At 42.6% G+C, this 69,249-nt stretch overlaps 9 protein-coding genes across 9 annotated transcripts in view; 5 read left to right on the top strand and 4 right to left on the bottom strand.

Moving 5' to 3' along the window:
• LOC109485812 (cytochrome P450 3A8-like) overlaps window positions 1-8,706 on the bottom strand; it is a 10,158-nt gene extending 1,452 nt beyond the window's left edge. Inside the window, exons 1-13 of the mRNA XM_019789493.1 lie at window positions 8,511-8,706; window positions 6,002-6,095; window positions 5,573-5,625; window positions 4,995-5,091; window positions 4,563-4,679; window positions 3,695-3,783; window positions 3,198-3,346; window positions 2,641-2,768; window positions 2,116-2,209; window positions 1,577-1,737; window positions 1,081-1,169; window positions 479-616; window positions 1-37 (exon numbers count right to left, since the gene is read on the bottom strand). The exon at window positions 1-37 is cut by the window's left edge and continues 126 nt beyond it. Coding sequence (XP_019645052.1) covers window positions 1-37; window positions 479-616; window positions 1,081-1,169; window positions 1,577-1,737; window positions 2,116-2,209; window positions 2,641-2,768; window positions 3,198-3,346; window positions 3,695-3,783; window positions 4,563-4,679; window positions 4,995-5,091; window positions 5,573-5,625; window positions 6,002-6,095; window positions 8,511-8,587 — 1,323 coding nt within the window. The 5' untranslated portion in view covers window positions 8,588-8,706. The remainder of the gene's footprint in view (window positions 38-478; window positions 617-1,080; window positions 1,170-1,576; window positions 1,738-2,115; window positions 2,210-2,640; window positions 2,769-3,197; window positions 3,347-3,694; window positions 3,784-4,562; window positions 4,680-4,994; window positions 5,092-5,572; window positions 5,626-6,001; window positions 6,096-8,510) is intronic.
• A 3,477-nt stretch (window positions 8,707-12,183) lies between these two features.
• LOC109485682 (calmodulin-beta-like) lies at window positions 12,184-16,830 on the top strand. The gene is made up of 5 exons (XM_019789349.1): window positions 12,184-12,292; window positions 13,909-14,078; window positions 15,402-15,539; window positions 16,208-16,303; window positions 16,696-16,830. The coding sequence occupies exons 2-5, from the start codon at window positions 13,920-13,922 to the stop codon at window positions 16,828-16,830; spliced, it is 528 nt and encodes a 175-aa protein (XP_019644908.1). The 5' UTR covers window positions 12,184-12,292; window positions 13,909-13,919.
• A 4,098-nt stretch (window positions 16,831-20,928) lies between these two features.
• On the top strand, window positions 20,929-23,633 carry LOC109485726 (tumor necrosis factor ligand superfamily member 10-like). The gene is made up of 4 exons (XM_019789392.1): window positions 20,929-21,252; window positions 21,991-22,033; window positions 22,666-22,776; window positions 23,197-23,633. Exons 1-4 carry the CDS (start codon window positions 20,968-20,970, stop codon window positions 23,610-23,612), a joined length of 855 nt encoding a protein of 284 aa, XP_019644951.1. The 5' UTR covers window positions 20,929-20,967; the 3' UTR covers window positions 23,613-23,633.
• Window positions 23,634-24,895: 1,262 nt separating this feature from the next.
• On the bottom strand, window positions 24,896-27,981 carry LOC109485681 (neutral cholesterol ester hydrolase 1-like). Its single transcript, XM_019789348.1, has 5 exons — window positions 27,847-27,981; window positions 27,201-27,444; window positions 26,766-26,829; window positions 25,899-26,285; window positions 24,896-25,260 (listed from the first exon to the last, which is right to left on the bottom strand). Exons 1-5 carry the CDS (start codon window positions 27,979-27,981, stop codon window positions 24,900-24,902), a joined length of 1,191 nt encoding a protein of 396 aa, XP_019644907.1. The 3' UTR covers window positions 24,896-24,899.
• Window positions 27,982-31,321: 3,340 nt separating this feature from the next.
• On the top strand, window positions 31,322-31,725 carry LOC109485806 (tumor necrosis factor ligand superfamily member 10-like). The gene has a single exon (XM_019789485.1). It carries the CDS (start codon window positions 31,375-31,377, stop codon window positions 31,723-31,725), a length of 351 nt encoding a protein of 116 aa, XP_019645044.1. The 5' UTR covers window positions 31,322-31,374.
• Window positions 31,726-32,576: 851 nt separating this feature from the next.
• Window positions 32,577-36,189, top strand: LOC109485820 (galactose-3-O-sulfotransferase 2-like). The gene is made up of 4 exons (XM_019789505.1): window positions 32,577-33,053; window positions 33,658-33,909; window positions 34,527-34,601; window positions 35,102-36,189. Exons 1-4 carry the CDS (start codon window positions 32,749-32,751, stop codon window positions 35,868-35,870), a joined length of 1,401 nt encoding a protein of 466 aa, XP_019645064.1. The 5' UTR covers window positions 32,577-32,748; the 3' UTR covers window positions 35,871-36,189.
• A 1,588-nt stretch (window positions 36,190-37,777) lies between these two features.
• On the top strand, window positions 37,778-39,866 carry LOC109485680 (galactose-3-O-sulfotransferase 4-like). Its single transcript, XM_019789347.1, has 2 exons — window positions 37,778-38,177; window positions 38,783-39,866. Exons 1-2 carry the CDS (start codon window positions 37,957-37,959, stop codon window positions 39,864-39,866), a joined length of 1,305 nt encoding a protein of 434 aa, XP_019644906.1. The 5' UTR covers window positions 37,778-37,956.
• Window positions 39,867-41,726: 1,860 nt separating this feature from the next.
• Window positions 41,727-53,633, bottom strand: LOC109485727 (serine/arginine repetitive matrix protein 2-like). Its single transcript, XM_019789393.1, has 3 exons — window positions 52,918-53,633; window positions 42,660-42,709; window positions 41,727-42,240 (listed from the first exon to the last, which is right to left on the bottom strand). Exons 1-3 carry the CDS (start codon window positions 53,204-53,206, stop codon window positions 41,893-41,895), a joined length of 687 nt encoding a protein of 228 aa, XP_019644952.1. The 5' UTR covers window positions 53,207-53,633; the 3' UTR covers window positions 41,727-41,892.
• Window positions 53,634-63,006: 9,373 nt separating this feature from the next.
• Window positions 63,007-69,249, bottom strand: part of LOC109485679 (bone morphogenetic protein 1-like) — a 19,676-nt gene continuing 13,433 nt past the window's right edge. Inside the window, exons 6-15 of the mRNA XM_019789345.1 lie at window positions 69,096-69,245; window positions 68,432-68,632; window positions 67,931-68,053; window positions 67,331-67,459; window positions 66,669-66,759; window positions 66,462-66,601; window positions 65,847-65,982; window positions 65,134-65,375; window positions 63,644-63,845; window positions 63,007-63,155 (exon numbers count right to left, since the gene is read on the bottom strand). Of these exons, the coding sequence (XP_019644904.1) occupies window positions 63,032-63,155; window positions 63,644-63,845; window positions 65,134-65,375; window positions 65,847-65,982; window positions 66,462-66,601; window positions 66,669-66,759; window positions 67,331-67,459; window positions 67,931-68,053; window positions 68,432-68,632; window positions 69,096-69,245 (1,538 nt within the window). The 3' untranslated portion in view covers window positions 63,007-63,031. The remainder of the gene's footprint in view (window positions 63,156-63,643; window positions 63,846-65,133; window positions 65,376-65,846; window positions 65,983-66,461; window positions 66,602-66,668; window positions 66,760-67,330; window positions 67,460-67,930; window positions 68,054-68,431; window positions 68,633-69,095; window positions 69,246-69,249) is intronic.

Below are 69,249 nucleotides of genomic sequence, written 5' to 3'. Positions count from 1 at the left end.
GTACGGGTCACGTGACTCCTGCGCCTCCTTAGAGAATCTGGGTTGAGAAAAAAACGACACGTAACAAGGAGTGTTTTGATTCATGTACGAAAGAGACCAAGGTTGGGGCACTCAGATGCACAACCGCAATGGTGAAAGTGTGGCAAGGATGCGGTCCCAGACGTAACCGGGTTCTGCTGGTCCTTGTCGCTTTTTGACGTACACGGAGTAGCACGGAGCAGTAGAATTCGGTCACGTTTGGGACCGCATCCTTGACAGTGGCAAGGTGTGCAAGAGTTCACTAAACACTGAGCTGAATAAAGGAGCCAAGGGTTGGCCTTGACTTCATTGCAATTGCCACAGGACAATAAGGGTTATCAAAAAGCCAGTAGCTAAAGCGCCCGGTTATTATATCCAGTGTATACTTCTTTCATCTGTGATTAAAAAACATACTGATGGGATGAAAGCAGACTTTAATCTAGCAAAATGTATCGGGTACCTCTCGGGTTTGAACTTCTCCGGTTCCGGCCAGAGCTCCGGGTCGTGGTGGATGGCGTAGGCGGGGATGTTCACGATGGTTCCCGCCGGGATGTGCAGACCCTTCACATCCGTGTCCGCCTTACAGAAACGATCAAACCTAAAGGCGAACACAGAACAGTTCAATGAATATTGAATTCAATCAACCACAAGCATCAGGGCAGATGCATAGCGGCTGTAGACATGTCCCTCCAGGATGTTCTGTTTTCTGCCAGCGCTCTCCAGTCAGTTCTGCTGACCCCTAAACTGGCCAGCACGTTGAAAACTTGAATTAAATTGAATTTATCACTGGTTATCCAGTGACTACAGAGAAGGCATAAGGCTGCTATGCCATCAATTCATTTGCCCAGGCTCATCGAGCCACTAATACACCTGTCAATGAGTGACATGTTCTACCTATATACACTGGCCAAAATTTAAAGACTCAATATTCTATTACATGTATGATCTGATACAACAGTCATGAGTGAATCGTGGATGGAAATCAGATTAACACAAAAAGCAAGGATGCAAACTCTCTGTCTACGTAATACGATACACAGCCTTCAGAAATAAAGGACTGACCGTTTTGCACCAGGATAGATCCTGAGGGTCTCGTTCACGCACATGTCCAAGTACCGCATCTCGTTCACTGCCTCGTAATCCAGCTTTCCCTGTGTGAACGATGAGGACAATGTTGTATTCTGATGTAACGTTACTTTATGCGATGTTCCACCAATATGTAGGTATGTACTGGTAAACATTATGGGAATTCCTTAAGACGACAAGCTTGCAAGAGGTATGTAATCTGCTGGCCTGCATATTGGTTCCTTGTCCCTATCTGTAACATATAGCATCTTGCATTTTACCCCTGCACTTACTATTAAATCTTTACGCAGACCCCTAATCAGGTTATATATTGAAGGTTGAGCCGTGGCTTTTTCAACAAAAACCAACGAGATCCTAGGTCTCTTTCATCATCCCATTAGCTGATGAAAGATGGCGGATGCCAGCTGAAAGTTTCTCATAGCTTGAACATTCGCCGTGCGTACTACATTTAATAGATCCAAGAGAAGCTCACCCGATTCTGCACGACTGTGTCGACCTCCTCCATGACCCTGTCCTGAGCCTCCTGGTTGAAGGCGAGGTTGTAGGCCGTGAGAGCGATGGTGTTAGCTGTGGTGTCGTATCCGGCAAGCCAGAAGAGCATGGAGTTCCCAATCACCTCAGTCATGGACAGACCTGGATATGTGTAGATCCTTTAATCTCGAAGCAGATCTTTTGGGTTGGTGACAAGACAGTATCCATTTGCCAGACGGTAGGTGCTGGATACTCTCAAGCAAATGGATCCTGCCTGGCCAATTTGTTATTGTCTTTTCACCCACCAAAAATATATGCTTGGATATTATAGATTCCTAGCGTTTAGTTAGTTTGTTCTGCCACAAAGCAGAAGGCATACCAGTGCATTTAAGAGACACGCAGGTTTGGGGGACATTGGATGGAGCAAGGCAGTGCTAGTGCACGATGTTCCCAACTTCCTAAAAAAACTTTTTAGGATAAAGATATGTTGATCGTTTGGAACTGATCAAACATACTTGTTTGTTTTGTCGTTAAAAAAACTATACTTGCCTTCCTTAGCAATTCCTTCGCCCGTCTTCTCGTCCAGAGACTTATTGTGAGCGTTGAGAAGTAGCTGGAGGAAGTCCACGCGTTTCTTGAAAGAAGAAACATAAATTCTCATGTTCAGTCGTATTTAAATAGCAAGTCGACATTGAATACTCAATTTTACATTCATCTTCATAGGGTCTTAAATTCAGTTTGTTAGGACCTTTGTTTATTCATAAGAAGTTCAAATCAGCCTGCAGTCAGCTTTTCAGTGAGGTCAAAGGTACAGTTTACATTATTGAAAGTCTTAATAAATCTATACACATATTTTATATATACATGGTGCAAACTACGTAGGGTTTACGATTGAGAGCTGGTATGTGGTTGTAAGTGTAGTTACAATGAAGTTCCTTCTGTGCTTAAGATGTCACAAGGGAATATCGAGTTCACAAGGTACTACTAGTATAATATTATTTGTGTGGATTGACGTTGGTTGGTTATTCGCTGAGATCCTTTTTTTTTCTAGAAGTGGAAACTTACAGCTTCGTCAGGGTTGCTCTGCCTCATCTCGATGACCTTCCGGACAGTGCGCTGGAAAAACTCCGTGGCAAACTTTGGGAAGAGGGAAAATCCACCCTTCTTGAATACGTAGTTGAATGGAGGCGGCACTGCAGTAGAAAATACAAAGTAGTATATGAGTTAGACCACTTACAACATGATGAAGACCTTTGAAGTGGATTTGTATGCCTTCAAATTGAAATATGACCCACGGTGTGAGAGTATGATTTGGAATGAAACAGAGTATAAAACAATGTAGAAATGAGTCACAATCAAGCCCACATGTACACATGAATGTTACATGGTATCAGAATCTTGCGCACGAAGTTCATGAATGAGTTTCTATCTGTTGTATCGTGGCGTCCTATAAACTGAGACAGAATTCAGGAGTACAGTGGATAGACCGATTGTATTGTAAATTTTATCATTGGTGAATTAAAGTACGTATATAACAACAGCAGTAACATATGAGGATCTTCAAAGATCGTAACAGATACAAATACATGGATGGAAGGATACAGGGTAAGTGTGACACTCACGGATGACATAGAAAAGTCCCTTGAGTATGTTGATGTTGAAGATTGCCTTGGCGTGGACGGCAAAAGGATGGTCGGGGTTATGGAGAGAGTCGGCCTCCACACCAAAGGCCGTGCTGGAAATCACGTCCAGAGCATATGCGGAGGTAACCCTACATGCAGATAAAGGTTAATCGGATTTAAGTTCAAATTTCAGGTTCAAATTTAAGTTCTAATAATTCCGGTATGACTGTTGGTCTAACCATGGAGGTTTAAAACCTGCTTGGTCCAACATATAGATGGAAGCTTATTCTTACGTTATGTGCAGTTGCCAGATGTTTAGATCAACAATCTAGGTGTTATTACTGTTTGTGTGTGTGTGTCCGTGTGTCAATATTTATGTGGATCGTCTTGATAGATGGTAGGTAGGTAGGTCTTGCTGAGACCTGGAAATGATTAGATTTCGGACCCCCGGATATAGTTTAGTTTCTTTAGAAACTGGCTGCTCTCCAGATACTCACTCTTTCAGGTCGAACATGATGCCCTTTTCCTGCTTCTCCATGAGGATAGAGACTAGACCATCTGCACAACTCTCCACAAGCATGGTCATCTGTATGAACACGAGACAAGTTATGCTTCGGTCCCAATTGAAAAAATGGGCCCTGCCGGGTAGTCCCCGGGCTGTTTTTTTTGCACTTTCGGGCGTGACCCGTACGTGGCCCCACTAGACACCCTGCGGCTACCGGGCTATTTTGGGGCCCGGCGGGGACCCGAGAAGAATTTAATTCTACCCGGGTCCCGCTGACATAAAGACGCCGTGACCTCACCGTGAGAACACCGAGAGGTACCCCTCCGGTTGCCGGCAGTCCACCGGGACACATTTCTTACGTCACAGACCAGATAAACAGAGTAAAGGTGTGTACTTCGTAAAATCGGGAAAAAATGTGACGTCACAGATCAAATGATCACAACAAAAGCGTGAATTCTGTATTACGTATAGGTCAGTACAAGACACATTGTCAGAGAATCTGCCGGGTACCTGCCGGGTGCCTGCCGGAGACCGGCCAAAGAGGGTGACAAAATTTTAACTAAATGCTACTGAAGGAAACTTTTAATTGTGACCACTACAGCCGACGCCCGCCAGACTCCCGGGGCCGGCTGGGGCTACATCCCCGACGGGCACCGGCGCATTTGGGACCGAAGCTTTACTAGTAGTCTGTCATCTTCAGCTTCATTTTCTATTCTAAATCTTAAGCTTCATCGGGGCAATAGTGGCTGATTCACTGTGTCCTGTGTAGATATTACTGCTAATAATGCTGTTCCAAAGACCTTTGCTATTCATTAATTCAGCAACCCGATTAGATTGTTCACTAACAAAGTTTAACGTACCTGTTTGAGTTTGCTTGAGCTGAAGGTGGGAGAGATGGTGCCCCGAACCCGCTTCCAGTCCGTGTCCTCGAGAACGAAGAGGCCGCCTGCAAACGCTTCCAAGAGGGATCCTAGATCCTGTAAAAGAAAAAAGTCAACATCAGCATTTAAGTTATGATTTTGGTAGCTGCCATGTGAAAAAGCTGATAGGATATAACACAGCAAAATATAATTCCTTCTTTCTTGTTTGCTTAGTAACACTGTAACTGCAGTCGAAGAGTAGGTACATTGGCCACGAACCTTCTCTTTCCCGGATCTGCTTTCGAGATTAGATAAGATGCCCCCCCCCCTCTCCACTGGACCAAAATGGACCTCTAAAGCTAAACATACACAATTTTCACAGTGGAAGACCAAGAGTAAAATGCTGAAAGACATTTTCCGCATATTGCTCACCCTCCGGTTGCTGAAGTTGTTAAACTGCTTGACTGTGATCTCTTTGATGAGCTCCAGGTCACCCACCATCAGCATAGGTTCGCGGCCTTCAAAAAACCTGCAAGATAAAGGATTGAGCAAAGAATTGTACAGATTAATATTTCAGACCTACGTTAAGTACTTAGTACTTAGGGGCTGTTGTAAAAGTCTTGCTTTATTCTTTATTGTGAATTTCTCTTTGATTCTGTGCATATTTCACTGCCACTTGCTCCAACCTATGGAAAGACTAATTCGACCATCCCTGACAGTCTGTGGTTACACCATTCCCCATCACTTCTCTACTGTTTTTTTTTTTTCAAATCATAACGGGCACACAAACGAACACACCGAAAGGTACCAACTGCATGATAACATGAGGACTAGAGGGTTGAAGTCATCTTTGCTTAGAAAAACTCAATAAAGAGTTCTTCAACTAATGCTGACATATTATCCATTCATCACATTGCATTCCTTATTTAGATTTCCCTGATAATCTCTATACGTTCTAAGTTGCCCCATTAGTTTTGTGATAACTCCATCTGTATTTGCATACCACTTACCCATACACTTTGCCGTACTTCTTGTAGCATTTGCAGTCGAAGATGTGAGATCCCTGGAATGGAAATAGTTTAAGGATAAAGATCATTGATTCTGAACAAACTAAACACCGGGCTATAGACTTACTAAACCATCTTTACCTCTACCTCGAAGAAGGATAGACATCCAGGTAGGCAAAATTCAAAGAAAATTCAAACTCTAGTACTGGATAAACCACGGAGATTACGTCCAGATGTTTCAAGTGACATCCAGCACTCTTCTTCAGCGACAATAAAATGAGCTCACTGAATTAGTCAACGATAGAACTGCAAAACTAGTTGAGCATGAAAAAGACCCCCAAGAGTCACGGCTATGTGTACTGATGTTATCAATGTTTGTTACGCCGTAGAACGATTGTACCAGTCGACCAATTCAAATACGACGTTACCGACCTCTCTGTAGCTGAGGATGTTCCCAAAAAACAGCACAGGTGAGGGGCCAGGGATGCCGAGTCTCTTGAACGTGTAGAAAGGCCATGTTACATATCTACGAGGGAATAATATGCAGGTAAGAATCTTACGTACAGGATATTCCTATAAGATCTAATAATATTGAACAAGTGGTCGCCATGTTTTCTAAGCACAGCGATATGAACATTCTAGAAACCAAACATCCATAATGATTGTACAGTTCTACCAGTACAGTCACTTGTTCCAGGCACGCAAAATCATAAGGAGTGTTAAATGTGCAAGTTGGTCATGAAGAGGAAGAAACTTGAAATAACCTAGAAAATCCACCTGTAGCACAGTGTGACGTTAGCTGGCAAACAGGCTATGTCCTTGGTCCCATTTACGGAAAACCTCAAGAACACGTCCTTCACATTTCTTACAAAAAAAAACGAATTAAGGTGTTACGTGCGTCGCTATATTTGTTTAAAGTCACCTTCCAATCAAACAATCGCTAAGAAATAACTCACACAGCTACCCCCTTTCCTCCAGTAAATATTTACCAGAAGCTGATGCCATCGCGCGCTCGCTCACGCCATCTTTATGCGTTCTTACGTGCACTGAACAAGCGGACATCCAGTGTCTGATAAGAGGCAGGCATCAAGGCCATTTTTGCGTTTAAAGAAAAGAACAAATACTGATAAAAGCCCCAGGGATAATTATTATACTGTGCAAACTGCACTATTTCCATATTGTGCACTTGATGGCACGTGTACGTGGCAACGCTAACTGTTGTAAGCGAATAATGATGCCAGAAAAATAGTAACTAAGCATGTTTAAAGCTCTACAATCATTTAAGGTGTTTAGTTCATTGACGAACAGCTAATCTCTCATTGGTGGTGGTAGAGAAAACGGACGAAATGTACGGGTGCATTCATTGCAAGGAGGTTAAATTTTAACCTCCTTGTTCATTGTAATTCGTTCGCGAAAACAAGTTAAGAACTGTGCCCGGGGAAAGTCCTTTAATAGCACTTTTGATGAGTTCAACGAACGGCTGCGACCCTAAGCCTTTTCTGCAGCGTACAAGTCGAGTATTAAAGACTTGAATATCCTCCTACTTCTGCACCCGTCTTATGATACTAGTAATATTCAGTGAATTAGTAGTGTGAGAATCCTAACTTTGGTGGTGATTTTTCTTACATTTCTTTTCATAGGGCGAACGGAGTATTTCCTATCATGCGCCAGGTGGTCCGGGACTCCATTCTATTTGTCTTTACCGATTCGTGCACCGAATTCGAAGGTCCGTGTCCCTTAAACTGGGACGTTAAGCGGACATCCCGTGTTGACAAGAGATACGAACCCAGGCCATTAAAGCAAACAACAAAACAATACTGATAAGAGCGCCAGGCCAGGGATACTCTCCAAGCAGATCTTTTGGTGGCTGCGAGACAGTATCACATATAGGCAGGCAGTGCCCATTTGTCACCTGAAGAGCTAGCGCGAAAAAATACCAGTACGAAAAAGAAAGCCCGATAAAACACCCCTAAACACGTCAAAAACAAACCAAGGCCTAACCCTCTGCTTGGCAAGTACGCCACGGGTATTGCTTCGACGTGCGACGGTCTAAAACTAATCTCTTCAAAGTGCAGAGATTGTACACGTAAAGACAACAAGCAGCGAGTTGTACGCTTCGAACAAAAAAACAACAACATCACTGTATCTATAGGAGCATCGCTCGTAAGCATATGGGTGGCCAAAGTTCTGTAAGTCGACACAGTTTTTGTCGAGGTGAACAAATATTTACCGACATCAGTTAGGTGTTGATATCTACCTAGTACACGTGTACGTGGGACAATTCAGCTGTGTCAGAAAATCGGAATACATGTTCTACTGTTATTATCTTCACATTGTCTTGTTCTTCAGTGAGTAGCTATATAGCAGGGTACATAGTCAATGCTAATTTAAAAAGGGCAAGAAAATTGAACCTTTGCGTCCAAATTGTACCAGAATTATTTCATGCCCAACTGAATAATCTACTAGAAAGAAACCAAAGTCCGAAAAACTTTCATTCGTCGCCCATATTTAACAGTTACACCCTTACAAATTAGAAGAAAGCGACTCCATTTAGAACTTGCAGAGGTCGGCACACATCTCAGGGACACAGAATTTCAAACCGTGAGCTGTACAAAAACATACCGCCGATTGCTGAAACAATACGACAAAGGAAACTACGTTTTGTAGGCCACTGTTGGAGGAACAAGAATGAGATAGCACACAAACTCTTACTGTGGAATCCGAGTCATTGATAAGAGAAGTCGTGGAAGACCACATTTGTTACATAAAGCAACTAGAGGCTGACAGTGGAATGACTCTAAGTCAACTGTCTGCTGCGATGGAAGATAGAGAGAAATGGAAACAGACAGTAATGGGGAGACTTCGAGCGAGCTCGACGCAGACAGTGAGTAAGTGTGCAGAGATACTTCAAGTAGCTGTTAAGTTACTACAGCGTACTCACAGATAGTACAGCAGTAGACACAGTCCTAGAAGCACCCAGGTTGGCGACAACGGCAGAAGATCCAACATAGCAGACATGATGTTCGATCAACGGTGATTCTTGTCAATGGTTTTCAGTGCAGAAACTTTTAAAAATCTTTTCGTACACTCTCTCCGCTTCGCACACCTCCTAGTCCAGAACTTCCTACGCGTGTCCCGGAAAGTCGACCCAGTTTGTATTTAAACAGTTTGGTGATTACGCAACTGAGTTAGTCACAGACCAAACAATCGGCTTCCGCAAGGCATGCTAGAAAATCTTATCAAATTCTTAAAGTTTAAAATTTTCACCAGACGTGCAGCAAACGTTCAAAGATGCTGGTCCAGAGTCTTTAGTTATTAAAAGTGATCTCGAACCATTTTAGTTCATTGACGAAGAGCTAATCTCTTACTGGTCGTGGTAGAGACAACTGACGAAATATACGGGTTCGTTCGTTCGAACTGTGCCCGAGGAAAGTCCTTTAGCAGATGTGACCCTTTCATGCAGCCTAACGTCGGGTGTTAAAGACTTGAACATCCTCCTACGCAAGTAGTATGTGATGACTCGGTCACATGCATGTCTGTTGTACGAGGTTTGTCACACGAAGATGGTATGGCAGCAGAATCCATTCTCCCAAGGCAGAGGTTCTTCTTCGGCGTAAATTTAAACAGCCTTCGTATTTGGCGCGGGATAGCTCTGCCGTGGGAGCATGGTAGCCTCTACCAGGCACCGCGGATCGCTGGTAGAATATCAGAAATTGGCCGAAACAAAAGGGATTGTGTACCAGAGAAGATCTGGCCAGAGTGAAGTTCCTACGGTCGCAAATTGGACCTTCTATGACCCGGGATCTTTTCTGGTATACCATCCCTTTATTTCGGCCAATTTCTAATATTTTTCCAGCGATCCGCGGTGCCTGGTAGAGGCTAGGAACATGGGCAGAGTCACGAAACGTGCTTTGAGTCACGTAGGGAACGTGAATGACGCTTGACTTTGACACAGCTCACTGAAAGGGCCTTGTCGATGACCGCGACACAGCTGGTGGTTCACACTGTCTAGGCAGGAAAAATTAGGCCACACCGTCTTAATTTTATGGATGACATCCTCTGAAAACCGGAAAACTAGTGCGCGCGGGCGAATAAAAAAAAATCCGGCCAAAAATAAAAATACTACTAAACCACAGGAATACAAAGCTGGTATTGTGAATTTGCGTCAGTATATAGCGACGTATACGACAAGCGGGCACATGCTGGCTTTTTGCGGAGTTTATGAATCGGCACTGTACGTATGTGCTGAGTTCTTGAGTCGTGGAGCTTCGGTAGCCTGGGTGCCATCCTCCAGAGTTACCGCCGCCATTAAATCTAAAGCTTTCTGCCGGGTGTCACCTTCACATCTATCCCAAGGACGTTCACAATCTTTTTTAAAAATCTTTATTCAACCTTGAATAAACGTTTAAAGTACACTCTTTGGTACCTTTGGCCGATTTTCAACAATCGTGTTTACTATATGAACCTACATGTATACATAGTATTTGTCACAAGTCTGAAGAGGTGTAGTAAGATAGTTTTCTGTTATGTTACTTCTGCTTTACACACGTGCACGACCTACTTAGCTCGTAAGAGCAAACACTTAGCATTAAGATCTTTCATCCAAACACTCATTCATTTAGTCATCCATCATTGTTATAGCTTCAACAATAGCTCATGAGTATACATGCAAATTCAAAGTTCACATAGATCAAATGCCTATCACCTATAATAGGACATGACATACTTACATGGCCTTGTCAACACCCGGTCGGAAAGACTAAGGCCACACCATCTTAATTTTATGGATGACATCCACGCGCGCATTGATTTTTACCTGATCTAAAAAAAAAAGACCACGTCTTCCGAGGCTCTGGCCTGGTTTTAGGCCCGGGTAGTCCATGGTGGTAAGCGACAACGAAGCCGGTGGTAACTCTGGAGGACGGCACCCATGCAGGCTACCGAAGCTCCACGACTCAAGACCTCAGTACATACGTACAGTGCTGATTCATAAATTCCGCAAAAAAACAGCATGTACCGGCTTGTCGTATACTTCGCTATGTAATGCGCCAAATTCACAATACCGGCTTTGTATTACTGTGGTTTAGTAGCATTTTTATTTTGGGCCGGATTTTTCTTTTTTTTTCGTCCGCGCGCACTAGTTTGGGGGTCTTCAGAGGATGTCATACATAAAATTAAGTCGGTGTGGCCTAAGGCGACAAAAAAATCGTTCGACGACTGGCGACGAATGAGACCTCGCCGGGAGGAAAAACATTGCTACAAAGTCCACCAGCTTTCATCCGGCCACATATGCCAAATACTCTGAAGAAATCAACATGAGTGTCCTCCACGATAGCTGCTGTGAGAACTTAGCTATTTCCTGCAGATTATTTCATTTACTGAGCATATTTAAACTATTAAAATGTTGGTAACCACTAAGGGACCTATTCTTGATTGCTATGACGAATAAAAGTAGCTATAGACTCTAACCAAGCTTTGGCAATCGGCTGGAAATTGGTCAGATAGTCAGATCACATACCAGGGGAGTTGGTCCGCTAAAGAGTACAGTTTACCGCTCCAGAAACCTGGTAAAAGCTAGTACAAAGGGTTATATGCAATCATACTGGGCCATTTATTAGGAATTCATCGTGATTGTTATACCATGATGCTAAACCTGAGAATTGTGAGTTTAGGTAACATGCGTGTGTAACAGCACGTGGACATTCCGAGAGTCGGGGCAGCTAATCAAACGGCAAACATTGAAATAACAACAGAAACCAGGTAAAAGGCAAACAATGTGATAAGCTACTGGTAGCAAAATAAACAGTGGGCAAAGGGCAAAACAGAAAACATATATGTTAGAAGGCCTAGTCAGAATGATGCATGGATAACATTCGCCAAAAAACAGTTACTGATTTTGGAAACGGTCAGACGTTTCAGGTAGCATCAACTACCTTTCCTCAATGACTGAGAGACCAGAGGAGAAATGCAGGTTTATAAACTTTTCTCCTCTGGTCTCTCAGTCACTGACGAAAGTAGTGGATGCTACCTGAAACGTCTGACCGTTTCCAAAATCATATCATATAATGTTTTTTGGCGTATCTTCTAACCTTCACCGACGTATTTTCATGTAGCCATATAAAACTGCAGTCAAGGCCAAAGCCAAGGTAAATCCAAGGCCAACGAACAAATATAAGGTCTTAAGTGCGCTAACCGGAAACACAGCTACGTCACTTCCGGACTTCAAACGGATCTCAACTCCAAGCCTCCCTCCGTCCCAGCAGCCCTCAGGGGAAAATTATTCGACCTTGAACAGACAGAATGTCAACATGAACAAAAGAATAACGTTCTTTTCCTACAGGCAATGCATACCCAGGTAAACACTATGTGACCTTGCCATTCTTCGCATCAAAGCACATATTTCAAGTTACCGCATTTTACTTAGTACTTTAAATAGGATAAAAACAATATAATTCACATGTTTTGCTTGATGCCCTACCGATTACGAACTAGATAACATCAACGAACGTCAGACTGAAACAGAACAAAGAACAGCAGGGGAAATTTGACAGGCGTTGCCGGCCACATTAGTTACGGTTCACGAGACATGATATTAACTCCGTCACGTATTTTAGGTGGGTCTTCACTCACGTACACGTCTGTACTTGGGTAACACGCACACAGACAACATAGTCGCCTCTTATTTCCGAAAATTGGACAGCTTACCTTTGATTTTTGACGCAGGTAAGCTATATCTTAGTGTGATACAATGTCTGTTTGGATGGGGACTTATGCTTGACGACTAGATGTGATCTTTATCTGTTTGAAAGACCGACCGTGTATTGGCATTCTCTTTAAGATAAGAATAATCATAGGGCAATAGCGTGGAAACATACTATGTAGTTTTTCATAACTCAGTGTCGTTATTCGTCAGTCCCTAGAAACTGTACAAATGAACACCGATTTTGCCGAGTGGGACCTTCCAGCGATTATGATTCATAAATCTGTTTTTTCCCCCATATCTGCTTCTAAAAAAGGGAGCCAAGCCCAAATTGTCTACGATATAGCTATAGCCAGCACCGGTACTTGAATTAGTCTATTAGAATCACCAAGTTTTGGATTAAACCTTTCCTTTTGTTACAGCACATTCTTGCTGTAACACGTACGTTCCCACGTACTTAAATACACGCCTTTTCCAGAACTTGCAAATACACGAAGTACAATAGCGTTACCGTGTGGTTGTACTTCTCCGGTTATAGCCTATAAGCCCTGGGCCAGCCGCATTTTGCTAGGGCTGTATGTGGCTACCAATTTAGTCCTGTGTCGTAGCGGCAGAGTGCTCGACTCGGAACCAAGAGGTCCCGGGTTCGAGTCCTGACATACCCCCGATCTTGTGTCCTTGGGAAAGGCACTTTCCTCACTTGGCTCAGGTGGAAATTGGTATAATTGTATTGTCCTCTGCGTTGGTGGAGGTATTAATATACTTAAGTTGAACAAAAACTTGAGTGTGCCCTCACCACGTCTTGTGATTACATGTTGGAATAAAAAAGAAATAAGTCTATTATAAACTCGTATCCCAAAACCTGTTGAATCCATAGCTTCAAACGCGAGTATTGGTGTTGAATAATTGATGAGTATACCGGTATATCACACTTCACTTCATCCTTAGAATTCATTCTGTACGCCTGTTGCATAAGGTAATGTACTAATGGGTGTTCAGTTTTCATGCTAAGGCCACAGCAAGTAAATTTTATGGATGGCATCATTTTGTCTCCTCTACTGATAGTTATCTGCCATCCACCTTCTGGCATGGCAACAGATATCATTGCCCATTTTCGGCATGGTGACCACTTTCAGAAGGCAACAAAATTTCTTCTTTTTTTCCAAAATCAGGAAAAAATTGATGCGCGCGCTGATGTCATCCATAAAAATTACTTGCTGTGGCCTAATGATTGTACGTTATTTTAAGTTTTCACGTCAATGTAATATGAGCAATATATTACTCTGGTGTCGGTAAAACTATATAAGTTTACTTAACAGCCAGTTCCTCGAGTAGTTATCAAGTCCTAATTTTTGTCACCGTTACTTATTATTGTTAAAGAAAATACAAAGCTACTTTTGGGAAGACCCATGTCATTTCCGGACACACCAAGTTGTCTACTATGCTATGTACTATCTTTAAAGATAAAGAAACAAGATCTAAAGTTCAAACATAACAGTTACTATAATCTTACTTCTACTTTATCCCAATGACCTGTACTATTAAACCTTATAAGAGTATATTAACGTACAAATATAGTTCATTAATTAATTAATTAATTCATTCATTCATTCATCAATAAACATGTCTTTCTTTCCAGCTCGAGGGAAGATGGCATCAGCGTTGGCCCCACCCGACGATAAACAGTTGAGTCTGTACAGGAAGTGTTTCGACATGCTGGACAAGAACAACGACGAGTTCATCTCACCAACCGAACTGGGCCCCGCACTGGCAGCTCTCAGTATCGACCCCAGTCCGTCTCTCATCAAGGTGTGCAGATGTTATGACTTAAAAAAGTATATGTTCTTCATTCTATTCTTTTCTTTTCTATTCGAACCATTCTATTCTCGTCTGTTCCATTCGACGCTGTTCTGTTCTATTGTGTCCTGTTCCAGTCTAAATTGTGTTCGAATCGTTTGTTCTGTTCTATTCTAATCTATTCTGTTCTGTTCTGCTCTATATTGTGTTTGAATCTTTTGTTCTAATCTAATCTAATCTATTCTATTCTGTTCTGTTCTATTATGTTCTAAATTGTGTTCGATTCTATCAGGTGCAGTTTATTCTGTTCCATTCTATCCTTATTATTTTACTCTATTCTGGACTGTTCTGTGCCTAATCCGAGTTGTCTATTGAATGTTCGAACTATATATAAGAGCTCTATTGATAGAAAATTCAAACTCTACTACTGGATAAATTTCGGAGAATAAAAATTCCGGACGTTTCGAGTGACATCCACCACTCTACTTCAGCGTGACTAATGAACTCACAGAACTCGTTGACAATAGCCAGAGCCATACAGTGATCGATAAACTGCTAGGTTTCTGCATTCAAACGTTTACCTGCTCTCGTTCTGGCACTCCGCCAGCATGGGTGCAGCGTTCCCGAGGATCTGTAGTTGTAGCGTAGAACTACAGTATGCTCTGGCAGTACAGTAGTACGGCGCAAGGGGGAGCTCATGATACGTGAGATTGTTCTGCAGTAACTGCTTTCGATCTGGCTCTCCGCCAACATAGGCTTTGATAACGTTCTCCGATATTTGTGTATATCCGGTATACATGCTCTGTGCTCTGGCAGTACACTAATGCTCCACAAGGGGGCGTTTATAGGTAGTCACCTTTGTTTCTTTTGGTCACTGAGGAGGACTACGTTTTAAGATGTATAAAGGAGGCCATATATATCAGGGCACTCCAGCCATCACTTAATAGAGACGGTGGACAGTATAAACTCCCTGGTACGTCCGATCAACCGCTGATGTCACATACTGGGGTTCTTTTTGGTTTTCTTTTTAATGCCTACGATCATGATAATGACCATTATGGCATACTCATTTTCACCTGAGTGAAGTGAGGAAAGCCGTGTAAAGTGCCTTTCCCAAGGGCACAAGATCGGTGACCAGCTGGGGTTCGAACCCGGGACCTCCGGGCCGCAGGCGCTACCGCTACACCACACGACCCCATATCCGTGTAACCGTAACTCTCTCGAGTTTTCGTTTGGAAGTGATTGGTCATTAATTATCCTGATGAAAATTTGATTGCCTTTACTTGTTGTGTTGTAAAATTTCAACATTTTACCTTGTTTTTACTTATCTACCAGGGGACCATCAAGACTTTTGACGTGGATGAAAACGGAAAGTTGGATTTTAATGAATTCGTCAACTTCATGCAGCACATGAAGGAGGTGATGTCACCGGAACCCAGGTTCCTCATGGAGGCCTTCAAAAGTTTTGATAAGGTAATTTCAACTGCTAATATATTTAACCCTTGTCCTGCCGGCATTCCTGGCACAATATTTGTTTAATAATTTCATGTCTTAATTAGATCATAGACCCCTGACTTTTTTGCCCTGCAGTGGCATAGTTACCTCCGCATTCGTTGCGTTTCGCTGCGGTGTGATGCGTTGCGCAAGAAATACCCCCAAATTGTACCTATACAGGGTGTTATATAGATGGTACTGTATTTGCACAACAACTATTGTTGTGCTCTACAGGGCCACAGAAAGAATGGCAGCCATGTATGCAAATTTTCCATCCAAATAAACGCAAACTGTTATACATTTGAACCATTCATATAGCCAAGAGTCCATGACTACTGTATAGTACGTACCTTCCGATATTAATGATAAAGATATGTTACAGCATTATATTGATGATATCATATTATGTGTCTCTGAAAATCAAAGCCTAGTAAAGCTATTGTAAACTTTATATAGTTTTCAAGTTTTTGCTAGGACTAACAACTTTTAAGATTAAAATCATCACCATCACTATCAATCCTAGTAGTGATGACTGTTAGTAGGAAGAAATGTATACAGTTATGTTTCTTTTGGTAAAGGATCTTCATTCACACATTATAATCTTTGGAGTTTCACCTAGTGTAATAATATTGCTTTTCCTTCAAAAGGACGGCAGCGGTACCTTAAACAAGGCGGAAGTTAAGAGCGCCATGGCGACAATCGGAAGGAACTACAACGACGAGCAAATCGACAAACTCTTTGAGGTACTTAGTACTTGTCCTTTACACAGTAAACTAATAGAGGTTCGGTAGCCAAATGGCTACTTCAGTATGCTGAAGAATGAATCTGAACTCTGGACATACGCCAAAAATACGCCTTAGTGACCTTAAGTTGGTTGTAGGACCGAATCTTTAGACAATACATACCTGAAGCTACTCTATCTGTATAAACTCGCACAGTATTTTTTAAACAAAATCACATAACTTTTTATACATATTTGACATTGATATTGATGCTAGTGTGAGTCTGCAAAATATTGATAACTTTTTGTAATTCCAATGTTTACGAGAAGACGAAATGAATGACAAATGGTCATTTATTTCGCCCCAAACGGATTGAATGCCAAATTGAAAATATTACTATATTTTTCCTATAGTTATTTGACTCAAACCGTGACGGAGTTCTGCAGTATGAGGAGTTTGTGAACCTGATGAACCCGAGAAGGTCTCAGAACCTGCCTCAGCCGGAGGACTGCGAGGAGAGGATCATTCAAAACGTAGACAAAGCTTAAGGCAACGGAAACTGGTATAGATATTTTAGCGAGTCGTGCATAAGTTTCTGCCTTCCATTTACATGGTTAAATGTGTTTGCACAGAATAGGTATGGATCATCCAAATTCTAGACAAAAGCAGCGAAAAGTGATGTAGATCTGGTAGAGAATCATATACTGTTAAAACGGTTAAAGCGCATTTTTTTTCCAAACTTGCATCTGCTGGCATTTATTGTTCAATATAAATCATGCAATACTAAGCCATGGAGACAGGGGGCGCTCCGTGATGGGGCCCGTCGTTGTCAACGGGTTGTACCGGGTGGGTCGTTCTTTCATCTGAAATAAAAATTGGAAAGTATAAATACGAGTATATGCTAGCAAATGGTAAGGAGAACGTGCATGCAGTATGTCATGGCTTCAACCTATCACTGGCTGAATGTTTCCTACATAAGTTAAAAAAACGCATAGACCTGAATAACTATATAAATAGTCATGATACAACTATATACAAATGATGAGTCACGAGTTTCTCATGGTATATTGTAACAAAAATGTCCAAGCGTTTCACCTCTGTGAGCGGCTGTCAAAAAGAACCCGACCGCCAGGATGCTTCCCACAACAAGCATAACTGCAAGCCCCCTCTGGAATGTTTCCCTCGGTAGCCCGTTTTCTATATAAACAAGTTGGAAAACAATGACACCAGTGACCATATAATTTTGAATTTAACGTCTACTAACAAAATTCCACCTAGTCACATATATTCGCCACCCTGAAAATGCGTCTAAGCAGATCTCCAATGCATTGTCTACCAGTATGATACACTGTTCTTCAACAAATCATCACAACAACAGTTGGTAGTTTGAGGGATGTCTGTGCTTGTAAGTATGGTATCCGCCCTTCCTTTTTGGTCTGTTTTGGGGTTGACCGTAAGGGAGGGGGAGCCCGTATTTGAACAGTAGCTGGCAGGCTGGTCAAAGTACGGCGAAACAACTCTCATATGGGAACTTTGATCTTTGTTCCACGCGCGTGAACCTTTCAAAGTAAACATGAGAACCTCATCATCATCATCATCGGTCGGCTGCCGTGCAGGCGACTGCAAGATCCCTCCACTGCCCATCAACGTCAATAACAATTATTCCTTTTCGTTTCTTATTTATTTCTTTATGAAAAGAATATTTGTGGTCTGATGAGAAAGGCTTTGACACTCGTTACATGCCTTGTTACTGAACACATTTACACGATTTTGTCAAGTAATTAAGTAATGCTGTAACGCTGACGCGGTACTGGCATTGAGTTCGGCCAATTTTCAGTATTCAAAAAGACTTACCGAGGTTGTGGGACAACTTCATAGTCTTGTCAGTCTCCGATGCTGTCAACTGGTGTTGCCTTTTCTCTACTTGTCTACTAGGGTCTACTAGCACGAAATGAATAATAGTATGAAGGTGCCCGCTTCGAATTCGTCAGAACCTTGATCGGAACATGCATGCATATGAGTTAATGATTGTCGACGACAATACTCGGCAATCTATTAATTCTTTTGCTGCAAACTGAAGTTTCTCGCAACACGTGTTTTCTACTCTCTTTAAAGTCTTACCTTGCAAAGGGCTTCACATGAGGTGCCCTTGAGTTGATCCTGTTCGTCGTTCCTTCGGGCGGTTGAAGTACGGCTCGCTATTGCGTAATTGGTTAACTCCACATGACGATAGAAGAGTAAACCCACGGACACGAGGACCAGTAGAGAATACCGTTTTACATGATACTGAATGCGTGATCTCATCTTCAACTTTGTATATCTCTAAACAATTCTAAAAGAAAAATTGCCTGGCGTCCGCAAAACAGTGTAAGTATCAGGTGAACACGCATTAACATTAAAAACCAATGCCCAATTATAAAGCATGCGCATGCATCTTTTTCTTTATCCTGGTCGTGTGTTAAGCGGTACAGAGAAAGGACGGCAAAAAAGGGGCTCTTCTACATGTACGCCCATAGCATTCGGCTTCGGGAAAGGGGACCCGATTAACGGTACACTCCGCATTTATAGGCAACTTGTTTACCTTCTGGCACGGTCACCATCCGAAGTCCAAGCACTAAATATTTTATTAAATAAATAAAGCACGTTATTATTGCTTAACAGCAAAAATGAGTGATAAACAGAAATTGATTAAATGTGAAAGATAATTTCTTTCCCACAAAAGGCTAACCAAAGTTACTTTGCATGTGGGGTGAGACTGGATTAGAGTAGAGGCATTGTCCAAATAACATGAAAATGAGAAAGATTTGTATTCAAGAAAGATATTAAATATCTTAACCCCAAAGTGCGAAGTGAAAATGGATTACATGTACTAGGTACTATCATTATGAGTCGACTAGGCCTTCTAAGTAACCCATATGCAATGTCACGTATGTTTATTTTCTCAATATCTATTGTTAGCTCAGTGCAATGTGAGTTGCGCAACAGTTTAAAGCTTAGACAGATCATGGAGGTTTAGTCCAAACAGCGGACAAAGGCCAAAGCAAAAACGCTGACGGTGACAGATACAATTCCACAGCTGTTTACACGCTAGGCATGTACTTTCACTATCTATGTAACGTCAGGGCTTACCGGGCGAAGTCCAGGGGACATGCAGGCACACGATTGGCGTATAGCAAAGAATGGTAAACAGGCTTTGTTTTACTGTGGAGGCAAGCTTTGGAATTCCCTCCCTGACAAGTGTTTCCCACCAACCTACAATCTACAGGCTTTCAAATCTAACGTTCACCGCCATCTCTTGACATAGCCATGTTTCTCTCAAACTTCTAGTTCAATGCCGAGAAGTGGTCGTATAGGCCTTGCATTGAACCACTCCGTTAGAAAAAAACAGCAGTAAAGTCCATTTCCTTCCCGAGTTGCCATAAGTGAGAAGAGAGGCAAGACACAGGATCTATGGCAGAGACGAGGGCCATTGCATTGTCTAAATAACACGAGGATGAGAGAAATCTGCATTCAGCAAAGATAAATATCGTAACACCAACATATAACGGGTTAGGTACTGTCATTGTGAGAATAGACTACACCATCTAAGTTACCCCCACGCAAGTTACCCCCACGGTACAATTCTTCTTCCCTTCATCACCTTGCCTGGTCGTCCCCTAAAATTCATTCAGCTTTCCGTTTTTTAGAAATTTACTGTCCAACCCAGTTAGATAACAATGTGGTTTACAGCGATATCCTAAAGATACATATTTTTGACATATCTGAGATCTCTGACAAACTTTTCATGAGTTGCGAAAGAGAAAGAGGAACCGTTACACCTCATGTTTTTATCATGTTGTCATCGGTCGAATAAAAGAGGTGATCCTTTGCCTAACGCCTACGCCTTTTATGGCCCGTAAAATCCCCCATGACTTCACTAGTGTTTACGAGTCTGCCTTCATCAACGCTGAGAGCCGGACAAACACTTCACCAAGTCTGTACCTTCGGGAACTTTACCGCAGTCCGGGAGGCAAAGGCACCATTGGCGTACTGCAAAATGAAGTGGTAAACAGGCTTTGTGTGAATGTGAGGGGCAACTTTTTGGCCCCAAAGGGCTAACTCAAGTTGCTTTGCGTAAGGGGTGAGAGACTAGATCTGACGCAGAGAGAGATGTGCATTGTCCAGCTGACATCCACCAGAGGATGAAAGGGATGAATATTTAAAAAAAGATAAATACATTAACTCCAATGCAATGTGAATGCTAAGTGACAAGGGATTAGGTACTATCATTGTGAGGATAGACTGAACCATCTAAGTTGCCCATACGTAATGTCATGTATCTTTGGTGGTCACCTGTTTTCTGTTGCCCAAAATTTATCACACGCCAACTTAACAAAGTCCTTAAAACTCCCGCTGACTCAGCTGCAATTTCTGAGCATGATCCAACCGACCCTTGACAACTATTTACAATTTGTCATCACAACGCCATAAACAATGCTGAAGAGATCGCTCAGCTCATGCGCAATTACACACGCCGATAGCCCCAGTTGGTAAATCGTGTCGGAATGTGGTAAACATGTCACCTATAAAAGCGGAATGTACCGTTAAACGGGCCCCCTTCCTAGAAGGCTTAGTCTAATGGGTGTAAGGGTAGAAGAGCTCCCTCTTTACCGTTCTTTCTTTGTACCACTTAACATCAGCGTACCATGTTATCCAACCGCCAACCGTCCTACAGTAACATTGGGTGGGACCCTCCAGATCTTTCACCCCAGACCGCGGAGAAAAAGGCCCAAATAGGTCTGAAAAGCTCCAAATGCCCGGTCATCATCGCAGTTTCTCTCTGTTCCGTGGTTAACGCCGCTGTGCTGTCGGCTGGGGTCTGTCTGTGGGTGGAGTTTCAGCGGGAAGTCGACAGTCTTCAACAGTCGTACACGAAGCTACAGGAGCGACAGTACCAGCATGAAGGCTTGAACGAGACGGCACTGCAACTGGTAACTATCTTGAAATATCATTATAGCGTGAAATATCGTATAAGCATTGCTCGTTTTACGTTCATCTGCTTGGGATGTATCGTAGTAAGGAACGCTCACAAAGTTCAGACGTATATTCAAGTCAATAGTAGAATCATAAATGTAAGGCGGTTTTCCGAGGTAAGCAACAAGGGAAAAATAAAGGGGTGAAGTCTAACGCATACGTTTCTGCCAATGGAAGGAAATCTCTAACATAACACACGCCTTCTTTAATTTGAAATAATTTTAAAGCCTAATGTAGTTTGAACGGTTCGAATTAGACAGAAAACACAGTAACTACCGCCGACGTAGTTGAATAAAGTTACTTCGCTGCTGGTGCTTTCCAACTTTCTCGACGAAAACAAGTCTGAGCAAATATTGTGGTCGAGCTATTGTGTACCTACATGCCTCTTTACCTAGGCTAGGGGGTTGACAAGGGCAAACTCTCCAATGAAAACAAATCAGAGTTAGTTAAATATTTGGTCTGACTGATTGTTTAAATCCATTCCTCGGCACGTAGGCTTGGGGGTAGTAGGGACATTCGGAAATATTGACTTTGGAAAGTGGCCAAAATACCCGTGCACTTGTTGACAACGTAGCGAAGATTAAGACTGTTTCTACACTGAACGCCCTTCAAAATCCCCTGAAATCCAATTCGTGCTGCGATAAGTTATATCGTATCTAAACAATTACTACACAACACGTTCCTCTCACCTGTAGGCAGTGGAAAGACGCCTGACTGCTCTCCGTGAGCAGGAGGAAGGTCAGTAGGTGTGAAAAACGCATACTATGCTCTTCTGTCTGTAAACATCAATTAGTTAAACCTAATATAACTTCCTCTTCTTCAAAGATCATGTTCTCCATCGATGTCTCTGAACACATCTTCAAAGTGCTGTTTCTAAACTGTCTTTTATTGCAGCTACGTTGATTGGACTTGCGTAGAGCACCTGTAACAATAAGGCTCTTGAGTTCTAACTTTTCGAAAACCTTGCCCCTGTCCTTAGTGATTTTTAAAGTTCTTCTTCGACCAATTCAATGCCGTAACATCACTTTATGTAGCAACATCAATTATCCCATCCACAGCCTTTTCTTTCTAATCCTTAGCGTAGAACACAATATCTAACATAGGAAAGTAGTAAAGCTCACGAACAAGGATTGGTTTTCTTAATAATCTTGCATACACAACTTTCTTGCAAAGTCTTGAAGTAACCGGAAGACTGTACTTGCGTCAGTGCGTGACGCGTCTTACAGCTTCTAGTTTAAAAAAAATAACTCAAATCTTTGTGAAAGACTTGCTAGCCCTGCTAGCGTCAACTGTAAAAGAAGCAATATAACAGATCATGATAACATGCAGTTGAATATTGCAAGAGTAACTGAGTGTGCTCATTCTTTCAGGGACCATATGGCTTCCAACAGACAGAGATACTCCGTTCCGAAACGTGAGCCGGAGAACCCACAAACCAACAGCACATCTCACGGGCAGTCTCCAGGATAACTCTCTAGCGGGTAAGGAAGTCTCTTAACCCTGTGTCTGCCCCCTCTCGCTGTCTATCTGTTCCTCCGTCTGTCTGTCTGTCTCTGTCTCTCTCTGTGTATGTGTGTGTGTGTGTGTGTGTGTGTGTGTGTGTGTGTGTGTGTGTGTGTGTGTGTGTGTGTGTGTGTGTGTGTGTGTGTGTGTGTGTGTGTGTGTGTGTGTGTGTGTGTGTGTGTGTGTGTGTGTGTGTGTGTGTGTGTGTGTGTGTGTGTGTGTGTGTGAGTGCGTGTTTGTGTGCCTGTGTGCGTGCCTCTCTCTCTCTCTCGTGTGTGTGTGTGTTCGTTTTATTCTTATCTTTCTCTCTTTCTCTCTCTCTCTCTCTCTCTCAGTATGTATATGATACATTCTACATGATACTATGGCACATTCAAAACTGTTTTGTGTACCCACAGACGACAGAAAAGGCGGCCTCAGCAAGATCAGGTCCTGGGAGACGAGACAGGGGCTGGCGACGCTCGCTAACGGGATGAGACACAAGAGAGGACACCTCATCATCCCTACTGACGGTCTCTACTTCATCTACTCACAACTCTACTACCGCTTCTTAAATCCGCCAAAAACAGAGAGCAAAACCTACCAACTCATTCACTACACTTACAAACAAAACTCCTACCCCAAACCGCTTCAGATTATGAAAAGCGCGAGAAACACATGTTGGTCTAAGAATGTAGAATTTGGGTTGTATACGTCCTATCAGGGAGGGGTGTTCAGGCTCCAAAAGGGGGACAGGATTTGGGTGGCGGTTTCAAACATGTCCATGGTGTGTTTGGAGGAAACTTCGAGTTACTTTGGCGCGTTCATGATATAGAAAGGCACAGACCAAAATCCAAGTAAATTTGAGGCGTTGAAAGTGTTGAATTTGAGACTAAAAGATTGCAGTAGCAAAACCTACCAATATGACAAGTTCGAGATATTCGTATTGTGAATGTCACTACCGCTGGTGGTTTTAAAATGACACTGTACATTTTGATGCCGACTGACTCAAAACAATTTGTATTTACCCATCCAACACAGACTTTGACTAAATGCCGACAACCCACACGGTTCATACCAACAACTGAAGTAGTCAGTACTGCTACTCAAGATGGCACAATTTTGTGCTTTGAGCATTGCTTCTTGTACAGCCTTGAAAACCGATAAGGTGCAAAAACGTATATACACTTGGCTGTTATCAATGCAATATCTGTTGCTTAACCAAAGAAGACAAACAAGCAAACAAACAGGGGTGGCATGAACTCATCTGTTTGAAAACAATATTGACCACGACATCCGGGCAGCTAGTTTACGATGTCTTTCAATGCAGATATTTATGTATATACAATGAATGAATGAATGAATGAATGAATGAATGAATGAATGAATGAATGAATGAATGAATGAATGAATGAATGAATGAATGAATGAATGAATGAATGAATGAATGAATGAATGAATGAATGAATGAATGAATGAATGAATGAATGAATGAGACTTTATTTCCATATATACATGTATATTTTGAATTTTTCATTTTTGTACATTTTGTAGTGTGAGTCACCTCAACTGTATGAAATAAACCAGTGAATATGCATCAACTGAACACCTTTATCTGACCTTATTTGTCTAATGGCATCAAGGGAAGTCATTTTAGTAAACCGCGGTGACATATACATAGTAATAATAGTAATAATACCCCCCTTCACATACACAGACATGCAGGTAATAGGGGGCAAACTTGACATAATAATAGCTTCTGCTGCCTTGAAAATGGCAACGTTTTTAAATTAATCATTTTTCATCTCATGTTGACTCTATATGGACGCTGCCGTACCATGTTACTTCACTTTCAACTTTGTGACTGATCGTTTGATATTTTGCTCTGAGTCAACATACAAGACCGTTTACCGCGTGGGTTTACTTCATGCATTACCCAGACATTGATCAAAGCTACAAACATGTCAAACCTTCAAACAAAGCCATGGCGCCCTCTAGCGGGATCTTTGATCCTTGCAAGACAAACATGCACCTATGAATTATTACTAATAGAATACTAGTAATAACAGAGATCAATGTCCTTCAAGGAAAAACTTTATTGACGGACAAACTGTACAAGAACTCAAAGATTTTTCTTGAGATACGACACGTAGTTTTCCATGGCCTCCCTTCCTACGTCTATCGCGTTCACATCGAGCAGGCAGCAATGGAAGCCGTGTTTGTAGTGGTCATGTCGGACGGGCACTCCAAGCTTCTCCAGCCGACGTGCGTACATGACGCCGTCATCCCTCAGTACGTCATGCTCAACCGTCATGACGTAGGTAGGCGGCATCTTCTTTAGATCTACGTCATCAGCCATCAGTGGCGCAAAGCGAGGGTCTAAAATCGTCTCAATCCTGTCTATGGCGGGAAACTTGATGTTGTTCTTACTCACAGGGGTGGTGGTCTTAAGGTTGGTGTTCACGTACCCGGCATACTGTGACCTGGAATACAGATGAAAAATGTCCATGATGTACAAATTGACTAATAAACTGGTGAACGTACCAACGGAATTGAAAAGAAACCTACAGTGGGTCTCACTGGAAGACAGAAGAAAAATGTCAAGACTATGTATGATGTACACAATTAATAATGAACTGGTGGACTTACTTTCTACTAAGTACATAATACTAGCTCAGAAAAGAACAAGAAATAGCCATGCCTTCAAGTACCAGAGTTGTCAACCAAGGACTGAGGTGTTCACTAACTCATTTTTCCCTGGAACTATCGCAGATTGGAACTCGCTGTCACTAAGTACAATACAGTACAGTAAAGTACAGTAGGGCCATTATCATTAGATAGCTTTAAACAATGTTTAGAGTAAGATAGTAAGTTAAACAATGTTTAGAGTAAGATAGTAAGTTCAAGGGTTAGGTGTAACAAGTCTTTTGATGTAATGTAGCCAGATGCCTCCGCGCCGCGTGCCTGCGAAGCTGGTGTGTTACGCCGAAGGGCGGTTATACCGGCTATACAGATACAGAAGCTGGTGTGTTACACCGAAGGGCGGTTATACCGGCTATACAGATACAGAAGCTGGTGTGTTACGCCGAAGAGCGGTTATACCGGCTATACAGATACAGACCTCTTCAGTGCTTCTGTGGTGTGGTTGTTGGCCTTTAAGGTGTGGAAAGACGACAGATCGTCGTTCAGATACCACAGCCAGAAGGAGATCATGAGATCAGTAGGTAGAGTGTTTAGGTGTCCGCTGTCCTTGTAAGAGTCCGTGTTGAAGTCAAACGCCTGCAGAGCTGGGTATAACAACGTCTGGACCTTCAACTTTGGGAACTCTTTTTCTTTCGTCATGGCGATCGCGACGGCAGCGGCCAGATTACCGCCAGCGCTGTCCCCGCCCACGCCGACGCGCTTTGGATCGACGTTGTAGTCCTCCGTGTGACGTAGGAAGAACTTCGTGGCGACCAGGCAGTCGTCGAAACTGGCGGGGAACTGGTACTCGGGAGCCAATCGGTAACTACAAAATATAAACTGTTTCGGCTTTTACGCCAAAAAACAGTTCTCAAGCGACTGGATATGATTTTGGAAACGGTCAGACGTTTCCGGTAGCATCCATTAGCTTTCGTCAGTGATTCTAAGATACTGCAGGAGAATTCTGTCTGACCGTTTCCAAAATCATATCCAGTTGCTTGAGTAACTGTTTTTTTTTTGCGTATCTTAGTTATTACCAAGATATCTAACCTTCACCGACGTCTTTAGGCTTTTGATTATTACATTAATAAGGGGAGTCTCTAACCACCCTTCCAATAGAATCATTTTCAAAAGAATATTTTGCACATTTCTAACGTTAGATCTATCATGTTCGTCTTCAATTTTGCATTGATTCGCTGTTCCTGTATCTACCTGTACCAGCACAATTCTCAGAATTAAAAATGGACGTCTCTAACTACTTCTACTAAAGATCATACATATAACATCTTTTGCAAGTCATACTCACTCTACTCCGACAAGCACGTTGCCCAGCTGCTTTGCGATGTGGGCCATCATCTCATCGACGTCATCTGAACACAACATGTTCGGACAACAAATAATCAAATTTTTATCACAGTATAAAGCTGACATGGCGACGCACTTTTCAAAAAGACATGGAAAATAGAGGGGTGCTCCTTGCGGATGCTGAGACTCTAGGCAAAGATCGAACAGAGTAAAGGAAACTTGCTGCCCAAGGTGCTTCGCACGTGAGGAACTAAGTCTAAATAGTAGTAAGTCTATATAACTAAGTGTATAGTCAAGAGACATCAAGAGGCATTTCTGACAGAGCAAAATTTTCGACGTCTGAGCTAGTCGTTTAGAATTATCAATGCTGCAGAAAATCGGTATCGCCCGCAGACTGTGTTCAGCGAATGAAACTATGTCAGTACTTGGACCTCACCCATCGCCAGTGCCGCCCATCCTCCCCCGTGATAGAACACCAGGCCTGTCCTCCTAGCGTCGGTCGCCTGAACTGCAGCAGGCTCGTAGATCCGAACTTTGACCCCGTCGAATGTCGTGTCCGTGACCTTCAGACCGGTTCTGTGGTCGGACTTGAACCTCCTGGCGACGTTTGTCAGTAAGGATATGGCGTCACGTCTGATGTGCGGCTCTCTGGCAATCCCCAGCTTTTCGCCGAGTCTCGCCTGGAGACAATCAAACAACAAGAAACAGAAATCGTACCTTTCGGCGAATTCCTGAAACACCGAGAGAGTGAGAGATAGGGAGAGAGAGTGGGAGAGAGAGAGAGAGAGAGAGAGAGAGAGAAAGGCACAGGCACAGAAAGAGAGACAGAGAGAGACCGAAAGACAGACAAAGAGAGCACGGTTGTAAGTAGTCTCCGTAGATTTGCCCCAGGCACGGTTCTGGATACGTGTGGACCATCCAGAACCGTGTCTGAGCATAGTTCTGGGTATAGCACGGTTGAGGATAAAGCACGGTTTGGGATAAAGCACGGTTCTGGATAAAGCACAGTTCTGTATAAAGCATGGTTCTGGATATAAAGCATGGTCCTGAATACAACAGGCCCTATATAAATAAGTTCTCACCACATGCCCCAGTGTCCTGAAGAATATCCCCATGGCACGGTACGCCCCAGCGTCGGTGACACCGTCTGGAACAGGCTCATTACAGTAGTAGGCCAGGAACAGCACTGCAGCAGCGAACACGGCAACCGACCTCATACCCGACCTGGACGGAGACCGGCGGGCTTCCCGACGGCTGCCGGCCTATTTTTGGCCCCGCGCGGTCGCCGAATCGATTTTAACTCAGAGTTAAAAACACTTCGGGCCCCGTTCGGCGAAGTACGCCGAAGCGACGCCGTAACCTCACTGCCCGGGACCCGTCGGGCGGCCGAACAGGCACCTGCCTAAGATTATGACGTCACATGTGCTGATCAGTGCATCAGATGGTCAGGAAAAGGGGGTTATAGGGAGCATATATAAACTCCTGCCTCAGACTACGTCGCACAGTTCACCACGTGTGTGTTACATCGTGTACTTGTGTGTGTTACACCTTGTATTTGTGTGTCAGAATGTCGAAGGGCAAGGGAAAACAGCCGGCACGGCTCTCTTGCCAACTTCATACAACAGATCATAACAGGAATAGAATGTGTCTGACATTATCTCTTGTTACATCATATGCCTTCGTAATAAAATGGAATCAGAAGTTATTGGCATTTATTTTCACTCCAAATTTCAACAGAAGTAACGATATTCATTGGTTTTATTGCTCAATAGCAAGGAGCTGCCACGGCACACTTCCTGCGTCACTGCTGAAGTACTTCCTGCGTCACTGTTGAAGTACTTTCGAAAGTAGGCCCTCGGTTACTTTTGCGACGCACCAGTTCTGCCTGCCTCTCTTCTTCAGCTACCAATGCCAGAAGACCAATCTCAATCTCAGACGGGCTTGTAAGTTGTTTGCAGGTTGCACTGAACGCTGCATCGCCAACTTCAGTCTACTCTTTACTTGACGTGTACTCTTTACTTGAAGTGAACGGTAGCAGGCAGTGCAGCGCTTATATATGTACCTGCTCAAAAACACGAGAGGAGCCCGTCGGGATCCCGCCAGGAACCCGCCAGGGACCTGACAGCTGCCCGGCCGAACTGTAAGAGCCGGTCGGCACCCTACCACACGCCGCACGGGTCAAGACGGGCGACTGACCGGGCACCGGACGGGTCCCTGACAGAAACCGGCCGCAAAAGTTTATGAATATTAATGAGAGCCGCCGGGCGGAGCACAAGCAGGCCCCGACAGGGAGCCGTAAAGTAACATTTAATTGTGACCCTGACAGTACGGCGCACGCTCGGCGTCATGACGCCGGCCGGCGTCTACACCGAGGACATGCCGAACGGGCGCCGTTTCAAATGTGACCTAAGCATAAGGTAGGCCATTTTAAGGCAGACTTTGAACTTATAGCAACGCCATGTTACCTCGCCAAGCCTTCAAACGACAAGTACATGCATTATTCCGTTATGATACGTACGATGTGTAATGCAGAACAACGTACCTTGAATAAGTCTGAAAATTCCTCCTAGCTTTCAAAGGCAGCGTTTCCCAGCGATTTCAACCCCACGTTCAAGTCTATATTACTCTGTCGCACCACATGGGCACCATATCAGGCCATATTTGCTCATGACGTCACTTTCAACTTTGTACAAGGTCGTTTGCTTTGAGTCAACATAAGACCGTTATAGCGTGGGTAGCAAAACATTACCTCATATTACCTCATCCTTTTTAAAGCTTAATTTGTGGAGGAAAATACGTCAAACAGAAGCAAAGATGATGCTCTACAAGGAACAACACTGTTATGTTCTTGATAAGGGCAAGATTTTTACAGAAGAGATGAAAAGAGGCCCTTTCACCAATCCTCTGCCTTTGTTAGTAACATTAGCCGTCTCTTCCATACTGATGGTCTCCGACGTTTTCTGGATGACAGAGAATCTGCGGCTGCAAATAGATGAACTGCGAGGTTTGTACGAAGATGCCGGAATTGGTGAAACTGTGGATGTGGACAGATCAACTGTGGAGAAGGTAAAGGGTTTGTGTGTGTAGGTAGGACCGTAAGGACGTTAGAAGCGTGTAATATAGCTCACCATATGGAAAGCATCTATTGCGTCTTTTGTTTTAGACATGCATCTTTTTATTGTATTTAATCGTAATTTCTAAAAACGAGATATTGGCAACCTAAGAGTAGGTATGGCCTTCAAAATGCACTAGTATCTAGTCTAACTGAAAGGCATTGCACTCTACAATTTACTTAGTAAAACAAAAGACCATAAACAATGGAGATGAAATTTAGATGTGGTATTCTCTTGATCAGACGTCCTATCGACAAAAAGGAACGAAGTGAATTTAGTGCATTTATCGGATGATTCCATCTATAGAAAGCAGAAGAGGAACAAAAATCTGTTTATCAACAATAAACCAACTCTCATGTTTTCAATGTTCTAGAGCTGTTAAACGTTGTAGGAGAACTGTGCCAATAAAGCCATCTGCAAACCATAATAACTAGTTGGCCTCGTAGGTTAATCATTAAAAATCTTGATAAAGACATTGTGGTTTAAATTTTGAGAAGGCTGTACTATTTGAGGGGTCGTTAAGCTTATAACGAGAATCAGTATAATGGGTACAATATGAACGACATGTTTTACCTAATACTTTCTTCACCTTTAGTTAATCTTCAGACAGCTTGACAAACTGGGAAAAGAGGAATCGGAACAAACTGCGATAAGCAGCAAAGGTAATGTTTAACTTCATTATATGTTTACCTTCGTATTGCAATCTAACTGTAACATCAAATAGCTAACAATGATACGACTTCTGAAGCTTTTTAATACCCCCTGGAATATCGCCTTAAGATATAATATATTTAGCCACCGTTGCGTACATCTAAAAACGTAATGTATCCCTGAATTGTCGTTATATATTCTTTTCGTTGATACAAAATGTAAAATTGGTGCATATGACTTTTCTGTTTTTGTAGATCCGTTCTACTTTGCAAGAAACACTTCCCTGTTTCAGTCTAGTGCAGAGGCTGGCGTCATATTCAAGCCCTTGGCACATCTCACTGGGAGTACAACGCTGAGGTACACAAGAGGTGAGTGATAATAACGACTGAATAATGATCAGGATTTGTTTCCAATTTTGTGCGTGGTGTAAAACGGATGATGGGATGAAAGAGGGGCCTTTGAAAGTAGATGAAGACGCCGAAAACAAATGTGGCCAATACGGATCTCTATATAGTATATATGGTGAGCGTTTTACAAATGGTTACTATAGATAAACATATTTACATATACGTATATATACAATTAGATACTAGTAGATGAATTGGTAAATAAATAGATAAATGTATATTAGAAAGATGGATGGATAGATGGGTTGATAGATACATATCATTGTTACTAGTCATACTTTGCATTCAAGATGTTGGATATTTGATTTAAAACGCAGAATACGTAATGAAACATATATCTACTAACGACTATTCTCCCCAATGTACAGCGGATGGAACAGGCATCACCAAGTTTACTGACTGGGAGACCCGGCAAGGCCTGGCCACACTGGCGAATGGTATGATGTACAACAACGGGGACCTGATCATTCCACAAGACGGGTTCTACTATGTCTACTCACAAGTCGTCTATTACCGCTTCCTGTTGGACAAGACCACTGGGAGAAAAGACACACCCTACCAGATGATCCACTTCGTGTTGAAGCAGACGTCCTACCCTGAACCACAGGAGATACTGAAGAGTGTTAGGAGCAGCTGTTGGTCGAGGAAAGCGGAGTTCGGGCTGCACACGTCGTACCAGGGAGGGGTGTTCCGCCTCCAGAGAGGAGACAGGATCTGGGTGGCGTGTTCTAACTTACACCTGGTCAGCCTGGACGAGACGGCGAGCTTCTTTGGCGCTTTCATGGTTTAGAATCGTGAATAACACAGACTCAAAATATTTGAACTGTTTCACTCCTGTTAAGCGAAGAACTCATAAGCTTATATAATAAGAAACAAACAAAAAAGTATATGTTTTTGATGTAAGTTTATAGTGTGTATGCCTGCGTCAACTTCAGGAACTAAAAAAAACAGTGCGATCGGCTGTTATAGACGATAAAAGTTGTTTTTTTTGTTATTAAAGAATACTAGAAACATGCTACATGTAAGTAAACCAAGTGTGAAGACGCTACTTACAACATTGCAACACTGTTTTGTGACGCTAGGTGGCATTTACCTACGGTTACCTTAAGCTCGAAAAGATTTTCTATCATCAAAACATGTCCGACAGACCCGGTTCTATGGGTGGGTACATTGACCTTTCCACTCTGACGCATGACGTTGTCAGCTGTGAAATCGGGAGATAATTACTCCGCCAATAAGGCATTTGTGACGTAATAGTTCGCAAGCCTTTCAACCCCCCAAAAACTAGCCTGGGGACTATTCTCTACAGGCTGGCTTTGAGAGTTTTCCGCCCACGATTTGTTCGCACAGTACAGTGCCTTTACACCGGGAGTCGATCTTTTCTGTTGAATTTTCTGATTATGAATGAATGAAGACCTTTATTGGACACACATACCCACTGGGTTAAGTACAGGTCACAACAGAAGAATGGTATACAGATAACGTTACATATATACATCGTTCAGTACCTACAATAAGTAAATTCGGTTTCTTCTCGTTTCTTAGTAATGGCAAAAAGGTAAGAACAGGTATGTTTCAATATAGAAGTTTTATCTAAGTTCATAATTGTCTTGTGAAACCCCTAACGTACGTCGAGTGGGAGGGCAACAACATTCTTAGTGCCGTAGATATCGGGGGCCCACGACGGTCTGTTCACGAGGCTACCAAAAAACCTGTTCCCCAACTTTATCCTCAGGGGACACACTTTTAATACCGATACGTCACGTAGGAATGAGAGAGAGAGAAGACAAAAGTCTTCTAGAGCGGAGAACCCATGAGAGGCTACACCAGAGACAGTATCATGAAGAGTCCCAAGCGGATGCTCGGGATCATTCTCCTAGTCGCCGTCGCCATTTTCACCTACACGACGTTCAACCGGCCGGTGGAGAAGGGGCCACAAGGCCGCCATCATGGCGGTGGTAAGTTAGACGAGTCTGTCATAAGGTCACACAAACACCACAGGAACCGTGAAAGGGACTACGAGATCATCCCTCCGTTTGAAATGCCGGTAGACGACACACCAGACGACAAGGACGACAACAGTACCATGGCGTACACGACAGTACACCCGACTACAGCGTAAGTATCGTTTGTTTTGATTTGTTTATTCACTTCTTCTGCTCCGTGGTTAGCCCTCTGTAATTGTGCAATGCTAATTCGTAGACAGTAAACGCAGCAGTACTGATAATCATTATCCACTGTCTGCAAAGAAGAAATCAAAGCTCATTATAGCAAACGTAGTCGTAGTATACAAGTTGATCAGACAGTAGTAGTATGTTCTCTATTGCTTTACTTTGCTTTCTTTGACACTGTGCATGCGATTAGCCTTCGGGTAAGATTTTGCAAGTAAAGATAACAATCCTCTGTCCCTTTCTTTAGCCTCGAAATAAACCGAAATCACTACAAGCCCCACCGTATAAATGATATATAAGCTACTCAGACAGTAGTCGTATGTTCTCTATTGCTTTACTTAGCTTTCTATGACACTGTGCATGCGAATAGCCTTCGGGCATGATTTTGCAGGTCAACATAATAACCTTGCGTTCTTCTCTTAATTTTTTCATTATGAACACTTCAACGCGTTGCTTTGGCGTCAAATCAGTCTGGAAGGTCGAGACTTTCTCTTTATTCCTCTCTCATGATTTTGCAAGTAACGATAATATTTCTGTGTCTCCCTCTTTAGCCCCGAAATAGACCGAGATCGTTGCAGGCCTCACCACAACGTCGCCTTCATCAAGGTCCACAGAAGCGGCTCCTCCACCGTACAGAACATCTTCCTCCGGTACGCCTATGACCATGACCTTGTAGTCGGCCTACCGCGCATGCCCGAGTCGCCCTGGGTCGGCTGCAGGAGCGTCATCAAGTCCAGTGACGTCATGGAGTTGGCTGAGGGGGTGAAGTGGAACATCTTCGCTCACCACAGTACCTACAACAGGTTAGTCAAGTCATGTTTTTCTATTCCAACATTTCATGACTAGACATGGTGACTGCACACTCAAGTTATATCATGCCGTCACCAACGCAGATAGAGGGAAAATACGGAACGATACTCATTTTCACCTGAGCGAAGTGAAGAAAGTCGTGTAAAGTGTCTTTCCCAAGGACACAAGATCAGTGGCATGTCAGGACTCGAACCTGGGACCTCTTGGTTCTGAGTCGAGCACTCTGCCGCTACGCCACACGACCTCACTCAATTTTTACTGCACAACAATTGTAACGGGTAGAATGCATGGCAAGCTCTTCAGTACTACATATCTAGCTAACATCTACTCTCACGTCTACAGTTTTAATAATGCTTACAAGTTCTATGTATCGAAGCTAACACTATACTATTTCAAACAGGCAATATAATATATACATATGAACCATGGCTTGCATGACTACAAACTAGAGTGTTGGTTGAGTCGGATATAATATAATTTCTTTTAAATAAAGCGTTGGATATCTATTGACCTACTTACAGGGAAGTTTTGTTGGTAGATGTAGATGACATGACTACAATAATCAAAGTATCTGAGATTGTTTAGGTAATGTTATATGTGTCTTCTACAGGTCCAACTTCGACCACTTCATGCACGAGGACACCCGCTTCGTGGGCATTCTCAGAAAGCCCATCAACCGCCTCAGGTTAGTCTGTTTTCTTATCTGCATTGTGCATTGAAAAGATGGCAAACAATAGGTTTTGTATGTACTCTTTTTATTTTCAGTAGTGAGGCTAAGATTAGCAACGTGCTAGAGTTGCCCACCACTGTACATGTGTCCTGTACGTTTCTATGTTGCTCAATAGAAGCGAGAAGAAGTTGAAAAGACTATGATACATTCATTAGACGTTTATTATACATGTAACAGTTATATGTATATGTATATGGTTGTAATCTGGTGAACTGTGCTTAGCCCAGCGGGACCAAATTGTACAATAAAGGTCTTCATTTATTCATTCATTCATTCATTCATTCATTCATTCATTCATTCATTCATTCATCCATTCATTCATTCATTCATTCATTCATTCATCCATTCATTCATTCATTCATCCATTCATTCATTCATTCATTCATTCATTCTTTCATTCATTCATACATTCATTCATACATTCATTCAATAATACTTTTAATAACCTGCCACAGGTCAGTGTTCTATGCCCTGCGGCTAGAGCAGTACTTCCCCGGCCTGGAGGGTAAAGAGAACGACACGGGCCTGATGAAGTATCTTCGAGACCCCGCCCACTGGGACAACAAGTTCAGCCACCCCGCCACATGCTTCGAACACGACGCCTGCGTACAGGACTGCATGGCGAAGGACCTGGGTCTACCTCCTGGAGAGCTAGATGGGGAGGCCATCGACACCTTCATCCACAACCTCGGCAAGGACTTCACCCTTCTGCTGATCCTGGAGCATCTCAACCACTCCCTGGTGCTGCTGAAGAGGAGAATGTGTTGGCAGATGGAGGATATCCTGTACTGGGTGTCTGCTGAGGACGACATGACCAACTACGAAGAGAAGGAACACTTCACCGAGAAAATGGTCTCCAAGTACAAGCGGTCTAGCCGAATCGACTATCACCTGTATGAACACTTTAACGCGTCGCTTTGGCGACAGATCAGCTTAGAGGGTCGAGACTTTCTTGAAGAGGTGTACGAGTTTGAGCGAATCTTGCGCATAGTTAATGAGAGGTGCCAAGAAGATGATGGTAACTTTAAGATCGTGGAAGCGACAGAATATAACAAAGAGATTTACATCACTTGGAGCTTGTGTACCAAGCTTAGGTTTAACAGGTTAGCTTGGGATGAGAATATTAGAGGTATGCAAGAGATTCACTATGGAAAAGTAGAATCAAAGAAAAGCTTCGGAAACCGCTGGCCTGTTGATGTAAAAGGACGCAATATTACAGTTTAAGTTAAAACGTACTTCTTGTGTTCGAGAAAAGTTAGGTAGTGTTTCATAATGTAACTGTTTGTTTATATTTTCAGCTGGGATATATGTAGTTGCTATTTGCTACTGAGATAGGCAAATGTTATAGTACATGTGTATAAATATTTGTTCAACCATTATAACGTATCATGGAAACTGTACTATTTTGTTTACTGTTTATACATAAAGGGGATTTTACATATTACAATATAATTATAACATTTAGTATTTTTACTGATTATGACTGGTGCTATGTGATTGAGGATGTATACATATTTACATTTAGTTCTTAATAAAATGCCTTTAATTTCCACCATGTTGTTACCTTTGTTGTGTACAGTAGTAAGTTGTCTGAATTGTCGACCACTCCCACGGTAGGGTAATAGCAAATTCTGTTTTTTTTTAATAATGTGAAATATATATATATATAATAATGACATGCATAACTGCAAAATATCCTGGTGACGTTTTCCCTACTGTCAGCACAATTTTACGCCCCGGTGCACACGACCAAAACACACTACAACAGCTCCAATTACCCGCAATCAGAATCACTCATGCATGTGCAGCATTCAACCTAATACCAGCCGTCAGCTCTCCGTAATGCATCAAAATTACCTCCACAGCACTCTCACAAAACACCTTGAACTAGAGTAGTCATAACCATTCTGTATGATGCAGATATGGCCTTAAACAAAGCCTGTTTGGTACTCAGATGTGAGAGGTAGTGACGTGGTTTGTGATCTTCTGACCTCGCGTCGGTATTCTGTCCTTATCGCAGAATGCCGCGAGCGTCAGAGCTAACCTTTCCGAGCGCTACAGTCGGCTGGGTGGATTCGTGCAGGTAATCACACGTGCACTCGCAAGGCCATACCGTTTACAGCAAGGTTTGTCACAAGGCCTTGTGCTGAGGAAAAGGACGACAAATTATGCTCGTGAGCAGCAAACTAATGATTTTCTATTCGGTGGCAAGACAGTATCCATTAGCCAGAGTCAGAGAAGGGGGTAGCGACAAAAATGGTCATATATAAAAAGCTAACGATCATTCCCCCACAACCTCTGCTTGGAGAGTAATAATTTTCTGTCCGGTTCCTTGTGTGCATAAAATGTTACAATGTGTCTACATGATATTTTCTTCGTAAGGAGCCTTTCAGAATTGGTTGTTTATGATTACGAGAGTTGCCTAATTGTGTCTTTAGTTACAATTAAAGGGCCACCGATAATTTAGTTAGCTTTGTTTCGGAAAGAGACAAAAGAAAGGAGACACAGAACTCAAAACAGGACGTCTTCACTGAACTGTAAAATTGTCATTAAAAGCTGTCCAGATCGCCCCCCCCCCTATTCTCAGTAGTGTCTTGATGTAACCAAACCGGTCCGACAGGGAACGATGATACTGTGAATTATCTCTCCTCACTACACAAATGTCGCCCTGACCCCCATTCAAAAACAATTGATATCTCATCGGCCTACTTTTGACAGTGAGTACTCAAATTTGATAACAAATTGCTTCTTTTGATGTTGCCATCTTTATGAAGACGAACATGGCAGCTAAAATAGAACGTTTGATTGTCTGAAGGTCACATTGCCTGAGGTCAGGTCGGAGGTGAAAGGTCAGAGGAACAAAGACCCTAAATATGCATTATTTATCGAGATCTTTACCAGCATTGAGTCTAGCAGAATTTAATGATTTATTTTCTTACATTTACCAGATCAACAAGGTTATGCCGGTTAATGTAAAAGGATGACTCGCTACTATGTCAGCACGGTGTTGGATTACATAAACAGGTGGATACTGTATCAGTTTTGGCATGATTTACGAGAACAAATTGCAACTCTTGGAATTTGCATACTGAAGACAACCAGGATCTACTGTTCGAGGCTCGTGCAGTTGTAACAGTGGGGATTCGTAGGCCCTACCAACTGACCCGGCCGATGGGTCTAGACCTTTTAGCCGATTCAGTAGGAGCGTCGGATTTGTAACTGGTGCTCGGGAGGTCGTAGGTTCGAACCAGGGACCAGGAGGCTTTTTATCTGTTTCTACTGCTCGCCTTCTGTTTCTTACACAGTCAGCATGGAACTCGGAGGTCTGAGAACGATCAAAACATATCTCGGCGCGCTCGTCCTTCTGTCGGGGACGGTCTGCCTGATACTCCAGTCTGTCGGGCTGCGATCGGGAAGCATTTGGCAAGGATTGCGGAAAGGAAGAGATGAAATTTACTCGTCGATGACCCGTGGCCTGGGGCACGATACACTCAACTCGGCTGTCAACTTCTCAACAAGGTATGACCCTAGGTAGGTCAAGCTGTTTTGTAAGATAAAGAAGATAAAGCGGTTAAAGCTTAAGGTCTTTGAGGGGTGTCACCTAACCACAGTAGGGTCGCGAAGGGTCATCTAAATATAGTGCTAGTATACAGGTATGAATAGTTTAGGTTCCGAGGTAAATCACTCAACATGAGTAGGAGTTATGTGAATGACTAATACTGTGAGTTTCTTTTCATATACCAGAGTTTGACTTGTTCTGTCAGTTTTACTCTTAGACGCTGAAGAAGAGTGACGGATGTCACTTTGGTAATCTCCAAGCAGATGTGTGACAAATGGATACAGTCTGGCCAATTGATACTGCCTGGCCAATTTGGTACTGTCTTTTGCGCCACCTAAACATCTGCTTGGAGATTAGTCACTTGGAACTTCCGGGTAACATCTGTTTCTAAAGTCTAATTCTGGAGATTAGTCAGTGTAACGTTATCAGAGATTGGAAGCAAATGTGATTGGCGAAAGCTAATTCCTGCCATTGTCATTTAAATCCATCACCGGATAGTAATGCATCTGGAAACTATCAGACATACTAAACAGAATTCATTGACCAAAGCTAATTCCTATCACTGTATCTTTCCAAGATCCTCGGATGCCAAAAGCAGCATTTCCTGCACTCGTCACAACAACATCGCGTTCATCAAGGTGTACAAGTGCGGCTCCTCCACGCTGCAGTCATTTTTCCTGCGCTACGCCCACAAACACGACCTGCTCCCAGCCCTCCCCGGCAAGGGAGACCGGCCCAACATCGGCTGCGGGGCCGTCATCAAGGACAAAAACATCTTCCGGCTTCCGGGAGATCCCATGTGGAACATCTTCGCGCATCACTTCATCTTCAACAAAACCGCCTTCGACCACTACATGCATCCGGATACCCGGTTCGTCACCATCTTAAGAGACCCCATCGCGAGACTTAACTCGGTGTTTGACTACTTCAACATGTGGAGATACTTCAGGAACATGCCTAAAACTGCCCCCAATGGCCAGCCGCCTATCATGACGTATCTACAAGACCCTAGTGAATGGGACAAGGCGTTCAAAGGGCGTCGAGCCAGATGCTATGCAGGGAGGTGTGTGAAGAACTGCATGGCTAAGGACTTGGGATACAACAAACTGGACACGCCAGCCGAGTTTGTTAGCAAGATCGAAGAGCAATTCTCCACGATATTGATACTCGAGCATCTCAACCATTCGTTAGTCCTGTTGAAGAGAAAGATGTGTTGGTCTCTTAGCGATATAATATACGATTTAGGCAAGAGAGAACGACAGAGAACTAAGAACACATCTCTTCCTATCACGGGTGAAATGAAGGAAAAGTACAGAGAGTCTAGCGCAGTGGACCACGAGCTCTACGACCATTTCAATCGCTCGTTGTGGCAACAGGTTCAACTTGGAGGGTCGGATTTCCTTCAGGAACTCAGTCACTTCCAACAGGTTCTGAAAGACGTCTTTGTTTTCTGCCACGAGCCAAAACAAACAAGACAAAAGGATCAAATTTTGAATATTACTGCGTCACAATGGAACGAGCCTTTTGTTATATCTAGACGTACCTGTTATCTCCTTAGGTGGCAGAGGCACAACTGGGACTTAGTTCTTCGCAGAAGGCTGCGTAAATATTTCAAAATAAAGAAACACAATTCTAGCCAAAATCATATCCAGTTGCTTTAGTAACTGCTTTCTGGCAATTCTAGCCTGGTTACCAAACCCATTATAGCCCCCGAGTCCTACATCCTCTCTGCTATTTTGTAGGACTCGGGAGGTATGATAGGTTTGGTAACCAGGATAAAACAATTCAGCAGCAGCAGCCATGGACCATCAAGTGTTAACAGAAAAAAAGCGAAGCGTTCTACAGTATAAATTTACTGCAACAACTTATGAACGTGCCTAGTAATTGGTAGTACTGCGTCTGTGACGATGTGTTTCGTTTGTAAGCACTAATCATAATCAATGTAACTGTCCTCTCAGTATGATAGATAACTTATTTAAATGTGGGGTCGTGTGGCGTAGCGGCAGAGTGCTCGACTCGGAACCAAGAGGTCCCTGGTTCGAGTCCTGATATGCCACCGATCTTGTGCCCATGGGAAAGGCACTTTACACGACTTTCCTCACTTAACAAGTGGAAATGAGTATTGTTTTGTCCCCTGTGTTGGTGGCGACATTAATATAAGTTTGTAAAAACTTGAGTGTGCTGTCACCACGTCTGGTGATTACATGTTGGAATATAAAGATAAAAAATATCTAACTGTCCTCTCAGTATTATAGATAACTTATTCAAATGACGACACTGTGTACCTCAAAGTTCAACGACATAACGTTGTATTTCATATTTTATTTCATCTACATCATTAAACATCAAGGAACACCAACAGTAGTGATTAATGTACAAACTCCATGTAATGATGACAGGTTTTCCACCTAAAAACTTGGCGTCATCCTCCAAAATACATGACATCACTATTCACAGTACGTACAAAAGCGGATAAGATCATCACAACATATTTTGAAAGTTCATCTGTGTTGGTAGAAGTCATTATGAAACAAGTTTAAACTGTAATTTCCAACACAAGAAATTGGGCTTCTTTGCACGAAGGATTAAAGAGGCCATCTACATCAGGGCATTACAACCATCCCTCAACAGAGACGGGGGGCGTCACAGACTTTCTGCAACCTATGATCCACTGCTCACGGAGTCACGTGTGTTATCTGCGTGACGTCACGGAAGCGTTGGATTGTTCATTCCTTGACAAAGACTCGAGTTGTACAGTCGAAAATTTGGGTGAGTCCAATTTCTTGAGTTGGAAATTACAGTTTAAACTTGCTGCATAAGATCATCACAACATTTGATAAATCACGTAGTGTGTAATAATGGTTTCCCTTGACACATTATAAAGCTGTTAACGTTGATGTCATTGTTGTAGTGTATATAATACTACCCTTCGGTATGACTCTAGCACCATGGACTAACAAGACACCCATCTAAAGCACATCGATGCTATAAATGCCTCTCAGCACGGGCAATAGTTTCAACCGTCATAGCTTACCTCCTCATATTAACTCCTCTGACATATATCGTACCTCTGAAACACTTCCAAACTCTTACATCTGTCACCAATTGGTGATCATTGACCACTACTACACCTTCCTACCTTTTTGTACACAATTAACTTGTCACATTGACCAGTGCCCAAAATGGCAAACCTTTACCTCCATCGAGTAGCAAAGTTCTTCATTCACAAACACCTATTTAACAAGAGCCGGTGTTTCGAAGACTATTGGTTATCTTTATCAGGGCAATTATGACTGGCATCTCGCTATGTTGTAACAATGTATCTATATGTTACAATTACTAGTTTGGAACCGCGGTGCTAGAAGTAACATTTAGCTTGAGTGCACAGGGAACAGGACATAATCGCCCTGATGAAGATGACAGACGGTCATCGAAACGTCAGCTGTTGTTCAACAAGTGGTTGTGAATAAAGAACTTTGCTCTTCAATTGATCACCAACCTGATGAAATTATTTTCGACTTCATCTTCACCTTTTGTAGCCTTTTTGCGTCGTTAAAGGAGCTTACGAGGTCCTTTGTTCAAGTAGACCACCCTGAGGTACAACTAGGGCCGTGTCAGCCTCCGTTTTTGCCATTGCATTGGCCCTTCAAACCTCAATAAATCTAAACGCAGATGGTTTATCCAACATCATACGCTACTCGTGTAGCTCTGCCTTTGCCTTCTGTCTTTTTCTCCATCTTGAGTCTGTCTGGAGGAGTGTTTTTCCGGAGATGATCTTGTCTTGATCCGCTCGGTGTCGGCCGTCGTGTCGTGGTGCTGTCGGTAACGTCGTCGGGGCTGTGTCGGGGACCGCCTCGCCGCGCTCTGCGCATGCTCCTCCTGCCGCCGCATGGCATCCTGGGGGAAGTGGCGCATGTACTCGTGCGGAAGGCTTCTGGACATGTGCTGCTGCGCATGCTCGGTCCCTGCCGGGGAGGGCCGCTTGACTCTGACGGGGCTTCCTCTGGACACTTTTCTTATGCCGTGGCCGTCATCCTGGGCAACGGGAGAACAATACAACATTTAGAGCTGTTAGGAATGTCTTGTTTTGCTTATTGTATTCTCATCTCAAACAGTTGAATTACAGACCGATAATCGACTATAGCCTGTCAGCCTTATTGTTCTAGCCACTATTGTGTATCATATTCATCCGTAGTTATTTCTTGCACGTCTGTCTTTTCAACGTTGTCACGATATCAGGAGAACAAGAAAGTATTAGAGCTCCTTAGATAATTTCTTCGGGTTGGTGTATGATTGTATTTCACACTCAGTTATTTTGACACCATTACGTTTACAAATAGCTAGTTGTAAGCTTTATTTTTCTAGCCACTATAGTATCTTATATGTATCCGTACATATTTTCCCTAACCAAGGCAATTGAAAATTTCCCCTGTGTATTACTGTGTAAAACTTACTTTTGGTTGTGTTGGAGGTGAACTTCCCCTCCTGACTCTTTCTCGGCTCTCTGTGAAAATGAAACAGATTCCGTTGAAGATGTTCATCAGGTTATAGGTTAACAGATAGTAAAATACTCGTCAATCGGTGACTGTTTTGAGAGATAGCAAATGCGTACTGCAGTCACTGATTGGTGAATATTCAACTAACTGAAACAGATTCCATCTTAAGTAGACGTCATTTCAGTCCAATCCATTGAGCTAACTGTGTCGAGATCACTATCACCTTCACCCAGACGCAGCAGCTACGCAGTCGGGACAGACACAATTGATGACTGTAACTCCGCCCCTACTCGACAACTGTAGCATCATGCCCAAGTGCACGGTGCGCCCTTAATATAGGCAAGACTACAATCAACATTCTAACTGGGTCTGATGCGCAGCAGAAACCTTAAAATTGCCATTAAAACTTACGTTTTGTTAATCGTATTCTTACCTCAAACAATTGCATTGCAAAACATATAATCCACTCTGACATTTTCACACCCAGTAACTTCTGTTACAGTTACCTCAACCTTGTTTACAAATAGCTTGTCATCATCATTGTTTGGGTACTATTCTGCTTTATATACATCTGCAGCTATTAAGAATAAAGTTATTTGACAAGCAACCGGTCTAGTAACTGTTTTTGGCATATCTTATTACCTGGATGTCTAAACTTCACCGACGTATCTGTAGTTATTTGTTGTATGTCTTTAAATGTTGTTACGATATGGACCACGTGCTTGAAATAAACAAATAGCTTGTCATCATTATTTGTCTAGCCATTGTTATGTTTGATCTATATCTGCAGTTATTTCTGGTATGTCTTTTTAATGCTTTTACGATATGAACCGCGAGCCTAAAATTGTAAATGTGCAAAAAAAAGTGTAAATAAAATAATTTATTCACACGGGGCTGCAATCAGCAACCAGACAGGGTCTGTTGCGCAGCGGCAATCTCCGGGAGTCATCGAGTCGTGACCGGATCACAGTCTCCGCGCTCCAGCGCAAACATGATTGGATGGCAGCTTCCCAAGAACCGTTCTGCGTGCTGGGAATGATGCTCCGCCTCAGACTGTCTAAGACATGTTAAATGTAAACCTATGTGGCGCCTTTTCCTGAAATCTAACTTAAGATAGTTAAATATAACGGAAAAGTCAGTCTATACTATATGTAGAGCTTATCTGGCTTGATAGTTAACAATTCTCCCTTCATAGCGATGGCAGGTTGTCGAGAAACGTGCTGCATGATGTGAATGATGGCTGTGCCGTATTTTCAATTGGTTGCAATAGACTGCAATCAAAATGGTGTCTAATACACATTACATGTAAACCTACGTGACGCCTTTCACTGAAATCTAACTTGAGACACAGCTGAATAGAACGGAAAAGTCAGTCTATACTGTCTGTAGAGCTTAACTGGCTTGATAGTGTAACAATGTTTCCTTTCATAGCGATGGCAGCTTCCCAAAAACCGTTCTGCGTGCCAGGAATGATACTCCGCTTCAGACTGACTAAGACACATAACATGTAGACATTCGTGACGCTTCTCCCTGAAATCTAACTCGAGACAGTTTAATACAACGGAAAAGCCAGTCTATACTCTCTGTAGGGCGTATCTGGGTTGATAGTATTAACAATTTTCCTGTCATAGCGATGGCAGCTTCCCAAGAACCGTTCTGCGTGCTGGGAATGATGCCCCGACTCAGACTGTCTAAGATCCGCCTTTGGCTGCAATCATAACAATTTCTTAGACACATTACCTGGCGCCTTTCGCTGAAATTTAACTTGAGACACAGCTTAATATTCCCTTCATAGGGATGGCATATTGTCGAGAAACAAGATGACGTCTTTGATATTGCAATTGCCATTATAACGGTTCCCGGTGTGTAAGACACGTTGAATGTGACGCCTTTCGCTGAAATCTAACTTGAGACATAGTTGAATACAACGGAATCGCTTATCTGGCTTAATCGTGTACAATAATTTGCCCTTGATAGGGATGGCAGGTTGTCGAAAAAACATGCTGCGTTATATGAATGATGCCGTCTTTGGTTTCAATAGTTCGCAATTATGACGGTGTCTATGACATACTACACGTAGAGCTACGTGTCGCCTTTCCATGAAATCTAACTTGAGGCAGCTGCATGTATGACGGGATTGCTTGTCTATACTATCTGAATAGTTTATCTGGCTTTACTGTGTACAATAATAGGCCCTTTACTTGGATGACAGGTTCCCTTGAAACGTGTGTGAGGTGAATGGTATATGTAGCAAGATGCCGCATTTGGTTGCAGCTTCAACAATGTCTACGACATACCTCAGAATCAATGTATTTTGTTTTGCTCAAATCTAAATTGATACCTGAATGGAAATCGCTGATGATGTCTTTGTGGCAATTTGACCAAATTGAGTGCCATGAGGTTGAATGGATGATATTTTGGAACGACGAGGGGAGAATTCAGATATAGATATTCTTATTTGAATGCTGAATTTGTCTCGAAGCCAGTCATAGGTTAACGAAATCCGAGTTTCAGCCTGTTACATTACAGAAAATGTCTATTTTTTTTACGTTTTTTTTCATTACATTAGATGGATTCTTCCGTCATTTTCATTTTCATTACATAATATCCTACTACTAGTATTTCTTCCATGATAATGTCTTACTTGAATTGCACAAGAGCCTAGGGCCTCTTCGAAGTTAATGCATCAGTGAGTAGGACAAAAATTACTTTTCTATCCTAACATGTCTTCCCACACCATATAGGGATAGCATAAATCATGAATACAGGTGCGGTTCGTCCCTTCGGAATGCGAATGTCTTATCTACATTCTTTTTTTTTATGAACCATTCTTTTTATTATTTTTTTTCAAAAATGTACACAAAAGAGAGCATGGCACAAAGAACAACATAACCAAAAGAAACCACATGCAAAACAACAAAACTAAATAAAAAACAGTAAATGATATAACAAAGTGTTGCAAAGAAAAAAGTCAACCCCAATTACATACAATTTCTTCAGTTTTCCCCATTTTCCCATGTGTTTTTTTTTAATGGGGAAAACTAATAGGTCTACTTTCGACATCTCCAGGAAGAATATTTCTTCCCACACCATATAGAGATAACATAAATCATGCATACAGGTGCGGTTCGTCCTTCCGGAATGCGACTGCCTTATCTACATTCTTGAAGGACACCCCGAGGGCGACCAGGCCAGACGTGATACGTGTTTGTGCAGGTTAAAGATGTCTGCCTTAGCTTTGAGCTTCGCCTTGTGATTCTCCTGCTTTCTCCTGGGATTAAAAAGAACGCCACAGCCAGTCTATCAGTTACCCCCAGGCTGCGTGAAGAGCATTCTAGGGCCTAGGAAAAAAATGTTGTGTTTCCTGTTTCAGCCCTGAAAAAATTAGGGTCGGTAGGTACTTGATACTTGATACTTACACAATTTTCATCCTACATGCTTTACAATCATTAAAATGACATTTAAATTTACACAGTTTCATATGCTTTAACTTGAGTTATATTGATTTCGTCTACCTTGCAATTGTTTTAGCATGGAAATTCTTGACCAGTCCTGATTTGAAACTGTCCTTTGTTCTTAAATGATGTTGGTAGGTAGATAGGGATTATCGTTTTTCTTTTATTTTAGACTTTGGCGATCTCTATAGTGATTCAGCATATACCAAGGAGCCCCTTGCTTATACAATACAGTTTAACAAAGTAGAACTTGCAAGAGAACACTTATATTTTCAATGTTTCATCACTCAGGTGTCAGAAAAGGTTGATTAGCTCTAAGAATGTCTGCCCCTTACAGGGCCTACACAAAAAAAGGCTAAGTCTAAGGTCGGCAGTTTTTCTATGGTCGGTCGAGAAACAGGAAACACAACATCTTTTCTAGGCCTAGTCTATCAGCTACCACAGGCTTCGTGTGGAGCATTGTAAACCCTGCCATCTATCTAGACTGTAAGTGCGTGCTTTGGGTGAATTACAGCCGTGGAGAGAACCAATAACCCTTCCAGGGGTAGAGCCATTGGACCATTCACGCATTTCATCAGGGGAAAATATACGGTTAGAACCGGGGGTATTTAAGGACGTTGTATAGTACAGAAACTGTGTATTTCATAGATGATTGTTTGTGGATTTCGTAGTTTTAAATATGTGTTGCGCGTTGGTAGAAGTATCAAAATCTCAAAAGTACGACATACAACAATTGAAACAGAGTAACGCATATAGAATATAGACGACGCCCTCTAAGAGCAGTGTAAAGAAATTGCCTGTTTGGTAGATGGATGTCTTAGCCTTTTCTAATTCCGAAAGTATTGCGCTCTATAAAACATTTTACGACGTAAAAACATTTGTTACCCAGCTAACAACTGGGCAGCACTTTTGAAATAGCTGGGGTGGGGGAATTGCCACACAGGGAGTACATTTACTAACATTGGAATTCGGTAAGTATATGCCTTTGCCTTTCCTGGTCTTCAACATACATAGTGCACCGTAAAAAGTTTACGACATCATTTCTTTCCTAACGAGAAATCAAATAGAGCGAGACGTTCAGTCTTGAAAACTGGGTTATACCTCTACTCAATCAACATTGTGGCTAAGACGTCAATAACCAAGGTGTTTGCTGGATCGATAGGATACTTAGTTTAACGAACTATTGTGACCCTTACATGCAATGCAGTCTGTGACATCGTTCACTTGCATCCCAACAGATCAGACTGGGTAGGTTAGGTCTCTCTAATCAACGTTGTGGCTTAAAAGTCTATGGCCAAGGTGTTTGTGGGATCGATAAGATCTTTAGTTTAACGAACTACTGTGGACCTTGGTGCACTATCTAGCATCATTCATTTGTTTCCCAACGACAATTCAAACTGGGTTGGTTACTTCTCTCCAATCAATTCCCTCCCTCTGGTTTGCTGGTTGATGAGCAAGTTGTTTATGTTGTCGATAGGGTCCTTAGTTCAAGTTAACGAACTACTGTGGCCACTGATGCAGACTGTGGCATCATTCACTTGTTTCTCAACGACAGAGGAAACGTGGTTACTTATTTCCAATCAATCTGGTGGTTAAGCAGGTAATGTCAATGATCAAGGTGTTTGTCGTGTCGATGCACTAGACCACTATGACCCTTACTGCGCACTCTATGGTATCCTTCATTTGTCTTCCAACGACAGATCAAACGGGATTACTTCTTTCCAATCAACCTGGTGGCTTAGAAGGCGATGATCAACTTGAATGTGTCGATACGAGGCTTAGTTTAACGAAGTATTGTGACCCTTAATACAGTCTACTCATTTGTTGTCCAACGACAAATCAACTTGTCACAGTAGAAGTAAATGGTCAAGGTATTTTTGGATGAATGCCATTTGTTTATTTTTCCTTATCTTAACGAAATATTGTACCTCTATAGGTTTATGACCTATAGAGGTTTATCTTTCATTCATGTGTTTCCCAAAGACAAATGCAACTGGGTTACTTCTTTGCGATCAACCTTATGGCTTAGCCGGCGATCAAGGTCTTTGTGGTGTCGATATGCCCTAGTTCATCGAAGCACTGTGATCCAAAATGCACTTCATGACATCCTTCATTTGTTTCCAATGTTAAACCTGGTTTCTTGTCTCCAATGAACCTTGGGGCAGTAGAAGTCATTTTGTTTTTGGTTGCGATGCCTTTGTCTTTCCTTATATCCAAAAAACTCTTGTGCCACTTTATGAAGAGTGTAGCATCATTTATTATTCTTTTGTTGGCCAATGACAAATCAAACTTAGTTACTTATCTCCAATGCTGGGCTGAAGAAGTCAATAGTCAATATTTTGGGGGGATGAATGTGATGTCTTTATCTTTCCGTGAATTAACGAACTCTCGTGCCCCTTTGTGGCATCATTCGTCATTCATCCGTTTCCCATGAAACGACAGATCAAAACTGGGTTACTTGTACCCAATCACCTTTGCGGTGATCAAGGTGTTCCAGAGATCGATATAATCGATATCAGTCTCAGCCGGGAAGGTCACCCCGCTAGGAAAGGTCACCCTTCTGCTGGTGCGGTACTCAGGTGGGGATTACTGTCGTCATGGATGGGTGATGGCTAGGCTAGTCATTTCATGTTTTTGTGTTTTAGTTTTTTCCTGAAATTCATGAAATGTTTTGAATTTAATTTGTGCAAATTTTGGTTGTGATCACTGAAACGCACGCTTATATCTCCTCTTTTGCATAATGTATATGTACTACTACAAATGTAGTATAAAATTTCATGCACATATGTTTATGTGTTTAATGAACATTGGAAGAAGGTACTTGATACTTATAGGTATCCTCTGCTCATTAAACAATAAAATGACAACAATATCGACAGTGTTGAGGTAATAATCATAAAGGTAATATACAAATTCAAATTTACAAGCAAAGTAACAAATCTAGGTACTACATGTAGGTATATCAACATCGTAAAATATGTTATACATGTGGCTGGCGTACCAACATAAATGATCTGCACATATTTTCTAGTGTGGGAAATAAAGCTGAAAGCAATGCCAATGTCGAAAATGTAGTTCATCCCCCTCCCCCATTTCATTGGCATGTCGTGCGTGTAACGGTTCCGCTTTAGATTTCATTTTAAGCGTCCACAGTCTACCAGGCAATTTGGCCCAGTTGTACTCAGAATTTCAATGTGTAGCAGTCAAATATATTTCTGTCTGATTTCTGACCTTCCATTAGAAACTTGCTAAGGTAATTTTTTTTCTTTGATTAAAAGGAAGTGTACGAATGGGCTAACAGGAAAATTATTCATCTAAAACCTTGCATTTGTGTCTAATTTATTTATTCATTGGCAAATGTTACAGTACGTTGCACTGACGTTCAGGCAGCAGCGTAAAGCAACAATTATAGAGACAAAGTATAGTACAAATACGCAGTGTGTTTTGATTAGCCTCCTGCAGGTCTCCCTAAAGGGTTATGGATAGCACCTAGAACTCGGCAGAAATACTCCAGATAATTGGCCAGGAGAGTGGGCCCACAGTTACAAGGGTAAAATTTGCTAGTAAATGAGTCCCTAGCTATCACTGCCAAACTTCTTTGGCAAAGCTTTCTCCCAATTTGGCTAAATCTATTTTTCAACCGGCGTTGTAAGTAAGTCTAGTGAAGAGTATATTTACACCTCGATGAAGGTTAGACATCCAGTTAATGAGAGACGCAAGAAAACAGTTACTCAAGCGATTTGGTGGATTTTGAAAGCTGTCAGACGATTCAACTAGCATCCACTACTATACGTCGGTGAAGCTTAGACATCCAGGTAATAAGATACGCCAAACACAGTTACTCGAGCAACTGGATATGATTTTGAAAGCTGTCAGACGATTCAAGTACCATCTCCTACTTTTCGCGAGGGTCTAAATCTCCCAGTACCGGACAATTATAGTTTTTAATTATCTATTTGTAGATACCTCTGATCTATATTTATAACTGTGTACAGCTAGTATTTGTTTATGTTTGTACCTAGTTTGTCAATGTCCTTTGTTTGTTTAGCTGACCTTATTGTTTAATCTGTTTTTAAATCCTGAGTACGCAATTGAGCGCTTTTATACGCTGCCATGTACCCGGAGTGTTGTCAATAAACTATTATGAATATAATGAAAAGTAGTGGGAGCTATTTGAAACGTCTGACAGTTTTCGTTGCTTGAGTAACAGTTTTCTCGTATATATTTATACCACAACTTTCCCCACACAGTACCTTGTTGAGGACAATAATTATTATAAACCTTACTCCATAAATCTCCCGTCCCTTCCTCCCATTTACTTGTCTGACTGTAGGAAATGAAATATCGTCTTAGCCGGTTCACTGGGAAACCAATTACATGCCTGGCTGGGCGGACCGCAGATGTTTGAGGAAACGCTTTTTAAAACTAACGAGCACGGTACAGGGTACAAATGGAGAAGAAAAAAAAACATATTTTGAATTTTTTTCACATTTTCGTTTATGGAATTATTATTATCATTGTGGAAGATGTCATTGTTTTCGTTTTTACAATCCTTGTATGTTTCAAGACGTTTTTGTTGGTTTTTGGGTCAAAGTCGTCGTATGAATGTTTTTGGAGATCTGTATAGAATGTGTCATCATATTAGTTTTGTAGAATCCTTGTATATTCAAAGATGTTGATGTAGCTTTTTGGGGCAATGGATTTGAAAAATCAAAAGTCGTCATATTAGATTTAGATGATTTTATTGCAGATCTGTAAAGAATATGTCATCATGTTGGTTTTGTACAATCCTTGTATATTTCAAGACTTATATGTTGCTTTTTTGGGCAATGTAACTGAAATATTAAAAAGACAATTCGTCATATTAGGTTTCTAATCTATATCCTCTGCCAGGGCGTAATGCTTTTCATTTATGTGTAGATTATGCCCAATGTACCGTGTCATTTCTCTGTAAGTATTCATTGATATCATGGCGCCGGTTTCTCATCACATAAGCCTCGCCATTCTTCGTTTAGATTGGGGAATTATGTGTCATACAGAAACGGAATCAGCTAGCAGTCTGTGCGAAGAAACTGGCGTACGGTCTAAGTTTGGAGCTGCAAGGCAAACGTTACTGTCTGGCTGTTTTTAAATAGTTTGATTTAATGTTTATATCACTCCTTTACTTTAATATTGCCTGAGTACTATTTAGATAGCTGCCAAGTATGATACGTTGGATGTGGTCACCAGATCACCATAAGAAATCTGTTTATATGTGAGGTGAAGAAAAATTGTTTGACGTCTGTCTTCTAGATGTCCATGGCTTCAAAAATCATTGGAAATCGTAAACGATTCCACAATTCACTTTATGCTGAGGTCACAATGCCAACTCCGGAGCTCGGCCGGGGAGTTTGGGGGGAAACACAAAATATTATATTTTACAGGGCCCCACTGCAAAGCAAGTGCTTAGCCACTGAGAGGGTCACCCTGGCTAAAGAAAACAGAATAAAATCTTTAAAAAAACGATATAAAAGACAATAAAACACAGAAAAGGTGAAAATAATCAATCTTGAGCACAATTCATGTACAATCTTCATATGAACTACACAGTATCTATTTTTGGTTCACGCAAACAGCCCTGCCGGGCCCCGGTTTGGTGGTGTGACCTTAGCATTTAATTTGAGAACTGTTCACAGCGTTGGGATGAGGCACTGGGGAATATCACAGTAGATGATGACATACGATACGGCTTCACCTCTGTTAAAGGCTGCAGCAGCTCTGTCCTCTGCGGAACCTCTTCATCAAGATTTGTCTGATTTTACTGAATATTTCATACAGTACGTACAGATGATGGATTGTCTGAGGGATCCTGTGTCGTCGCGAGACTCCCAACGCTATCAGAACTACACTGACGATTATATAGCTCTACATAAAGTCTATCCGGCAATACTTTAAGTGGATGATTATTCATCGAGATGTTAAAGCAAAGGCGTCAATGATATATAGAGCACAGAAATTTTGTAGTACGCTTTTTAAGACATTTTTAGCCTCATCACAGGTAATAAGGACATAACTGAAATCTTGTGAAAGAATATAGACTACCATAGCTATCAGAACTATACTGCCGGTTATTTAGTTCTATGGTAAAGTCTATCCGACAATACTTTAAGTGGATGATTTTTCATCGAAGTGTTAAAGTCATCCGGTGCGATTTCAGGGAGGCAATGCAGAAGTATTTTGAATGAGGAAATCTTTCTAACGTTGGCATTTACTGACATTTCTTAGCATAATTTCCTCATCATTTTATACTCGAAGTGTTCGAGATATCCTACAAGATACGTGAGGCGTCATCATTTCATACTTGAAGCGCTTGAAATATCCTAAGCGTCTCTTTAGTTTTGCTCAGAGTTATCTTATGGATTAATTGAGACTATCCACATATGCCATGCTCTGTTTAAGTACATGTATCTTTTGAATTTGAGACTTTTTGTGGGGACAAAGAAACATTTGTCACACCTGGACTATTTGAAGACGATTTGGACTGCTGCTGTCTAGAATGCTGCCAGATCTCTATTCAGATTGCTGTTCCTTGCATACTTTTCCAATAAAGCCATTGTCATATTCTGATATCTATTGTGTAGTGATGTAAGACATTTTTCATACCTGGACTAGTTGAAGACGATTTAGAATGCTATCTTTGCTGTCCCTCGCAGGCAGTTTAAGACTATGCTTTATCTTTTGCATCAAAATGCATTTGCAAGAGATAAAGAAATGTGACATACCTGGACTACTTGAAGACGATTTGGAATGCTGCTGTCTGGAATGCTGCCCAGATTGCTGTCCAGGCTGCTGTCCGGATTGCTGTCCCTCCCGGTGCTGTCCGTCTCGGTGCTGTCTCTGCGGGCTGAGTTTCGGGTTCTGCTGGTATCCAGCCGGCGTGGCGCCCAGGCGCTGCTGGTAGGTCATGTTCTGTTGGTCGCTCTCCTGTTTCCTCTCTCGGGACGCGTTCCCTCCCCGGCTGCCCGTCCCGTGGCCCCGCTGCCTGATATTCGCGGCTACCGACCATGCCATGGTGTCTGCACGTACGGACCCGGCTGGGACTGGAGCTGTACAGCCGGTATTACACCAGTTTCTGTACCTGTATCTGTGTATCCGGTATAACCGTCCTTTGGCGTAACACACCAGCGAGCTTCTGTCTGTGCACTGTGTATAACCGTCCTTCCACGTAGCTTCTGTACCCGAATACCTCGTATAACCGTCCTTTGGCCTAACACACCAGCTTCTGTATCTGTACAGGCGGTATAACCGTCCTTCGGTGTAACACAGCAGCTTCTGTATCTGTATAGGCGTAACACACCAGCTTTGGTAACCTGTATCTGTGTAGCTGTCCTTCAGCGTGACACACCGGCTTCCGTCCCTGTATCTGTATGGTCGGTATAATCACCCTTCGGCAACCGGTATAACGGTCCTTCAGCGTAGCACACCAGTTCCTGTATCTGTGTAGCCGTCTGTCGTCGTAACACACCTGCTTCTGCACAAGAATCTGTAGATGTATAGCCGGTATAACTGCCCTTAAGAGTAACACACCAGCTTCTGTATCTGTATCTGAAGAGAATGAATAGCAGGTACGTCCGGCCGTCCTTCGGCACAGCTTCTGTACCTGTATAGCTGTCTAATGACCGTCCTTCTGCGTAACGCACCAGCTTCTGTATTTGTATCTACACACACCAGCTGCTGTATCTGTATAGCCGGTGTAAAACGTCCTTCGGCGTAACACACCAGCTTCGCAGGCACGCGGTTATATTACCCTGAACGATCTGTCTCGCCTAACCACTGCACACATCTAGCTGCAAGCGTCGTTTAAAGCTATCTGGCAATGAGGATAATCTTACTGCCATTGGTGGCAGCGAGTTCCACTCTACATACGAAACTGTGTCCGGGTGAGCAGCTAGTAGAAGAAGCAATTTTCTGGAAATCACCGTTTTCAAGCTGCCATCACGTCCGTACGTAGTATCACGTCCTAGGTATGCAGACAGGGTTGGAGGCAATACACAAGAGTCGTTTAAAGCTATCTAGCGTTGAGGATAACCTCACTGTACTTCTTGGCAGCGAGTTCCACTCTACATACACAAAGCTGTGGCCGGGTTAGCAGCTAGTAGAAGAAGCAATTTTCTGCAAATCACCGTTTCCAAGCTGCCATCACGTCCTAGGTATGCAGACAGGGTTGGAGGCAATACAAGAGGTAATCAGCCGCCATCCGCACACGGGCACATCTCTCTGTCGTCTGGGTCCGTTAACGCATTAACCGCGCATATAAAGAAGGCGCCTTCGGGCTGTCCGGACGTAAGAGGGTAACGAATTTGGCCCGGCTATTCCGGTGACGTGCGTCACGGTGACGTCAGAAGTACGTGGGCTGGGATCTCAGCGCCGTCGCGGCGTCGTCAGACGTAACGTCACCTGACGTCGCTACGCTGGCGTGAAACGTCTTCTGTTTTCTTCTCTTTTTGGATGAAAATTAATGAGATGGCAGCGTCGAAGGTACAGTTTGGATTGTTTGATCATTTCTTTGCTTGTTTGTTTGTTTGTTTGTTTGTTTGTTTGTTTGTTTGTTTGTCTTATTCAAAATCCCCATAATTGATACAAAATTGTATACTTTTCTTCCTGGAATCCTTGTTTACAATACAAACCATAGCTCTACATACAAAATATACAATAGACTAAAACTTAAGCAATGCAATATAAAACATAAATTACAATATCTTACATTACCTTACATTACAATTGTATGAACGGGTACCATTGCACATCATCCAATGCAACTTCCTCTTATGCAAATACATGCAACAACATAACCATAAGTTATAAGTTATAAGATTTGAGTGTGTCGTCACCAAGTGCTGTTTAATTAATATGGAAACAGCAAAAAAAACTAACTACTAGTGCGTCGGTGAAGGGTAGATGCCAAAAGAAAAAGCAGTTATTCAAGCAACTGATTTATCCAGTATCCAAATCATATCCAGTTGCTTGAGTAACTGTTATTTTTTGGCGTAACTACTAGTGCGTTTTAAACATGTCAGAGAAGGTTAGACATCCAGGTAAGAAGTCACTAAGAGACCAGAGGAGAAATGCAGGTTTATCCAGGTAATTAATAAGATAGGCCAAACCATTTCTCCTCTGGTCTCTTAGTGTCACTGACGAAAGCTAGTGAATGGTACCTGAAACGTCTGACCGTTTCCAAAATCATATCCAGTTGCTTGAGTATATATGTAACTGTTTTTTGGCGTTTTAAACATGGTTTCCTCTTAAGGCTACAGAATCCAGTGGCGCGGAACCCTTCCGCCAAATGAGAATTAATGAGCCGGCAGAGCCGACGTTACAAAACGTGAGATCGGGACGACAAGCTCAGAGCTCACAGGATAACCAAACCCCAGAGGAATCCACCAATAGAACCGAGGGTGTACCCACTATTACTCATTCTTATCAGACCCGTCCAACTCGCTTTCAATCCGCGGCAAATTTCGGCTGAATCCAACTTTTCAAAACGCTCATTGGCGGGATGAGGGTATGATTAGATTTTCTAAGATTGCCTCTGTGTGAATTTTAATTTATCGAGAAATCGATCATATTGTGGCCTTCCTTTTTTACGCTAAACCACGATCGCTGTGCGACATTTGAACGACCAAAAGCGGATTTGTGTGACCGTTGGTTTTATAATTTTGGTATGATACACAATGTTTAAATATCATCTAAACGACAACAAAACGTAGCCACTGTCAGGCTTCGGGAGGCGGCTGGAAATAGTAGAAATTGGCTAAATCGAAAGAGATAACATACCAGGGGAGTTGGTAGCTAAAGTATACTAGTAGTTTGCCGCACCCGAATAGCGGACCAACTCCCCTGGCCTGTTATCTCTCTTTTTTTGGCCAATTTCTACTCTTCCCAGTGGCCTCGAAAAGCCTGGTAAAGGCTAAACAAAACGCACAAAACGTGAAAAATGCTCTTCATATACTCGGTAATTCGTTGAGCGATCCATCAAACTTTAGTCGCCCAGTGGTCGCTCAGTGGTTTTTCAGCGGTCGCAGCTTGTAGTGGGAGAATTGGATGTAAATGAAAACTAATGGAATCAATGTCTTCGTTACCTTCTCACAGTAATGAAAGACGCTCGCAAAAAGTTCCGGTCCTGGAGGACAAATCAAATTAGCCGGGTTTATCGATTTGATGAAGCGGAGATGGAGCGGAAGTGGTGCCGTGACATGGAAGCGGTGGAGACTCGCCATCAATCTTGAAGCATTGGAGACTAGTCTAAAGATTGTAAAGTCGACGAGTACAGGATCTAGGATATCTCTCGACGTCTCAATCTGATGCACAAATCTGCCTGATTCTCCACATCCATAAAATCAGTTGCATCCCCTTTTTACTACAGGTTGTGACCGATAATCATGACCGACTCAAAATTTGATCGCTTAACGAATTTTCTGGGTTAAGAACTTTTTTTTAAGTTTTGTGGGTTTTGTTCTTTTACTTCGAGCAACATGTTCAAATTGTAAAAGCAAGGCTCACACAAATTGAATATTCATGACCATGTCGGATATTATGTACATCATATCGCTCTTTAATTATCTACTGATAAGCGGATGTGATGTCGTGACATGGAAGCGGTGGAGAGTCCTCATCAATCTTGAAGCATTGGAGACTGAAGCCGACCAGTGCAGGAAAAGTCTCAATTTTTTTTTCTACCGATAAAAGCTTTGACCCCCCCCCCTCCTTTTCAGAGGCTTCCAGTGATGATTTGGTAGATAGCTTAACATATTTTCTATGTGAAGAACCAAAAAAAAGTTTTGTGGATTTTGCTCCTTTACTTGAACATTAAGCACCGTGTTCAAAAGGGCTCACACTAATCCCTGACCGTATCGGATATTATGTACATCATATTGCTCTTTAATTATCTTATGATAAGCGGATGTGATTCCGTGACATGGAATCGGTGGAGAGTCATCATCAATCTTCACGACTTGGAGACTGAAGCTCGAGACGACGTCTTGATCTCAATCCGGAGGTGCAAATCTTCACTAGATGCTGTGTCCGATGAACGACCAGAAATTTGACAGATCACTCATGAATTTCCTAGATGAAGAACAATTGACTTTTGATACAGTTTTGTGGACTTTGTTGTTTGACTTAAACATTGTAAATGCAAGGCTCACACAGGTATTGCTCACATCATATTTCTCTTTAATTACTTTTACCATGTAACATGTGTGTTTAACTTGTTTCAATTAAGGCGCTAACATAGTTGTAAAAATGTAAGATTTGTTACATTAGCATTACCTCTCACCATGAAATTTCAGTCAAAAATTGGTGAGTGTTTCTGCCAGGACAGTCATGAGAGAGAATAAGAGGGGGGGCTGAACTTTTTTGTTCAAAATTGTTAAATACTTACTACTACTACTCATCTTCTGTGTTAGGACAAAGCTTACATTTTACAACTATGGCTTAAACCAACACAGATGAGCTTTCATCCGAAAAACGTTAACAGTATGCATATTTGGTTCCAATTCATCCAAGCGCTACGGAGATTTGTGTTACTAAGCCGGTGAGGAGGTGTAATAGCTGTAGAGGGTGCCTTTAATTGGATTGCAGAAGGGAAGCTATGGACCGACCGACATTCTGTAATCCACGGACCCAAATTGCGGGATAACTTTTCGTGTCCCGAATATGAACGTTGGTATATATACAGTGAAGTAAAGTTTGGATAAGGATATCACTTTTCGTGTCCCGAATGCGAACATTGCCATATATACAGAATGATGTAAAGTTTGGATAAGGATATCACTTTTCGTGTCCCGAATGCGAACATTGCCATATATACAGAATGATGTAAAGTTTGGATAAGGATTAACTGGGCGTAGGGTAAGGTCATGCACCAGAAGTAGAAGAACTCTAATGACATTGAAATCTTTCGATGTTGTCAAAGGCCTAGGCCGGCAAGAAAAACTATTGAAAACATTTGGAACCTTCCCCCGAACACCAGCCCACCAAGGTTGGCTAAAGTTAGGGGACCGTCTGACCAGATTTAGGCCACGAATACCTTTCCATACTCATAGAATCGAATTTGAGTTGGTTTTGAGCCAAAGTTGAGCCCAGAGCACTGTTGACCTATTCCCATATTAGGGACTTGAAGCTCAAAATACTAGTACTACTAACGTATAATTGTCTTTTTTTCATTTTGTTACAGTTTCATGCAGGTTTCAAGTGGATACAATACCCTCACTTGTTGCAAAAATATGTATAAAACGAAGATGCTGACTACAAATGGCAACAAACCCGTGGCAATTAACATGGTCGCCGACGTCAGGATACCAAAATCAATAAAACAAATTACAACCCATAGAAATCCCAACTACTATGTAGTCATGCAGCCATGTAAAGTAATTCAATCTCACCCATCCATTTAGATCTAGGCCACAGGCCATTCCTGCTTTGACAAATCGTCCTGGCTCGATCTACAGGCATTAAAAACCGTCGTGAAGGAAGAAGAAAAAGAAAGAACGACTTAGAAGTAAGAGTTTAGCATTCTAGGCGTGTGCGTTCCTGCGTCATTCCGGCCAAATTGAAAATGCGTTGAATTCAGCAGGGCGGTTATATGATGGACTGCGATCAATAGCCCACAGCCGGCAGTTAGTTACTCAGCCCCCATCAGACGTTCCGGCCTCCTCCCGTGAACTGCCTCGGAAAATATGAGCAGGATATATAAGAGCAGCGTTTGCGTCAAAAGTGGAAATGAAAAGGCGGGGGCGAAAGAAATATAGTTTGATGTTATAAATAAATCGATGGCAATTTTCGTCTTGCGCTGATCATGTAGACTTTATTATTGAGTTTATTTACTTCTTTTCAAAAGGTGGAATCGCAGGGACGGCTGGGTCAGGACTTGCCTGCCAAAACTCCTGCCAAGTGCCAAGACAGTTTTATTATTCCAGAACCAGTGTTCTTTTCTTCCAGAACGAATGTTCTTTTTTTCCAGAATGAGGCCTGATGAGGGCCTGTTTATGAGCGTTCCTTTATTCCAGAAGATGTATTCCTTTATTCCTGAACGAGCGTTCTTTTGATTCCAGAACGGGTATTCTCTTTATTCCAGAACCAGAGTTCTTTTCTTCCAGAACGAATGTTCTTTTATTCCAGAACGAGCGTCCCTTTCTTCCATAACGGGTATTCTTTGTATTCCAGAAAAAGTGTTCTTTTATTCCATAACGAGTGTTCTTTTATTCCAGAACGAGTATTCTTTCATTCCAGAACGAGACTCCGTGTTCTTCTATTCCATCACGGGTGTTCTTTTATTCCAGAACGGGTATTCTATTTATTCCAGAACGAGTATTCTTTTATTCCAGAACGAGCGTTTTTTATTCCATACTGGGTATTCCTTTTTATTCCAGAAGTATAAATTCAGCAGTATGAAGTATGAACACCATACTTTCTTGTTGCGTAACATTTGCAAGAAATGTCAGCACGTGATGAGAAAAGGCTAAATCGCATCACGCTACAAATATCCAATTTTCCCTTTGATCATCCAAATCCCCCGTGCCGTTTACTCTGTCCTTTATCAAAGAGGAAATGGATGACTTGGGATTAGTGACTTAAGCCGGAAAGCCTGCCTGAAAAATTCCGGTTCTCTTTCACATGAAGCTCACATAAAGGGAGACGAATGATCCGCCAATTGTGCCTGTTTGGCCTAGGAGCTGTATTTTTTTCTGTCTATTCTGCATATACACTAAGATATGTGATTAAATAAGATCTACACTAGCAATCTGCGTAGACGGGAGTCGTCGTTTGCTTCCTTTATAACAGGAACACAGATGCGTAATTCTTTCCTTGCGCTTGTAATTGAAGAAATCAAGAATAAGTGATTTAAGTGCATATTATTGGCATCTGACTAGGAGGAAGTAAGTTTGTAAAATGCTGGCTTTCTTCAAGACATTATCAGCTGCCATAAGTTATGATGACTTTTATTAATACTTAGATTTAATTCCTTGTTACAGCCTATATAATTCTTTACATTGTTACACAGCGAGCTATCAAATTAACCAGCGGTGGAGAGTCTGTGTGACGACTTTCATGATGTACACTCTGACGCAGTCTTAAATTGATTTGCGGAACGGCAATCTTCCAGCGGACGGTTAGTAGCTATTGTACGCGCAGAAATGCGATTGTAGAGAGAGGATGATGAGATGGTAGTTGCGTGCTGGCGCCGAGGATGTCATGTCTGCCAAATTACCGGACCGTCATCGTCTGCGCTGCTTCGGTTCTAATTTATCGGGGTGAGTTTGAAATCCTTCTCGATCTAAAGGAGAACTGGGGTCACCTACAAGTTCCTTGGCCCTTCTGTACTAAACCAGGAAATCGGACATTTCAGACTTTTTTTCTTAAAAGTAGTATGCAATCCTGAGCTTCCTGAATTCCCCCATGTCGACCCCTAATACCGGCTGACTCGCGGTCAGATTCTGAGACTTTCAACCCTTATCAGTTTGCCTGTCAATCTTTCCCCACGTGCTATCAAACTGCTCTGTCCGGACAAACATACACACAAATCCACAGACAACTCAAAACAATATTTCCGTATCCGGACGCGATGTTAACATGAATTAGCCCTATTGATAGAAAACATGCATTTTAATGTGTATATAATTCGTGTTATTTAGTTTGTTCGCACGTGGAATACCAAGTAGATGATTTCTTTGTCGGCACGAATAACCAGGCAATTATACATCACTGATTCAATATCTTAATAGGACCGCTCCCTTTGGGCTTAGGGTGCAAAAACATTACAACCTCTCACCTCCTCAGAGGCACAATCATCAGCGCTGAGAATTAGGTCGTGTCCGTGTATCCAGTTCTGATGGGTTCTTCAGTGACACAGATAACATGGTATATTCCTCAGGCGAATATGAGATAGCGGGGTCGGCTGATTCGAAATAGAACAGAGGGATTCGACGTGTTCGAAATAGAACAGGTGGTTCGACTCGCATTCGAAATAGAACAGAGGGTTCGACGTGTTCGATCAGGGACGTTCTATTGGCGATAGATGTCTTTTTGTAGCAGTGAACCGGTAGAAATAATGGTCGAGTCCACGTATCGGATTCTGATGGGTTCTCCAGTGACACAGATAACATGGTATATTCCTCAGGCGCGTATGAGATAGCGGGGGCGGGTAGATTGTACGAGATTATTAGGTCAAGGTTAAGATGCGGGCATCAGTTATAACTTATTTACTTCTCTGTTCTTGAAAATATGGTATCTGTATCTTTAAAGCTGGTATAACCCCGCCGTTCACAGCGTAACCCCAATTCAGTATCTACATAGCCTGAGCTGTATAAGCTGAGCTGGTATTGATAAATGTCGACAGAAGAGACAGGATCACAAACATTTTATTGTGCTGTTCCAAACCAACCGTAGAAGTAAAATGGACGCCGAGGTGGAATATTTTCTCCATCACTACAAGAACATAACCGAAGGCCCCTCTGCTAGGCGGTCAGACAGAAAATTTGTCCTGCAAATTTTCGGTGAAGTGACAGATCTGGTCATCATGAATGGGTGAACCTCTCTGCAAAGTGACTCCACTTTTTGTTGAAATATATAAGGCAAAATAATGAAGACAGAATCGCGTTCTTGCATGGGACCGTTCCTGATCGAACACCACACACGCCCATGCCCCTGACGGAAGTGTTCGAAATAGAACAGAACAGGGGGTTCGACGTGTTCCAAATACGGTTCAACGTGTTCGAAATTAGAACAGGCGGTTCGACGTGTTCGAAATAGCACGGGCGGTTCGACGTGTTCGAAATAGCACGGGCGGTTCGACGTGTTCGATCAGGAACGGCCTATTGGCGGTAAAAGTTGCTGTCGTTTTGTAGCAGTGAATCGGTAGAACTTTCGGCGTATCCAGGGAGTGGCTATTCCACATCGATCGAGAAATCTAATCAAACCGAAGTCTTTCATATCTTACTCCAGGCGTCGCCGTCTATATCTATCTTACGTGACAGTGTGTGACCCTATTAACTGTTTATTATGTACAATTCTGACGATTCTACGTTCGGTTCTGAACAACTAAGTTCTTAACGTACAACCACTTGTTTAACAAGAGCCGGCGTTTCGATGACCGCCTGTCATGTTCATAACGGCAATGATCAAAATGTCAGCTCTTTTGAAACAAGTGGTTGTAAAGAACTTTGCTATTCAATCATTCAAGTATGAACGCTACTCTACGGTTCCTATCAAAACCAATGGATGTACAATTCGAAACAGCACCAATCGAATGTGGGGAAACAAACCCCAAACAACAAAATCTAGCACCACAAGTACTCACCAAGTATCACTTGGAATTTCACAAGAAATGTGTCAAAAATGAGCTACTAGTCTATTTTCAACAAAATGGTGTCGAAATAAATATTATCCTGGAATTTACATCGCCTATCCTTCCGCCGATGCAGCGAAATTGTAACCATTCAATATTTCACAACAAAAAATACACGTGGTCTCTTTTTACAAAAACATTGGCGTTCGCTACCCCCAAAATCTGGGTATATTCGATACTTCGCTCCCTCAGCCAATAGAGCACGTCGGCAGAACGTACTGCACCTGCGCGAAACCCGTAATGTATTGTACATAGCACTTCGGCAGAACATCTCACATAAGGTCGTATTCGCGCACATAAGGTTATCATTCCGACAGTAGTTTCCAAATGTTATGTTGGAAAAGATATCGTCTGCAACAGGCAAAATTCTGATGCAACGTTAACCAAAAATCCAACGAAAACCTCGAAAATTCAGGGTTCTGCGCAGGCGAAGTACATTCTGCCGATGTGCTAGCCAATAGACGAGAATCTGCGAGAATCCACGAGAGTTGTTATTCCACCTCCACCAGCGCGCTGAAGCCTCGCCGTTGCACCGTCCCGTCCGACTGGAATTTTACCCATAATTCATCGCCTTCTGACGTCACGATCGTCGGAGGAAGCTTACTGCCACAGAACCTTGAAGTAAGAAAAAAGAGGCTTGTTAATATATTTCAATAAAAAGCCACATTCGAAGATAATCCAATCAAATATTACGGGAGGGGATACTTGGGTGATATTTCATTTTGACCTTAAGTGCATGTATATAAAAGGTAGAAAATGCAATGAGTGAAGGTCGAACCTATGGGTCAGAGATCATCACCATGGTAATGACATGTCGTCTGCGACGGACAGTAAAGAGACAAGAAAAGGTTGCCCAATAAGTCAGTGACCTTGCTATCTTGCTCCGTGATAACTATTGTAAGAAGTGACAGTGTTTGTTTGTTTGCTTGTTTGTTTGTTTGTTAAATTGAAGTTTAAGAAAAAGTTTCCCCACCTGCTGATGAGCCTGTGGCTCTGTCTGCTTGTCTTTATAATGGCCAGGTAATCAAACGTTTGTTTGCTTGTTTATTTGTTTATTTGTGTACTTGTTTATATTCTATGCAGTAGTAACAAAGTTTCCCCACCTGCCGATGAGCCTGTGACTCTGTCTGCTGGTCTCCATGATGGCCAGGTAGTCGAACGTACAGTCCTCCTGATTCTCCACCTCGAAGGCGCGGAACCGCAGCCTGACGTGCCGGCCTCGCCTGTTCACAATCCGCCAGACGCAGTCCACACGGTTCGGGTAGTGGTCGGGGAACCCTGGCGACTGTAGGATGGTCTTTCCTCCTGTAATAATAAGGGTAGAAGTGTTTAAAGTGTGCGCTATGTGTAAGTGTGTATACCTTATGTTTGAGATTTAAAGGAGACTGACGGAGTCCACACGGGTCGGGTAGTGGTCGGGGAAACCTGGCGACTGCAGGATGGTCTTTCCTCCTGTAACAACATAGTTAAACGTAGTAAAACGTTAAACTTTATTCCAACACACTATTTACAGGGATCAAATTTTCAGCGACTACTGTCGCCTTCATCAGGATAATTAATGACCAATCACTTCACAACGTGATCTCGCGAGAGTTACGGTTTACAGTTAGTGATTGGTCATTAATTATCCTGATGAAGGCGACAGTAGTCGCTGAAAATTTGATCCCTGTAAATAGTGTGTTGGAATAAAGTTTAACGTTTTACTATGATTACTACCAACACAGATGAACTTTCATGATAATAGTTAAACGTGTTTAAGTGTGCGCTATGTGTAAGTGTATGTGCCTTATGTTTAGGTTCTTAAGGAGCCTGACGAAGCCATGCACAGTCCACACGGTTCGGGTAGTGGTCGGGGAAACCTGGCGACTGTAGGATGGTCTTTCCTCCTGTAACAACATAGTTAAACGTAGTAAAACGTTAAACTAACGTAATAACAAGGGTAAGTGTTTAAAGTGTGCGCTATGTGTTAGGGTATGTACCTTATGTTTGGGATCTACATGTAAAGGAGGCTGACGGAGCCAGACACAGTCCACACGGTTCGGGTAGTGGTCGGGGAAACCTGGCGACTGCAGGATGGTCTTTCCTCCTGTAAAACAGGGTTAAACGTGTTTAAAGTGCGCGCTATGTGTAGGTGTGTGTAGCTTATGTTTGGGCTGTAAAGGAGACTGGTGGAGCCAGACGCAGTCCACACCGTTCGGGTAGTGGTTGGGGAAACCTGGCGAAAAGTGTTTAAAGTGTGCGCTATGTGTTAGTGTATGCATCTTATTTTTGGGATCTAAAAGAGACTGACGAAGTCAGAATGTCCTTAGAATCCCTGTAGAGTAGTCAAGTACAGAAGACGCCCCCTATCAGGCTGTATCGTGTATGTACAAGTCTAAAAAGACAGTAGCATCTGTCCTTGGTGCTGAAAACGTTATCTAGGAATCTAGGAATAAAAACTTTGGTGCTGCGTAAATGTTGCACATCACGATGTGGATGAGTAGTATATGGGTACATTCTCTGCAACTGACTGATGATGACTGTAGTCTTTACTCATTAGAAAAGAACGTTTCCTCTATGCCCTGAAATAACTGGAACTAAAGCTGGACCGTACCAGTGACGAGTCCTCCGCAGGGGTGTTTCTTCTCCGTGGTGAAGTACTCCACCGTGAACCCTCCCATGTGGGGCGGTGCTGAGCGGAAGTGCACCGTGACGACGTTGGAGTGGGTGCGGTACATGTCGGGCACGTCCCCGGTCCCACACAGTCTCAGCTCCCGGGAGTCCGGGCTGGAGCCCTGCCGTAGCGTCACGTACTCACGGCACACGTCGTTGTCCTCCCACGGATCAAGCGCAATCCTACAGACACAGGACAAAATATACCTTAGATAATATTAACAGTAGTACAGTGTCTAACCTACGGTATGTGCAGTATATACACAGGGCGAAAACACACAAGTCTTTTTGGCAAGTACTACGAACAGTGGGTTACTTCTACATATAGTTCAGAGGACTTCTAACCTTTTTTCCGTCTAGGAGCAGCTAGGTTTACTAACTACTGAATCACGCGCACTACAGAAGATGTAGAGTCCTCATATAGTACTGTACGATTTCTCTCTCTCTCTCTCTCTCTCTCTCTCACACACACACACACACTCTCTCTCTCTCTCTCTCTCTCTCTCTCTCTCTCTCTCTCTCTCTCTCTCCCCTCACTCTCATTCTCTCCCACACTTACTCTTTCTCTGGACACTCTTTCCCTTTCTTAAGTTACAACTCTCAACTGAGGTGCCTTGAAATATGCCTTAACGCGTTCTGTTACGATTTCCCCACCTGAGTGACAACTGTAGATCTTCCTCCACGATGATTTCCCAGATACAGTCCAGGTCGTACGGGTTTTCTACCGGCAGCTCCGGAGACTTGAAGGACGCCTCCAGGTCAGTCAGGTTTCCGCCGCACCCGGGGATTTCTGTAAGACAATCCCAAGACGTTAATATGTTTAAAGGCAAAACTTTTGTTCCAACACAAAAGGGAAAATCTCACCTAGAGCTTTCAACCAGCCACTCTGTTCTTCCGCAGTAGACTGACCTAGTAAGACTTGTCACATAATATCTGTGAAGTGTAACGTTATTCTTTTTATTCTTACTCAAACACATTCATATATGTCGTGAATTGCCCCCCCCCCTCCAACTCTGCCCTGCCACTTACTACATAATGTAATCCAATACCAAAGGGTGTCTGCCACAGCACCTGTTACCATGGTGCTGTACATTGGATCTAAAAACGTTTGGGCACGGCGAAGTGTAGACAGTTGAACCGTGTACACAACAGCTATTAGCATAGAGTAGCCCTCAGATGATCCATGTCATTGACCTCATTTGTTTAAAACAAAAAAAAAGAAGAAACGGAGCAAAAACTTTAAAAATACAGTAAAAAAATCGTACGTACTTTCGCACCTCTTGCCGTCCATGGCCAGCACGTACCCGGCATGACAGGAGCAGCGGTACCCGCCCACCGTGTTCAGGCAGCGGTGCTCGCACTGGATCAGGTCTACCTCAGCACACTCGTTATTATCTGTGAAGAATTTGCTAACCTTAGTATTTTACTTGCAATGCCTGTCCTTGGTGCTGAAAATATAATCTTTGTCTATGTTACCCTGCATGACAGGAGCAGCGGTACCCGCCCACCGTGTTCAGGCAGCGGTGCTCGCACTGGATCAGGTCTACCTCAGCACACTCGTTATTATCTGAGAGGTACAGATCGTAATACTTCTGCAATGTTGTATTTACTTTTTATTTCACAAAATTATACCTATATTCCAACATTTTATGACTAGACATCGTGTAAAGTTCCTTTCCCAAGGGCACAAGATCGGTGGTATGTCAGGACCCGAATACGGGACCTCATGGCTCCGAGTCGATACACCATACGACCCCACCCTAAATTGTTACTACACATTCAGTCACTTAAAAGGTAATACGTCCTTTATGAGTCCTTTTTGACCACCTAAAGTTTTCCTGTAACTGTGCGAGCCAAGATTCTTCACCATCCTTCACACCAATTTAATGCCTGTCCTTGGTGCTGAAAAGGTATTCAGCGTCTAATCTATGTAGCGGTTTTTAAAGATAAAAGCTACATTCATCATCATCTGGTCGTGAGAGTTTCACGGATGCTTGTGACTCTCTTCCGCCAGCCCTCCCTATCCTCCATGGCCCTGGGCAGGTCTTCCTACATTATTTTGGACGTTTGGCCGACTAATGATCCTTGTTTCAGTTAACAAACAAAAGCTGGACCACACTTAGCACGTATGTACTTACCGTAGCACGTGCTCTTGTTGTGTGCCAGTGTGAAGCCCTGTGGACAGTCACAGTGATACCCGCCCTCCGTGTTCACACACAGGTGAGAACACCCGCCATTGTTGTCGCTCGTCAGACACTCGTCTATGTCTGCAAACACAAGCGAACTTCAGATCAGTAAAATCAAGAACACGTAAGGACTTAGATTGTAATATGTAATATGTAATATGTAGTAGCACTTGTCACCCAAGTAATGTAAAGTAAAGGTACTATGGCCTTTGGAGGCCCTAGGGGCAGTGGATTGTCAATCCACTGAGTCTAGAGCAAGATATTGAAAGGAAGAGCCATTCTCTATCCTCCATCGCCTTTACTCTACTAGCTATTGTGTATACGGTTCAACTGTCTGAACTTTAAAGGCACTTTACACGACTTTCCTCACTTTACTCAGATGTAATTGAGTATTGCATCCTCTTTGTTGGTGGCGGCATAAAAGTAAGTTTCAAAATGTGTGCCGTCACTGCGTCTTGTCGTTACACGTTTGAATGTAAAATAATTTCAAAATACACTATATACCGATATACTGTGCATTTTCTACCCAATAAGAAGTTGAGCGTACATTACCTACACAGCTAGTCCCGTCCGGAGCTATCTCGTACCCGTAAGAGCAGCCGCATGCGTACCCTCCGTCCAGGTTCAGACACGCCTCCTGACATCCGCCGTTATCACTCATACACTCGTCTATGTCTGGGGAAGGGCAAGGAATTATCTATCAATGGTGTAAAGTAAAGCCCCATGTGCCGAATTTCTAAAGGTCAGGTTTTAAGACTGCTGAGGTGACTTAAACTATCTATACTTAAGGCTATTTCTTGATTGTTCTTTCCCAGATAGATTGCTTAGACTTAGTTGTATGTATTACTACGCAATTTACGTATTAAGCTGGTCAGTCATTACGTTTATCATAAAGAGTCTCCCCATAGTCTCTGTTTAGAGGTATTTAGTTAGCCTCTACCAGGCTTCAGATAGGCTCAAACATGCTATCTATCACTTTCTTCCAGAGGGGGCTGGAAACCCCTCTGAAACCTAAGAGAGGCTAGTATCTAGTAGCTGCATAACAGTACTTACCGATAGCGGTGTAGGAGGCTGAGAAGGACGCGTGCTGCAGACTGGGGCTGGACTTGAGGATGATCCTGAGCTGAGATCCGGAGGAGATGAGCCCCACCCCCTGGCTGGAGTGGCACAGTCGGTTGATGGTGGTGGAGTCGGTGGAGTTCCCGTCCTGAACCTCCACAAAGTGCAGGTGGCACTGGTCTGACCTGTCGTAACCTGGGGGTAAAAATACAGTACAGACTGTGTTAAGAATGTGATGCACTTTGATTGAGGTGTATTTTCAAAAACCTATCGTAGAGATGAACTCGCAGCCACCAAGTGCAATAGGGGCATTATCACTGGGTACCTTTCAGTTGAATGTGCAAAAGTAAGGTGTAACAGGTCGCTCGGTGTAATATAGCTAGCTGCCGCCGCGCCGCGAGCCTGCCAAGCCCAAGGGTGGTTATACTGGCTATACAGATACCAGTGTTTTGGGGCATTTAAACGTTTAAAGATGGGGGCCTAATACAAAAACTTTCAATTGTTTCTTTTGGACAAGGCCAAACGATACCCAACACCACCAATGGTTTGAAAGATACATTTTCTTCATTTCTTAGGCAATTTTGTTTAAAACCCAACCAACATGACAGAAATGATATGCTTCAATGGGAGCAGAAAATTTCAAATCATTTGAACTTACCTGGAAGTTGGACGTCTTCTATAGTTAGCGCCACATAGTACCCCTCCGGCACGACTATCTGCCATGCGCAGTCGATACCCTGCAGGGACGTCTCGATGTTGGAGGGACTCTTGATGCGGCCCGACGTCTCCGTAAGGGTCCGCTCGCACACTGG

This window comes from Branchiostoma belcheri, unplaced genomic scaffold, assembly GCF_001625305.1.
Source record: "Branchiostoma belcheri isolate BF01 breed outbred unplaced genomic scaffold, Haploidv18h27 scaffold78, whole genome shotgun sequence".
Classification (NCBI taxonomy): Eukaryota; Metazoa; Chordata; class Leptocardii; order Amphioxiformes; family Branchiostomatidae; genus Branchiostoma; species Branchiostoma belcheri.
This window is presented reverse-complemented; position numbering and strand designations above follow the sequence as displayed.

Bases quoted from the DNA above. Each gene is read 5' to 3' on its own strand.
- LOC109485726 (XM_019789392.1), top strand. From the start codon at position 20,968: ATGTTATCCAACCGCCAACCGTCCTACAGTAACATTGGGTGGGACCCT. The intron at 21,253-21,990 runs GTAACTATCTTG...TCTCACCTGTAG, and splicing joins ACGAGACGGCACTGCAACTG to GCAGTGGAAAGACGCCTGAC. The intron at 22,777-23,196 runs GTAAGGAAGTCT...GTGTACCCACAG, and splicing joins CCAGGATAACTCTCTAGCGG to ACGACAGAAAAGGCGGCCTC.
- LOC109485681 (XM_019789348.1), bottom strand. From the start codon at position 27,981: ATGAGGTCGGTTGCCGTGTTCGCTGCTGCAGTGCTGTTCCTGGCCTAC. The intron at 26,830-27,200 runs GTGAGGTCCAAG...TGTTGTGTTCAG, and splicing joins ATGGGCGGCACTGGCGATGG to ATGACGTCGATGAGATGATG. The intron at 25,261-25,898 runs GTCTGTATCTGT...TCTGTATTCCAG, and splicing joins ACCACAGAAGCACTGAAGAG to GTCACAGTATGCCGGGTACG.
- LOC109485727 (XM_019789393.1), bottom strand. From the start codon at position 53,206: ATGGCATGGTCGGTAGCCGCGAATATCAGGCAGCGGGGCCACGGGACG. The intron at 42,710-52,917 runs GTATGTCACATT...TCATTTTCACAG, and splicing joins ATCGTCTTCAAGTAGTCCAG to AGAGCCGAGAAAGAGTCAGG. The intron at 42,241-42,659 runs GTAAGTTTTACA...CCCGTTGCCCAG, and splicing joins CACCTCCAACACAACCAAAA to GATGACGGCCACGGCATAAG.
- LOC109485682 (XM_019789349.1), top strand. From the start codon at position 13,920: ATGGCATCAGCGTTGGCCCCACCCGACGATAAACAGTTGAGTCTGTAC. The intron at 14,079-15,401 runs GTGTGCAGATGT...CTTATCTACCAG, and splicing joins CCAGTCCGTCTCTCATCAAG to GGGACCATCAAGACTTTTGA. The intron at 16,304-16,695 runs GTACTTAGTACT...TTTTTCCTATAG, and splicing joins AAATCGACAAACTCTTTGAG to TTATTTGACTCAAACCGTGA.
- LOC109485680 (XM_019789347.1), top strand. From the start codon at position 37,957: ATGGAACTCGGAGGTCTGAGAACGATCAAAACATATCTCGGCGCGCTC. The intron at 38,178-38,782 runs GTAGGTCAAGCT...TATCTTTCCAAG, and splicing joins TCAACAAGGTATGACCCTAG to ATCCTCGGATGCCAAAAGCA.
- LOC109485820 (XM_019789505.1), top strand. From the start codon at position 32,749: ATGAGAGGCTACACCAGAGACAGTATCATGAAGAGTCCCAAGCGGATG. The intron at 33,910-34,526 runs GTTAGTCAAGTC...TGTCTTCTACAG, and splicing joins CACCACAGTACCTACAACAG to GTCCAACTTCGACCACTTCA. The intron at 34,602-35,101 runs GTTAGTCTGTTT...AACCTGCCACAG, and splicing joins AAGCCCATCAACCGCCTCAG to GTCAGTGTTCTATGCCCTGC.
- LOC109485806 (XM_019789485.1), top strand. From the start codon at position 31,375: ATGATGTACAACAACGGGGACCTGATCATTCCACAAGACGGGTTCTAC.